The sequence below is a fragment of the Pinus tabuliformis genome, chromosome 1_2 (genome assembly GCF_031772625.1).
Source record: "Pinus tabuliformis cultivar Carrire ecotype Pingquan chromosome 1_2, CPIR1, whole genome shotgun sequence".
Classification (NCBI taxonomy): domain Eukaryota; kingdom Viridiplantae; phylum Streptophyta; class Pinopsida; order Pinales; family Pinaceae; genus Pinus; species Pinus tabuliformis.
In genome coordinates this window covers 890,408,089-890,480,177 of record NC_142298.1, presented here as the reverse complement: position 1 = coordinate 890,480,177, position 72,089 = coordinate 890,408,089, and positions in this window count along the sequence as shown.

Sequence of the window (72,089 nt, the reverse complement as noted above, 5' to 3'; positions counted from 1 at the left end):
TTCTCTACCTCCAAACCCAAGCTTTTCGACCTAATACCTCTCGCTCTAAACAACAACGTACTTGATACGAAGCCAAAGATTATCTGATCATTAGTTATAAACTTTATCATTGTGATGTCGATGTGATCTTACGTAGGTGCCTTACTTATGAGGAGGCAAAAAGATCTTTTAATTAGTTTCATTCAGGTGCTTTTGGGGGGAATTTATCTGGTTACACAATTGAATAGAAAATTATATGAGCTGGTTACTTCTGGCCATCCATATTCAAAGATTGCATTCTTTCTATTAGAAGTTGCCATACTTGCCAAATTTTTTATTGTAAAACCATATTACCACCTGCAACACTACATCTAGTCATTGTTGTTTTCCCATTCACAAAATGGGGATTGATTTTATGACATGTAACCCCACCTCAGCCGGGGGCATGGGTATATTATAGTCATTTTTTACTATTTTACCAATCTTCCGAGGCGATGCCTACATTGAACAATAGTGGTGAAATGACTGCTCTATCTTTTTTAATCATGTGGTTGCCCAGTTTGGTGTACCACAAGCTATAGTTACAGATCATGGGTCGCATTTCCGCAACCACATGATGGTCGAATTAACTGTCAAATTAAGACTGTCACATGATAGTTCTACTCCATACTACCCGCAAGCTAACAGACAAGTTGAGGCTATCAACAAAGTCCTTAAGCGCATGTTGCAAAGAATGATTGGAGTCCATAAATGGAATTGGCATTTAATCATGTACTCAGCTTTGTGGGCATGTCAAAACCTTGTGAAAAATGCAACCAGATTTACGCTTTTTCAGTTGGTGTATGGTTTGGAAGCAATCTTACCGATCCAGTGTGAAATCTTGTCTCTCAAACTCGTGATTGACCTGCGACCTGATACTTCTGAAGAATAGGCACGTTTTTTGGAATTAATCCATCTAGATGAAACCCGTTGTGATGTCGCACTAGCTAACGAAGTGCATAAAAAATGCATCAAGGCGCAATATGACAAAAATGTTAAGCCTCGTGTATTCTCAAAAGGTGACCTGGTCTTGCTTTACGATCAGGATGTTGATAAACTTGGAGCAGGAAAATTTGAACCATTATGGATGGGCCCTTATATTTTTAAATGTGTGTTGACAAAAGGTGCCTACAAGTTAGTGGACTATGATGGGATTCCATTGTCGCAGCCCTGAAACAGGTTGTACCTTAAACATTACTATGCCTAGTTCAGTGTAGTAAAACTCATTGTATATATGCTTTGATTGCATTTTTGTGTGTTAGTTTTCTTTTAGATTTTTTATTTGGTCAGGTAATCCACTTCACATTTGTTGTAGATGTCGAACTTTTTGGAACCATTTGTTGGGTATGCTGATGGAGCTAGTCAGAGTACGCAGAATTTATCTTCTATAGCATGGGCCATTTTCACTCCTAGCAGAAAGTTAGTGAGCTTCAGAGGGATATGTATTGGACGATCGACAAACAATATCGTTCAGTATAGTACATTGATTGAACTCCTCTCTGATGCCATTTCACTTGGCATACGCCGAATCATCATTAGGCTAGACTCACAACTTTTTGTACTATAGCTTACTAGCATCTATACCATCTGAAACCCAGCAATCCATTGCATGTTCCTTAAAGTTTGTATTTTGGAAAGGTATTCTGAATTTATTCAATATCAACATATTTCCAGAAATTTAAACACATTAACTGACTCTCTAGTGAATCATGTGTTAAATAAACATTTGCGACATATGTAAAGTAAACATTTTCAACATCATTTGAATGGGATTGTATCATTTAACCATAATAAAACTCTGAAATTCAAATAGATAGCTATAGATAAGCTTTTACAAATAGTTTTTGTCGAAGACAAAAATCGATCATCTGATCCAAAAAACTCAAAGATATATGCAGATACATATCCCAATAGACTAGTGCTGTTGATGATAACAGGTCACAGCCTATGCTATCATATGCAGGAGTCTCATCCAACGATTCAACATGCCAATGGTATGGTGCTAAAATCACATAGGTAACTCCTCAATTTGGAAATCCGCAATATCAAGGGTCAAACCCTCTATGTGATCCTATAGCTCGGCCATGGTCTCTGCTAAATCGAAGTCTCTGAGAACTGCTCTTCCAACAGCTCCTTGTACTGGCACATCTGCCTCCTATTGGCATACCACAGGTCGAATGAATCCAACATCTGAATAAATATAAAGGTTTTTTTAGCCTTGGTAACAATTCAAAAACACAAAAAAAAGTAAAACCTTCAAAAAGAAAAAACATTGTGGTCAAACAATTTACCAATATCACTCCACCGCGCCTCAGCTGACAACACTAGATCTGGATCACCACAGAAATCCATCCCGGAACATGGATATTCTTAGAAAGCCATCTCCTGACAGTCGAACCACTCGAAGAAAGCAAAGGAAAATGAGATCAGTGACTGGCCAACATGTCTAGCCATAAGATCCACCCACCTTTGCATCCATGGGTCTCTAGTTCCAGGAGCTCCCAGTGAGATGTGTTGTGGCTACATGAGTGGGATTCTCTCCAAGGCAAAGGAAATCAAGATAGACCCATAAAAAAAAAAAAAAAAATGTCTTTCCATTCTTTACCTTGGTCAGTTTTTCTCTCATAGATGGAAGAATTGCCTCACACCAATTGAATACCTTTAGCTCCAAGCACTCTAAATCATACTGCATATAAGACCTACTTTCCAAATGTAAAGTTGCGCTGCTAGCCAGTTTGGCGAGAGTAAAAAGGATTGTTCTGAATGGTAGATCACTAACATCTCAGATATTGATCTTTCCATCTTTGTTGGGTTGAGATCCTTCCCGACAGAACTGTCGAATATAATCTCTCAGTAATTCACCTCCTTGGGTGAATCCTGATAAGGAGATGGGAGCACCCTGCCTTGACAGTCTCGTCAGAAAGTAATTATCCTCGATGGCCAAGGGGATCAATTTGCCCCTAATGTGGAAAACTTGATCGGTAGAGTCCCAAGAATGAACAAGATACTGTAGCAGTTCAATTTGTTGTTGCATGCTGGATAAGAGAAAATACTTCAGCAACCCACAATTTCTTAGGGCATCAACTATTCCCGTTAGAAAATTATATATTACGGAGCAATGGAACACATAAAATATTGCAGAAATATAAACACAGAAAACGCATAAAACAAGAGAGACACAGATATACGTGGTTCACCCAGTTTGGGCTATGTCCACCTTGAACAGCCAGTCCTTCCTTTCCATTATCCAAAAAAATGAAGAGACACAACCTACAGCAGATCTGTTGTAATATCCTCTGTTTTCTCTCACAGTCTCACCTCTCTGTTTCTCACTCAAAGAATACACATCTATTACACAGCCTCAAATATAATGCCCTCATACAAAGAGAGGGGTTGCAGTCTAGGGAAAAAACCCCTAAACTAAACATAATTTCTATCGTCAGATCATCTTCCTAATGAACGGTCTAGATTGACTAGAAATTACTATACTTTTACAAGGCAATTTTACATCTGTTTTTAGCTTCGGGGGCACTGCCCCCGAAACCCTGCTGGGGGACCATTGGCCCCCAGACCATATCAACATAAAACCAAAAAATATTTTTTTTTACTCTACTTCAGTCACCAAATGACTCAATAGGGGTCAGGTCTTTAGAAATCAACTCGGGCATTTCATTCTGCAGCAAAATTCGAATTTTTTTTTTCAAGTCAATCAAAACGGACATTCTGATGATATTGTTGTACCTGCACCACTTGAATCTCCCTTTGGATGTCCTTTAGGCTTGGCTTTTCTTGTCATGCTTGCATTGGTTCTTGCAGGTCCCTGTCTGTTGTCATGGTCCTGGCTAGCAGGTTCTTCATTACCCAGTAAAGCTAGACTATCTGTCTAAAAAATGTTTGTTGGCCTCTGGTGTGTCCAGAGTCTATGAGCCGGGGATCCCATTCCTCCGTTGGAGGTGGTTCTGTCACTGCCTTGGCGTTTAGCTCTACCTCCCATGTTGAAATTATGGCTTTAACCCATGTTGGAGTTCCTCCATTGTATGCATGCATTAGGTTCTGCATGAGTTCTTCTCCAATTTTCCTTCCCCTCTTTCGCTGGGTCTTGCTAGTCAAAGCCATCGACGACTTATTTTTCTTTTATGTCTATTTGCAGGCATGGTGGACCCCTTTTATTCCCAACATCACTTTTGACTTCACTAATTTGTTTTCCTTCTGAAATTCTTCCAGCCTCCACCCCTCTCTAACTCTTTCCTGCTCCCCGTATTGGAGCGCCGGAGTCAGAGTGGCAAGAGAGTTAGATAAACCTGTAAGAGTAGCATAAGTATAAGCATTATAACCAGACCATATTTCATTCGTGGCCTTCAACCATACCATGTAAAAGACCTTTACAAAATTGCAAATTCGAATTTGCAGGAGATGACCTGAGTAACCCCAGTCCCTTCCCATCTTTCCTTCATCCTCACTGTGCGCAACAGTAAGAGATATTTCTCCCTCCACTTAATTCCCCCCTTGGAGAAGTCGTCCGACTGGGTTCCAGGCTGGGGTCCAATGAAACCTAGGTTTGTAGACAAGCAATGTTTGGGACAATCAGAACAAGAAATGCAAGAGTTTGACTCGGTTCTAGCAAGAATTACAAGCCCACTGAAATCGGGAGTCTTCAGTTCCTCCCTCCTCCCCTTGAGTATATCAAAACTACCCTGCAGTTTGACTAAACTAGAATGGCTAAGAGAAATGTAAAGAACATACCCATAGCTCCCGCCGATTGGTCTTATGGGCCTGTACCAAACCATATTGCCACTTCCACCAGATTGTATTCGTAGTGGCATAATTACCAACCGCACTAGGGTTCTAGTCCCCCACCTCCCTATTATTTCCCCTCTACTTCTTCAAATTACCCAAGAGCCAAGATGTGACCAATTGGCCGAGCTTATCAAAATTGAGGTACCCCAACACCCCTTTTCTACCCCCTGGGTCTGCATGTCTCCCACTAACTAGACTAAGAGAGACTGGGTGGACAATTATGCATTACACTTCCCATACCCCCCTCGCACCCCTTGCTGGTTCTGGAGTCTACTAGACAAGTGCAGGCCCTTAGGGTAGCCTTGGCTCCTTCTATATCCCAGTATGTAGGTTTCCACAGTGGTCATTGCCAATTTCACTACCCAAGAGCCAAAAATCACTCCTAACCCTCCATGGATCCCCTTATTCCCCCACAACCTTCCATATATTGCAGAAAGTAAAAAACCAGACATCAACAACAGAAGACTGAACCAGATTTCTCTTGAAACATTCGAAACCACCACCATTCAATGCCAGACCAACCTCCATTATTGCAACATTGATTTCATATCTAGACTAAGGTAGGCTTGACTTACATACCAGTCTCTTTCCAAGTCATTGAAGGCAATTTCTAGGTGCAGATGAAAATCCCTTCTCCCGCAGGCCTGGTTCTCCCCTCAACATCCAGTCTCATCGTCTGCTGCTTGTTTCCTCCTCCAGCCTTGCATGCATGCAATGACCACCTTCACCACCTTTCCACCTTGAATACTTTACAACCTACGCTTTTGTATTCCCGAGGCATCCACCACATGCCTATCTCTCCCAATACCTCCTACCACGCTCGTGTGGGGTCCTTGGCTAGGCCGCCTACGTATCCTGTCCACTTGCCCTTCTATCATGTCAATGATCCAATTCTAGATCCCCTCTCTCATAACACCCTGATCGGGGGATGGGGAAAGTGATATTGAAGATCAACAATATGAAAATTTGAAGCAACATTGATAAGAAAATTCTTCATTATTATTTCATAGCCCAATGAATTACATACTGTTGTTGTTTTCTTTTCAAATGAAACAATGGTTCTTTAGTTTCAATTTGCAGTATGTATGAGTTGTTTCAGTGTGTTCAAATGACAGGTTGCAAGTTACAAGTATGCAACATATGGTTTCAATTTAAGGGTTGCAGGTGGCAAGTGTTTGATTGTTTTATGGCAATGAACCCATACCCAACATAATTTCAAGGCACCTGGTCTACAAGTTCTCTACATGCCACAGGGGAAGTAGTCCCTAGTTGGAGCTGATGTTGTAACTCAAATCAACCCACAATTTTTTTTTTGATATTCACCTAAAATTTGCCAACTTTCTTGGGTATTATCATTCCCCTTGGAAAAGGTATTTCTTTCTCTTGATTACAATACTACTCATATTTTACAAAAAGTCATTAGGCTCATTCCTAGTCTCCATTTAGTAGTCAAACTAAGTTGAAAGTCCAAGCAACATCAATATAATCTAGCACTGAACTTATCAGGCCAAGGGACAAGGGAGAGTATACCATGCTCTATGAGTCGAAATTCTATCCCAACCATGGCATATATAAATACCAATGGATTAATTTACTTGCCTAATGTGGGATAATTCCCACCAAAAGAAAATTAAAATACTGGTGCCGAGATTCCAATCTCCAGGTCATCCATCAAGTGTGTTCATCGAACAACCAACACATCATAAGCCAAGTCAAGTCAACGTCCAACACAAGTGCCGATCCAAGGAGGGAGCAGACATCATCACACAACACGCCAGAGATATTTTGAGTCGTAAGAATTACACAATCACGAGATGATCATATGGAAAGCAGCCACAAGTCAAATCTCAAAGGGAAAATTCTCATGTGTTAAGAACAACTCCACATGTTATGATTTTAAAAACTAGTGCTAAATTGAGTCTCCGAGCGCCAGTTAATGACCACGAAGAGCGCTATACACCAAATTTGAAATTTCGATCTCTATGGGTATCAAATTCCAACCATCAGGCATGCTTGCAAATAGTTGAATATGCCAACTATAGTTCCCAAGTTACATTTGGTTGAATACTTTTAATACTAGCGCTCATGCATCACTAAAGTATTAGATGCTTGTGTGGTACTTTCCATAAATTCTTGTGTTATGTGCATTTATTTTGTTTGTAAAATTGTAGACCCCTCGAAAAGGTTTCTATTTGTGAAAGAGTTGGATAGAGAAGGCGTGATTTCCATCACTAGCCTTGAAGATTACAAATGGAATATATATTCAATGTTGTGTATGGGTGTTACTAGATCAACAGTCACAATTTAAGTGTAGACCCTCTAGGTTTTCCGAATTTTAATCGAAAGGGGGGCCTCAGCAAATTCTGGTAGTCTGAAACCACTTTGGGTACATGGAAATTCTGTGGGAATTGCATGCCCCCCCCTTCATTGAAACAGAATACCACTCAAATCCCCTCTACATTCTACTTATGGTTTCTAGCAATATCATAGTCAAAATGTCAATGGGTCAAACAAGTGTTGAATATATTGGAAGTATAGGTGGATGTCTTTGCATACATGGATTTCTAGTTTGTTTGGGCGATGGATTATTTTCGGTTCTTTGGCTTTGGATTGATCAATTAAATGTGATGGTTTCAGTTTCCATCATATAATCTACACGTCTAAATTCTATCAATCCTTTCGAGTTTTAGTTTGAAAATAATTTTGGGTCTTACACTTATAATTTCGAAGGTGATATACTCAAGTCAAGAAATGTTATAGTCGATGTTTTGTTTAATCCCCATGACTTGAGCTATCAATTATAGAATATATAGGGATGAGCTTTCGATTCAAGAATGGATTAAAGGGACAAATCATGGTTTTAAAAAGGAAAGATGATTTTGAGTTGTTCATTATAATTTTGCTTGGAGTAATGGATATTCCATGTCTAAGTTCATCAGATGTCATTTTTTTCTGAATTGTTCTTAGAGGGAATATAACATTTAATATCAAACCATGTTGAGACACTTCCAGAAATGGTCATGAGAAACATAGAAAAAGCAAATAAGGATGAACAACAATCCAATATTCAAGCTAAAGAAAAGGTGATAAAAAATGGAGATCAATTAGGGCCAAGTAGCCATGAAAATTCAAACCATTTACCATGGATATCAGGTTCAAAGGTCTTAGCCTTTGAGAAAACTCCGAGATATTATGAAGATTAAAGGACAATTTCATAGTGAGAAAGACTCGGTCAATATAAAATATGGAAAAGAAGGTTCTAAATTTGATTTTGTATTATGATCGTGACTTAATTGTTTATTCAGAGAAGTCCAAGCCCACTGGTGCTAGAAGTCCAAGCCCGCTAGTGCTTGAACCATACTTTCTCCCAAGAAAGGATATAGTTCTCTTCAAAAGAACAAAGCATAGAATTGTAGAAGGTAATTTTTTAGAGAGAAGTAGCTCATCACTTAGATTGCACTTTCATCAGAATTTTGGTCTCTCAATTGGTTCAGAAATACACAGTATGAAGGATAGGTTGGTTGGAGTGCCCAAGAAGATTTCTACTGGTGTTAAGAGGATTTATAAGATGCATACTAGTGGCAGTCTATTGTTCCATGCTATCAATGTCTTTCTATGTTACCAAAAGTACGTTTGATAAATTATATGAATGTAGACACTCCATCCCAAATGGTCTAATGAGAGCCACAAATGTCATGATTGATGGTAAGGTTGTTGTTGTATATGGATATGGAGATGTTGGAAAGGGTTGTGCTACAACCCTAAAGGTTGTTGAAGCTCTATTTGTTGTTACATAAATTGACTCTCTCTGCCCTACAATATATTATGGAAAGTCTTCTTGTCCTGACTCTTGAGAATGTAATTAGCATTGCTAATATTTCTGTCACTATCACTCAACAAGGATATCATCATGGTGAATCACATCAGGAAAACAAAGAACAATGCAATTGTTTGCAACATTGGTAATTTTGACAATAAAATTAACATATCTAGGCAAGTAAATGAGGTGGAAACTAAGACACTGCCAATGAGATAAGCTAAAGACTGTTAATCTTATGGAAAACTCATAGGTTAGGGTATCAAAATTATTTGAGATCTACAACATTATCTTCTAATTTATTTTTAATAAATCCATTCCATATTTTGAGCGAGAGAATCACCATTTGATTGAATCTAGTTCCATATTTTAGGGTATTTACTCAACATATGAAAATGATAAGAAGTATCAAGGACGTCATTAAAGAACCTTTCCATAAAACAAATAGAAGACAAAATATGAAAAGTGGTTGATAACAACTATGAGTATTTCTAATACAAGGAGATCAAATCCAAATTTCAAGAAATTAGACCCAGATTTCAAGCAACAGATAGGGAAACATATGGAAATCAATAAGTAGCCGACAGAGTATTCCTAGCATCAGATCAACAAATCGAGGGTCAATTTGATATTTCCAAGTCAAAAAACAAACAACCGGTATTTCAATTTTAGATTCAAACACTGATGGTTGAGCATGTTAGGATGAATTAACACAAAAAGATTAGCTGGAGGATGAAGTATCTCATGAAAATATGGCAGAGAGAAATGAGTCAACAATCTGATCAAGAAAGTCATTGCACAAAATCAATGGACTTAGTTTTGAGGAGATAAATCAGTGATCAAATTTTACTTTCAAAGTTAAGTACGAATTCAAGGAGAATATCCATGCATTCAGTGGTACAAATGGCAATCAAATGGTTAACATATGGCAGCAAGATTTCATATCTTAGGCGTCGAATTTACTAGATCCACAATTGCAGCATAGATTTATCATTGAAGGAAACTTCACAACATTCAAAGCAAATATTAGGCATAATATGCCATAGTTGATAATTTATTCCAAACTTCTAGGGAAAGACTTTCTTCAATTCCATATTTCTTGCAACAAAGTGAACTTTTTATTTATTTTTAATTTCTTGTTAGGATTTTATCCATGAAATCTTGTAATAGCTTTAGGATTGTAGACTTCTATATATGCTTTCATTTTTATTGTGGAAGGTGTTAGAAAATTATATGTTACGGAGCAATGGAACACATAAAATATTACAGAAATATAATCACAGAAAACGCATAAAACGAGAGAGACACAGATATACGTGGTTCACCGAGTTTGGGCTATGTCCACCCCGAACAACCAGTCCTTCCTTTCTATTATCCAGCAAAATGAATAGACACAACCTACAGCAGATCTGCTATAATATCCTCTGTTTTCTCTCACAATCTCACTTCTCTGCTACTCGCTTAGAGAATACACATTTATTACACAGACTCAATACAATGCCCTCATACAAAGAGAGGGGTTTCCTTCTAGGGCAAAAAACCCTAAACTAAACGTAAGTTCTATCGTCAAATCATCCACCTAATGAACGACCTAGATTGACTAGAAATTACTATACTTTTACAAGGCAATTTTACATTTGTTTTTAGCTTCGAGGGCGCAGCGCCGCTGAAACCCCCGCCAGGGGACCGCTGGCCCTCAGGCCCCCCAGCCGGGGGAGATCGGCCCCCCTGGACCCCCGCAGGGGGGACAAGTCCCCCCCACACCCCCTCACGTGGAGGGGTGTACAAACTTCTTGGGGTATACATCCGGCTGAAACAAAGACCTCTAAACAATCATGCTCCATACTCAACAATCTCCCACTTGGAGAATGATTGTAGCAACTCCACCATTGCTTCATTTGCTGGACAATGACTCCTCTTTGGACCTAGTTGTTTCTCATCTTCATCATCATCCTTGAAGACCAATTGAAACTGAGCATATTCTCAGTTTCTCCCTGGTTACAACTTTTGTTAGCATATCTGTAGGATTCTGGCTAGTGTGTATCCTTTCCAGCTTCAACTCTCCATCTTCCAACACTGATCATATGAAATGGTAGTTGAGCTGTATGTGTTTAGTCCTGGAATGAAATGCTAAGTTCTTTGCAAGATGAATGGCACTTTGGCTATCACTGTATAACGTGCCCATATCATGCTCCTTACCCAATTCACCCATAAACCTTTGTAACCAAATCATTTCTTTACTAGCCTCTGTAGCAGCAACATACTCTGCTTCTGTTGTTGAAAGTGCAACAACACTTTGGATTTTAGAAACCCAACTGACAGTTGTTCCACCAGCAGTAAATACATATCCTGTAGTGCTCCTCCTGTTATCTCTGTCACCTGCCATATCTGCATCAACATATCCTGTAGAGAAATGTTTGAACCACCAAAGCATAATGCTTGATTTGTGGTACCTTTCAAATATCTAAGAATCCATTTCACTGCCATCCAATGTTCCTTTCCTGGATTGTTCATGTACCTGCTTACAACTCCCACTGCATGTGCAATATTAGGCCTTGTGCAGACCATTGCATACATTAAGCTTCCAACTGCTAATGCATATGGAACTTTAGACATATAATCCATGTCTTCTTGGGTCTTTGGGCACATTTTCTTACTAAGTTTGAAATGGCTAGCAAAAGGTGTACTAACTCGTTTTGCATTGTGCATATTAAATCTTTTCAACACCTTTTGTATGTACTCATTCTGAGACAATTTTAATTTGCGATTTTTCTTGTCTCTAGTTATTCTCATACCAAGGATTTGTTTTTCAACTCCCAAATCCTTCATTGCAAATGAATTTTCCAATTTTCTTTTGAGCACATTTATTTCTTGCATGTTAGATCCTGCAACAAGCATGTCATCTACATACAATAACAATATAATATAGCTGCCATCATTTTGCTTTTCCAAATAAACACAATGATCAGAGTGACATCTAGTATAACCTTGTTCAGACATAAACTTGTCAAATTTTAGATACCTCTACCTTGGAGCCTATTTTAAGCCATACAAGCTCTTCTTCAACCTGCACACTAGTTTCTCCTTCCCTTTTACCTCATATCCTTGTGGCTGTTGCATATATATCTCTTCCTCCAAATCCCCATGGAGAAAGGTTGTATTTACATCTAACTGCTCGAGATGCAAATCTTCAACTGCTACTAGACTTAAAATAGTTCTGATTGAAGTTATTTTAACAACAGGAGAAAATATTTCATCAAAATCAATACCTTTCTTCTGTTTAAACCCCTTCACCACAAGTCTAGCTTTGTACCTTTGTTTTCTTCCATCTTCTTCCTTCAGCGTATAAACCCATTTATTCTTCAATGTAGTTTTTCCTATAGGCAACTTGACTAAGTCGCAAGTCTGGTTATGCATTAAGGAATCCATCTCTTCTTCCATGGCTACCCCCCACTTCTTCCTGCTTTCAACTTGCATTACCTCTTCATAACATTCGGGTTCACCAGAATCAGTCAACAATAAATAATATAATGAAGGAGAGTATCGTTCAGGGGGTATACTTATCCTGGTATATCTTCTAACACCACTTTTAGGTGTTTGGGGTGCCTATTTCTATTGTGGTGGTTGCTATTGTTGTGGTTGTTGATTATTATTATTTTTAGGCACCTTTACTTTTTCAGTGATTTCATCAAGAACTGTGTATTCTTTGTTTTCTTTTTCCTGTTTCTTTTCCTGCAACTGATTCTTATACAAGACCTTTTCTTTGAATATTACATCTCTGCTCCTAATCATTTTGTGATTTTCATAATCATATAAGCGATAACCAAAATCATTAACACCATATCCAATAAAGGTACATTTCTTTGACTTTGCCTCAAGCTTTGTTCGATTTTCTTTGTTAATATGGACAAAGGCCTCACAACCAAAAGGCTTTAAAAAGGAGTAGTTTACCTTTTTACCTATCCATGATTCCTCTAGAACACCACCATCCAAGGAACTTGAAGGCCCTCTGTTTATTAGATAAATAGTAGTATATACAGCATCTACCCAAAATTGTAAAGGCAATCCAGCATGCAATCTCATGCACCTTGCACGCTCCATGATTGTTATGTTCATCCTTTCTGACACATCATTTTCTTGTGGTGTTCTTGGAACTGTATTTTCTCTGTGAATTCCATGCTATGAATAGTACCTATCAAACTCTTTGCTGCAATATTCACCTCCATTGTCTGATCTGAGACACTTCAATTTCCTTCCTATCTCAATCTCAACCAAAGTTTCCATTTCTTGAAAGTATCCAATACATCAGATTTATTCTTAATACAATAAATCCAAGTTTTTCTAGTTGCATCATCAATAAAAGTAACATAATAACGAGAGCCACTGAGAGATGATCCCTGAGCAGATCCCCATACATCTATATGCAAAAGCTCTAATTTTTTGCTCTTCTTTTCTTTTCCAACTCTGAGAAATCTGACTCTCTTCTGTTTTCCATAAATGCAATTCTCACAGAAGTCCAAATCAACATTCTTCAAACCCGGCAAAAAATTCCTTGAGTGAAGAATATTCATCCCCTTTTCACTCATGTGTCCGAGCCTATGATGCCATAATGTTGTGTCTGCTCCTTTGGAAGTTAAAGCATTAACAGAGTTAGAAATACCATTGCATAAATACAATGTACCAACCTTTTCGCCTTTTGCTATTACCAGGGCTCCTTTGGTGACCTTCCAAGATTTATCTGTGAATGTTGTCACACAACCTTCACCGCCTAACTGCCCTATTGAAATTAGATTTTTCTTTAGATCTAGAACATGCCTTACCTCCTTTAGTAGCCATTGGTTTCCATTCTATTTTTTTACAAGAATCTTACCCATTCCAACAATTTTACAGGGTTTATCATCACCCAAACGAACTTGTCCAAAATCTCCTTGAACATAATCATGAAAGTATTTCTTATCAGGTGTGGCACGGAATGAGGCCCCTAAATCTACCACCCAGGAATCAGTGATATTTTCGAAAGAAAGAATCAAAGCATCCTGTAACACTCATCTATCACATTTGCTTCATGATTGTTTTCTTGATGTGCATCTCCTTCTTTTCCTTTCCGAGATCTACAATCTTTCTTTAGGTGTCCTTTCTTTCCGCATTTCCAGCACACTATCTCCGATCTGGACTTGGATCTGCCTTTCCTTGATTTACTGCGATATCCTGAGCTCTTTCCTCTTTCCATTTTTCTTCCCCTAGACTCTGCACTCAAAGCATTACCCAATGTCTCACTGGAGCTTTTCCGTCGCATTTCCTTGCTAAGGATAGCACCGACAACATCATCAAACTTTAAAGTACTAGATCCAGAAACAGAGTTACTAATGGCAATTACTAAACCATTCCAACTTTTTGGCAATGAGCACAAGAATAACAGAGCTCTAACTTCATCATCAAAGTTTACCCTTGCAGAATATAACTGACTTGTAACAGTACTAAAATCATTTAAATGGTCTGCAACAGATCCACCTTCCGACATTTTCATATTAAATAACCATTTCATAAGAAATACCTTGTTTGAGGCCGAGGGTTTTTCATAGTTTATCCAATGCCTTAATCAAACCCTCTGTAGTTGGTTCCTTCAAAATGTTGAAGGTGATCGACACTACGAGGCACAACCATACTGTTCCAACTGCCTTTCTATCGAGGAGGTTCCATTATTCATCTGTCATACCCATTGGAATCTTTATTTTTCCGCTTAATGGTAGGTACAGATCTTTCTGATATAGATAATCTTCCATCTGCATCTCCCACAGCGAGAAGTTTTGGCCATTAAATTTCTTGACCCTAAACTTACCATCTTCCGCCATTGCTCCCACTCGAACCATGGACCCTTCTTTCCTGTGAGTTTATTAGCCAAATAGACCTTCGGCTCTGATACCAATTGTTAGAAAATTATATATTACGGAACAATGGAACACATAAAATATTGCAGAAATATAAACACAGAAAACGCATAAAACAAGAGAGACACAGATATATGTGGTTTAGCCAGTTTGGGATACGTCCACCCCGAACAAACAGTCCTTCCTTTCTATTATCCAGCGAAACGAAGAGACACAACCTACAGTAGATCCGCTGTAATATCCTCTATTTTCTCTCACAGTCTCACCTCTATGTTTCTCGCTTAGAGAATACACATCTATTACACATTGTCAAATACAATGCCCTCATACAAAGAGAGGGGTTGCCTTCTAGGGAAAAAAACCCCAAACTAAACATAAGTTCTATCGTCAAATCATCTGCCTAATGAACGACCCAGATTGACTAGAAATTACTATACTTTTACAAGGCAATTTTATATATGTTTTTAGCTTCGGGGGCACTGCCCCTGAAACCCCTGTCGGGGAATCGCTGGCTTCCGGACCCCCCAGCCAAGCGAGATCGACCCCCTCGAACCCCCCACAGGGGGGACAAATACCCCCCGCATGGAGGGGTGTACAAACTTCCTGGGGTATACATCCGGCTAAAACAAAGACCTCTGAACAATCATGCTCCACACCCAACAGTTCCTTGATCATTTAAGGCAATCATGTCTTGTTCTTCATGCTCTTGTTCTCTCCATATAATGACCATTTTGATCTGATGAATGTTTAAAATACAACCATTAGACAAATTAAGATCCAATTTTTGCAAAAAATAGTTGAGAATTTGGGAGAAAACAACTGTCAAAATTTGGTTTTTGCACCTATCGCACCCCTCCATTAGAGACAGTGCACCTTTTGATATAGAAAGGGTGCGCTGATCCAGAAAGCGCAAAATGAAACCCTTGAGGCCTCAAAAACCAAAATTTTTTTCTCAAAATTGAAAATGAATGGAACGAAATGGAAGAGAATAGTGATAGCTCCTACATAGTCTGAACGACATGAAAAATGATTCACAGAATCCTCCGTAATTAGCTATTGAAGTTTGGAGCAAAAAATTGCTCCAGAGCTCCAAAATCCAATGGTAAAAGTGAAATGGTAAAAATGAATTACAAAACTTGTTTTTATGTTTATTTTTTGCATATTAATCAAAGTAAATGTTGGTTTTTATTCATTTTATCCATGAACATGTATTTTTTAATCCTTTTTGATGGAGTTTTGAGCAAGGTTAACAACTGCAAGTAGAATCTGATGTGCTAAAGGTAAATTGGACATCTTTGACCACAAAGAAAACTTTTTCTCTTTTTGAGCTTTGTCAAAAATGAAAAGAAACACCCATAGAGTCCTCTTTAAACTCTTTTCAGACTCTCTAAATAAGAAAATATTACCGAGCACTTGTTTATTCCAACTCGTTAAATGATTGGAAATGATATCTCTCTTGTATTATTTTACACTTTTTTGTACCTAAGAGACTATTTTACAAAAAATAACTTATGGAGTTTCCTTTTCGTCCATTTTCAAACTCTCTAAACATGAAAAGGACCGAGTTATCTTTGTCATTGAAATTGTTAAAAACATCAAATAGCAACAAACTTGTCCATATAGACAAGGCCAAGTTTCACCTTCGTTGGACTCGTTAAAACATCAAATAGCAATGGGTTCGCTCGAAGGGTGAATTATAGAACAAGCATATGTTATCCTCCTTAATCTTGATAAAAATAAAGAGGTACTGGTCAGAAATAACTAGGGAAAATGGAAAAAGTCGAGAATATTTTATGGTAGCGAGTCGCTCTTGAACATGACACTTTCACTTCATCTCCGTGACTATTTGGGTTGGGTCATTCAGCTTGATGGTTATCACACTGTTGGTCTATCACACCATCCATCACTTTTGTTTTGGGTCAACGCTACCAATTCATCTTAGTGTTTCCGATATGTTCAAGAGAAGTCATCCAGTTAAAACTTCATCCGTTGCAATACTGTAAACCTTCATTTTCATGACCGCCATTCCTGAACCTTGTGTCGTCAATCGATTCTCATCTCCAAAATCATTTACCTTGTTTCATGTCGTAGATGTGGGATACATCAAGGCCCTCCTGTGACGAGTCGCTTTTTGTCGACATCATCTTATCATCCAAGTTGACTTAGAAACACCCCTTAACTGCCTTGAAGCTTGCATACACCAATGGTAGGTTTCTTTCTTCTGGCGATAGGTTGACATCAATGGCCTTCGACCGAAATACTTTGTATGGTGTTCGACATCAAATCATATATTCACACCATGCGAAATGTACTGTTGTACCTTGAGGGTCATCATCATTATCGGTTATTCCTTTCACATCTGTTAACGCCTTACATTATTGGTTGGTAATCAGATGATGTCTTTCCATGTTCAACTTCAGAACATCTATTCACATGGTTAGACTCAAGCACATTGAGTGAAGATTGAATGAGATTGAAGACTCGGATCTACTTTCATCCATCTGGGCTGCAATATATTCAGGAGTACCAAATCAAATGTACAATGGCCTTACATAGATGATCATCCTAATCATGGGTCTATATCTGTAGAAACATGAATCTATATATGTAGATGACTATCTAATTTATGTACATGTAATGAAAGTTTATAAGCTAAGCATGGGTATGCCTCCCTCAGCGAGTTCATGAGAAAAATCAAATTATCATGATATATGTATTGTAATTGATGCAGGTCACCTTCCATTCAAAACCTCCTCTCCTCGTGATAAAACATTTCACCCAACATATATATTTACCACTTCATGCTTTAGGCGACAACTGTTACAGATCCATTTGGGCACATCAACCTCAAATTATAGATCGGTACTATCAGGGTCCATCAACCCCTAGTGCAGTTGTTACATGCCCTAAAGAAATTAGTCATGAAAATGCCTTACTCCCAAAGAAGTTCCATCACTTAAAACATCCAAAAAAGACCTCTAAGAAGATCAACGCAGGTAGGCCTTCATTACAGTGTGCTGCAATGCAAACCATGCATTGACATGGTGCTATGCAGTGCACTTGGTCCCTCTTTGGCCTGCGCTGGGTGAATTTGAGCAAAGTTTCGTGAGGGTTTGAAGATTCCTTATCCGTTGGAAGCCTCTAGAAGTTTCTCAATGCCACCTGCTCCTTTGAGTTCGCCTTTGGATGAGAAAGGGAATTAGGAAACATCAATCCCTTATCCCTTCTTCCATGGAACTGATTTCTAAATTTAGAAAGGCATTCATTATCTCCATTGATGGCATAACCTATTTCACTCACCTATAAATAGATCACTCATCTAAGAGATCTGAGCTGAAAAATATTGAGTTGTAAGGAGATGTTGGTGCTGTGAGATTATAATTGAGTGCAAGTATGGTCATAGTGTTGGAGTGTCTTGCTTTTCATGACGTTGATGAAGGATTGAATTGGAAGGATGACACTGGATCGAACTCGCATTGGTTGTAATATTTCCTCTTATCAATAAAGTTTTCAAGATTTTTTCCCTTATGTTTGTGTTATATGTTAATGCATTCATATGTATATCATGTTTTCAATTCCATGTTATTTATAAGCAATATATCATTATGCTTTGACGGGTTTTTGTTTCCGTAATTGTGCAGGTACTTCTCAAGCAACTTAAGTACGGGAAGGAGCAACGAAATCGGTCAAGGGAGATAAGGAACAAGCGGGAGTTACAAGTAGGTTCTCTGTTCTTTTATTTTATATGTTGTTTATAGGAAAAGTTAAGATTCCTTTGTCTGTTGTTTCTAGATCAGCTACTAGATCTAGAGGGTTAGGTGTTTGTCCAAGAACACTAAATATTCCCGAAATAGGATCATAAACTTTTTGGGCAAAAAGGGGTTGGTGTGGCTCAAACATAGTGGGATCATAGGCTCTAGAGCCAATGCTGAGGGTGTTTTATTAAAGTAATTCTTGTTGTAAAGGTCATTGGTTAAAAACTCCTTGGGGTGTTCTATTAAGGCAATTCGTATTGTAAAAGTCACTAGTTAGAGACTCATTGGGCAAAAATCAAGGTTAGTGTGGCTTGGACTTACTGGGATCCTCATATGATTTTGACGATTTAATGCCCCTTATTACAACTACATCTGAAGAATGTACATTGTTTGAGTTTTTGATCCCCTCATGTTCACTTTTTTTGGATTGTGTATTAATTTGTCTATCACCAAAAATTTATATAATTTATTCATACTTTAACAATGGGAATTCAATTTTTCTTATTTTTGTATTATTATTTGAATTTATTTATTTGTAAGGTGATTGGTTGAGATCTTATTGTTATTTAGTAACTTCCATTTTTCTATTAGTTACTAATTTATTTATTTTTTACTTCTATTTCATTTTTATTTAACTTTTTTATTTTTTTTTGTTTTCCCTTTTTCTATTATTTCTATTTTCATGAATTATAGTTTTTGTGCATATTTTCAATTTAAGATGACAAATTTTAAAAAAGAAAAAAAACTAAAAAACTTTTTCCAATTTTTTTATTTGTTTTAGTTTTATTATTTTTTAGTTTGACTTATTGTCTTTTTTATATAGTTTTTCTTTTATCTATTTTCATTTACAATTCCATAAAACTTGAAATTCAATGAATATAATTAAATTGGTAAAAACAATTCTAAAAATAAGAAATTAATAAAATTAAAACAAAATTTGAGTGTAGTTTTCTGTAATATTCTTTTTTCTTGATATGGTCAAAATGGACTGAATTTACCCATGATATATACCATGGTATTGGCCCATGGGATCTACCCATGATATTTGTCTTCCGTTTTAGAGGGAAGATAATAAAATAAGGGTTTTTAGAAAGTCCATCAAGCCTATTTAAGGGGATAGGAGCTAGGCCTTTGGATCATCTTGAGACTTCCAACCTATTTTGTCTTTGTTGAGAACATGGCAAGGCCAATTCTAATTTGATCCCAGGGAGGAAATCTAAGTGGGTGTAATTTTCTAGTGGTTCCATCGAAGGTCCATGAATGTGCTTTAGAGTTCACTTGGTCGAGTCTTTGTTAAGCATCGGTCTTGGTATACATTGTCCTATAATTATTTATTAAATAAAGTGGCTTCTATTTTTTGGTCTAACTTGTGTTCCATGTTTTGGTAAATTGATTTCTCAAGTGTTTCAATTGTAAATGTGTGCATTATAATGAGATCTGATAATTTTTATTAATTGGAAATGTTGGTGATCCAGATCCTTCGTAACTTTCTTGTTGGAAATCCTACAATGATATCAGAGTGATGCATCCTACTAGCCTAAAAGTTTTATCTGCAAATTTCAATCTATCTACAAAATTATTTGAGAATTTTATACAATGAACTTCGGTAAGATTTCTTGTCATCCAAACCAGCATCTTCCAGCTTCGGTGGTATTTGATATCAACCTAAGTAGTTTCCTATTTTTCAATCTTCCTATAACTGGAGGACGGACGATATATATATAATATATATAATCTTTCTTAAAATAAAAATAAAAATGGTATTATCAATTTTTGGGAGTTTTGGCAGTTGATCGTCTTATGAGGTTATCAAGGGAAAGTGTTCGCTTGGTTGAGGCTACAAGAGAAAGGGCCATGAGGGCATTGTTTAGTTTTTAGAGCCCAAAAGGTCAAACCAGGGCAGGGCCTAGAGTTAAGTGGTCGTGGCACAAGTCGCATCATCGTCGGCATTGATTGGATTAGTGTGTCATTCTCTCTCAATTAAAGTTTGACTGTATACGGTGGCGGTTTCCCCGAGTGGTATATTGTCACCGAGCAAGCGACACCGCACGTGTTTGGGACTGCCATTCCACCGGAAGGCAAGAAACCAACGCATTGAGTTCAATACAAATCACCAGGTGTCAACAGAACAAACGACAGGCCACTATATCGCATGGAAGGGTGTGGGCCGACTAGATCAGCAACACTGTAGAGGTTCATCTCCAATTGTTGTGCAACAGATCCACGCCATTTGGCAGTGGGTCGTGGTGACTGGGTCGAGAGCGGAAAACCGTATTCAGGTTGAGAATTTATTAATTCTCTTGCAGAGCTTATTAAATCGGATCTGGGTCAGTTGCACCAGATCTTCCTATTCACATTCAAGTTTCGGAGCCAGGGTCAATTGAAGGAGGGTTCGTCGTGTCGTTGTCCTTGGCCATGTAAAAGCCTACGCGGACGGTTATCACATTAGTGATATGCACAGATTTTGTACATCATAGCTCGATCAATTTAGGAGCATCGGAATTCAGGGCACCATGCAGTCAACGCACAAGGGTGGAAGGGCCGAACGACCAAGTAGGCAGAGATTTGGATGAGCAGCGAAGGCAACGTGCCATCTCGTCAGCACCAATATTAAAGGGCGCATAACATTACAGAGGGCACATCACTTCATATCTGAGGGAAAAATATGGGTAGTGGCACTTGTAAGTGAGATTGACGGGAATGGGAGCGCTCGAGGAGGCCCAATCCAATATCGCACGAGCCATTGAACGAGAGATAGGGTTACTGGCAATGTCGCAATAGCACCCTGGGCACAGGGGAGGGTCGGGCGACGTACTGATTAGTTGACAGTGTCTGTGCGTCGGCCACATTGTCGAACCATTGTCATAGCAGCACCCTGAGCATGGAGAAGGGTCGAGCAACGGGCTGGATGTTACTTGAAGCCGTCAGCCTCATCGTTGAATCTACCACGGCCGCAGGAGCCATCCAATTCAGATTATCAACATATGCTTTGTGTCCTCTCTAATTAAGTGCATATGGCACAGCTACATATTTGAAAGAACGTCAATAACTCAATTGACGATCAAAGCTTATGGTGGGGTGATTTAATTCAATGATGAGCATGGGCGGTCAACAAGAAAGTTTGAAATAGACCGAGGGGCCATTTGCAGCAGTGTAGTTGGCTGGGGCAACGCCTATTTCCACCCCTTTATTAATGCACCGTAAGGACCGTTTCCATAAGGACTCGAAATCTGTTTTGACTGTCATTCCATGTACCTTATTTTTCGGCGGTTTAACTTTCCAAACTCTCCAGCAATAGCATCCTTGACGTCATCTGGCATACATCTATCTAGCATACATCATACATTGGCCTATACCTCATACATTGGCGTTACCTCGCATTCAATTCATATGCCCCCAACAAAATATCTCATGATCCTCGACACTTGGAGTTCAACAAACCGTACAATGGACATCCACTAATCCAACAGTCAGCCTTCAGGGCAGGTTGGTTGAGGTAACCAATTCCCCCTTCTGGCTCTGAAGACGAGGTTCATTCAGTGATTTTTCTCCTAGGGTTAAGCCCTTCAGTGATTTTTCTCCTAGGGTTAAGCCCTCTACAACCTGCATGTTTGGTTTCCATGGTGCAGGAGGGTTTCGTTCATGGGAGGTTGTCTCATTTGCAGGTTTCCATGGCATAGGAGGGTTTCATTCATGGGAGGTTATCTCATTTGCAGGTACACCGAGTAAACATACTGTTGTATATTTTAAAGAGATTAGGCTTCTTGCTTTTTCCCTCGTTGACGGTTATATCTATATAGAAGCCCTAATTTGTTGCATTGTCAATGCAGGTGGTTCTTATAGGTTTCGGCCTTGCATCCACAGGTGAAGGAAAGGCTATTTCAACTTCCTTCCTTAGGTAATTGTTGGAAACTTAGATAACCGGGTTCGTCCTATAGGCCCCACGAATCCCAAATCCATCGTGTCCGACACGATTCTCTCGAGATTCGTGTCCAAAAACCATGACACGTCGTGTCCTATTTTGACACGTCGAATCCTACTGTGTGTCACGATTTTGGCAGCGTGTCCTGTTTTCCAGGACTCGTTAGGTGGAAAAAGTGACCTGCGCGGGTATGAAAAGGACGCATTTGGTCATTACAGCCACGCATATTTTCATTTGGCAAGCGTTTTGGTAGCTTAATGATCAAGTCTAGGCCCTAGTATTGATATGCTATTATGGTAATGTTAAATTCTTAAAGTAAAAGTGACATTCTTCTTAATCTTCATTTTCATCCTTTTACTTAAATTTTTAACATTACCATGAAATGACTCAGGATGTTTGAGAGTGGTTCCGACCTCATTGGATTTCATATGGAGAAAGTAGAATTTTAGATTTCATTCAAAATCCAGCAGAGTTATTAGTTTTTCAGGATTTTAGGATTGGGGGATTGCAATGTTTCCATTGAATTTTGTCATGTATTAGGGTATGGAACTCGTATTTAATCAAGAGCACCAATCCCTCTATGTACCTTGATGTTAATGACATTGGTTATCGAACTCCTGTATCATGACCCTCCTAAAAATGTACGCATCACTCAAACAAAATCTTGACTTGACATGTTATGCTTCTTCTATCTTATGTTAATGCTTAAAGGGTGATATTAATAACAAAGATCCCTATACATATACAGAGGTAATGACAAAGATACCTCTAGATATTAATGCTTAGAGGGTGATATTAATGACAAAGATCTTGATTTTCCAACAAGACAAAAAAGTTAGACATTTATCGTGGTGGCAAGAGGGCCAAGCATAAGAAATAGATAATAGATTGACATGTATTTGAATTTTGTATGTACTATGCATGCTAATAGCTATAGATGAATATCTATATTTGAAATCAATAAATTTGTATCATTAATTAAAATTTGTGTAAGAAATATCTAATTTTTAATATATATATATATATATATAAAATAATATATAACGAATCCTATGTGTCTTGTTCCGGGGGGTCAACGTGTCCGAATCTGACACCACGAATCTCGAATCCCCGTGTCAGATGACTTCGTTGGAAACCATTTTCTCTGGAAACATTGTCGAATTGACGCCAAACAGAATAGAGATTATTAAGGAATTTAGACTTCTGTGATCCATAACATTGTTAAGATAGTCTTCGGCAAAATCACATAATCAATCTTTTGTCGACGGGTTTCGAACCAACCAGTGTGGTTCATCGTCAGGACAAGTTGAAGGACTGATCTGGCTAAGCCTGATTAAATAGAGTGTGCAGAGATCCCAACGGTTATATTGCAACGGCTAATTTTGACTTAGTCAAACTAATAATTTTATTATTAACCGAAACCTACTATTATTAGTTAATTGAATATAATAAATATAATGTTTAAATATGATGGTCATTATATTTATTAAAAATCTATATTTATTATTATTCTTAAATTAATTAATTCCAAATAAATAGTATTAAAATACTATTAATATTTAGAATTTAGTTACCATGGTAATTGCTTATTTAAAAATTGTTTATACCTAAGGATCCAATGGTAAAGATATAATAGTTATAAATTATGGTAAATTCATAATGGTAAACTACCCATAATGGTCATTAATAAATTATATTAATATTCCCAAATTATTTAACTTCTAAATAAATGGTAATAAATTACTATTGTTTTTAGAATCAAGTTATAATAGGTAAAAGTTTAAACCAAAAAATCATTTTAATTTAAAAATTTTTAATTGTAAAGGCCCATTCGAAATTAAATTAATAAGTACTAACCACTAATCTATATTTTCTTAATAATTTATAGTTCTAATAATATTAAAAAACAATAAATAGTATTTTAGTTAAATTAATATTCCTAGAATGTAGTTTACCTAAGGTAAATGCCATAATTAACATACATGTTTATTAATAATAGTATATTTATTGGTATATCATATATTTAACCTTAAGGGTCATTAGGTAAAATTGGATTACCTCTTATCAATAATTATATTCAATAATTTATCAATAATAATTTACTAAAATTCTTATTAGAATTAATTATGTTATTAGTTATTAATCTTATCACTTATAAGGTTTAGAAAAGGAAGGCCTTTATTAATTCAATATAAGGAAATCAGCTAAAAGTAAAAATCAATGAAACAATCTAATCTAATTTAAAACACCCCCTGGAATAAGGTTAATACTAACAAACTAAAACCTCAAGCACTCCAGATTAATAAGGCAACCCGCCAAAACCAGAACTTGAGGAGAGGGAAGACAGAAACCCTAAGAAGGAACAAAGAGGGAAGGGTGGAGGCTAGGAAGACAATGCTGGGACCCAGCAACTGCTAATCTTCCAGCCATCATCCCTATTAAGATTGTTCGGCCTTTTCTCAATCTCCAGGGCCTCTCTAAATTTACGATGGTGAAACTGCGCAACTTTGGCAATGACTTGAGCATCTTCTATACAAACATGATGCATAGTCTTCCCTGCATGCTCAGCTAGGGCTGAGGACTTGGTCCTACCATGTCTTAAGTCAGCCGAATGCTCACTGATCCGTTGATTGATAGAGCGACCAGTCTCACCAATATAAGGGGTCCCACAGGAACAGGGAATGACATAGACGCCTTTCATGTCCTTAGGGTCAATAGGGTCTTTCACAGACCTAAGGGAGCTACGGATAGTACGGAGGGGTCTAAACGTTGCGGGCACATCGTATCTCCTCAGAACCCTCGCAATCCTATCTGTAGTCCCTTGGATGTAAGGAAGGTTCACACCCAAGACATGGTCTTTGGGAACCTTTCGGATTGAAGGCTCCTTCTTGGCCTTGAGGAAGGCTTTTTGACCAAGGCACCTATTATAACCATTCTCCTCAAAGACATCAAGGAGATGAGCCTTCTCCGCTTCCAGGCTCTCCTCATCCGAAATTCTAACAGCACGTGTGGCAAGCGTGCTAAGGACTCCATTCTGCAGGCTGGTTTCTACCCACAATTTACAAGACATAAACAAAAGAGAACGCCCAAAATACAGAGAAAATGTCTTTGATATCAATGAGAATTATCCATTATCAGCATGCTTTGAACCATAGCCCACAAGTCGGGCTATATAGCTAAAATTCGTCCAACTAAAATTGGCAAAATCCCAATAATCACGCCAAAAGAAATAGTCGGCTAAAAATATGGCCCAAATCGGGTCCAGATCACTTCCTAAACGATAAATGAAAATTACCATAAAAGGAAAAGAAACTAAAATGGAGGATTCAGAAAATAAAGTGGCGGAATTTGAGGCTGAAAACGATGGAGCACACTCAAACTTCCCCAAATGAGGGAAAAATCAACGTTTCCTTCCATATTTGCGCTGATCTGCCAGCTCAAGGTGTCTTAGCACCATCAACGTGCTATTAGACAGTTCATCATCCTCTGGCTCGGATCCTCCTGCATCAGTCGCCCCGGGTTGGAAAGAACTCGTCCTCGAGTTCACAGCAGTGTCATCGGGATCCCCAAAACAAGGACTCGGGTGCTTCACATTAAATACATTAGAAGTCCTCAAATGACTAGGGAGGCTTAAACTGTAGGCATTATCATTGATCTTCTATAGTATCTCACAGGGTCCAATCTTCCGCTCCTTAAGCTTATTATACTCCCCAACAGGAAAGCGATCATGAGTTAATACTGCCCAAACAAAATCACCAACATCAAAAAGTACCTGACGACGATGACTGTCTACTCGAGCCTTGTACTTGGCATTGCTCTCATGAATGGCTAGTTTCACCTACTCATGTATGCTCCTAAGATGTTCAGCCATCTCATCTGCCTTAGGGTTCAGACGACCTACTCGTGGAATAGGAGCTAAGTCCAGCACCCCGGATGGATTCTGACCATAAACAATCTCAAATGGGCTCAGTCCCATGGTTCTGTTTTTTGACCGGTTATATGCGAACTTTGCTTGAGGTAATGCCAAATCCCACTGCTTGGGCTTAGTTCCTGCCAAACACCTCAAAAGGTTGCCCAAACTCCGGTTCACCACCTCGGTTTGACCATCCGTCTAGGGGTGGTAGGTGCTGCTGAAATTCAACTGTGTCCCCAGCTTCCCCCATAAACTCCTCCAGAAATGACTAATAAACTTGGTGTCACGATCTGACGTGACTGATCGAGGAACACCATGTAATCGCACAATTTCCCTGAAGTAAATATGGGCGATCCGGGCAGCATCCATTGTCTTCCTGCAAGCTACAAAATGGGCCATCTTGGAAAACCTATCAACCACAACCAAAATGGAATCTGAGGCCCGTTGTGTACGGGGTAAACCCAGCACGAAGTCCATACTGACATCAAACCAAGGGCCTTCAAGAACAGGTAAAGGAGTGTACAGGCCCGCATTGGTGAGAACTCCCTTGGACCGCTGACACACATAACAACGCTCCACATAATGGGCCACATCACTGGTCAACTTGGGCCAATAATAATCAGAAGATATCAAGGCCAAAGTCTTATCTCGCCTAAAGTGACCCTCGGTGTGAAGTTCTCTGATAATCTGCTGCTTGAGTGAGCAATCTGGAATGCACAACTATAATCCTCGAAACAGATAACCATTATGCACACAAAATCATGTCATTTACCATTTGTTACCTCCTGAAATATCCTCCCGAAGGAAGGATCCGCTGCATACATATCAGTGAATGTCTCAAACACTGCAACTCTGTTGCTCATGGTGGTGAGGAGTAACATGCAACGGCTCAGGGCATCTGCGACTCGGTTCAGGCGCCCGGCTTGGTGTCTTCGTGCAAATGTGAACTCCTATAAGTACGCCACCCACTTGGCATGCCACCTATTCAGCTTGTGTTGGCCATTGATGTACTTCAGGGTCTCATGATCTGTGACAAGAATGAACTCCCTCTGTACTAGATAGTGACGCCAATGCTTCAGGGACTGAACTATGGCATAGAACTCCAGATCATAGGTGGAGTAATTCTTCTTTGATCCAGATAGCTTTTCATTGAAAAAAGCTATGGGACTCCCTTCCTGACTCAGAACACCACCAATACCAATTCCAAATGCATCACAGTTTACCTCAAACACCTTCTCAAAATTTGGAAGTGATGAAACTAGTGCCTCTGTGATCTTCTGCTTAACCAGTTGAAAACTGAAATCTGCCTCCTCAGACCACTGGAAGTCATGACCCTTGAGGCACTCTGTGATAGGAGCAATCAGAGTGCTGAAATTTCGGATGAACCAATGGTAGAAGGATGCCAATCCATGGAAACTTCTAACATCATGCAAGGTCTTTGGCTTGGGCCATTCCAAGACCGCATCTATCTTCGACTGATCTGCCTGAACCCCATGTTGCGACATTGCCAGAAACACCGAAACTCTAGTCTAGCAACAACAGAATACCACTCACAAAAGAATTCTCTGCAACTGTGAGATTGATAAGGCTATGGAGATGACCTATTTCTGGCAGAATTTGCCCTATGAGATTCATGTTTGAAATATCCAGAGAAATAATATGATCAGAGTGATCACACTGGATACCTGCCCAGGAACAATGATATTCATTGTAATCAACGATGCCTGATTTCAGAGCAAGCAACATCTTGGCATCAGAAGAATGAGATGAATCTACTGTAATAGAAAACCCCATAAACAAAACCAGGAGAATAAAGACACCGATGCTCTCCATATTTTTGCAGAAACACCAAAACTCTAGTCTAGCAACAACAGAATACCACTCACAAAAACTTGCAGTTTCTCACAGGAATCCCAAATCCCAAATGGCTTTAAGCCCTCATTTCCTCCCTCCCTTGGCCCAAGACACAATATCAGAAATTTTTTTAAGGAGCTAGATACACAAAGATCATGAAAACACCCAAGAAAGCCTATCCCGTTATCATCTGCTCCACAACTCACACATATCCACACAAGGTCAATTTAATCTCACTTCTGAAAGTTTCCAATAGTCGTGTCATCTATATGTCATAAATGTCAAAACACCGGTGCATACTGATTCGACTTGCAAATTACCATCAATGGATTCCTGCTCTTCAAAACTAGGTCCGTGAGAATCGAATGAACCGGGCCCACGATTATAAGAGTGGGAAATTGGAATCTCAATCAAGTCTATTAGATTTGAACCCGAGACCTGGTAGATGGAGCCAGGCACAGCATGGGCGCGAGGCACCCTAATTGGAACTAGAGCCTTTGGCACAGTAAGCTTTGCCATGAACAAGTCCAATTTGATGCCCAACAACAACATTTTAAGCCCGTGAATGTGCATTGTATATTGTCAACTGGTGGCAACAAAACAAAATAATATAGGAAGGGGATTAGGAATGACAGTGAATTTCTTTATTTTTCTCCCTTCATCGACCCTTGTGCAAAATTTCAACAGGACCCTAAGGACCCTACTCTCGCTGGCCAACTAAATTCCACACCACCTCGCTCATACAAACACGCTCAAAATTCTCTTGCACTCAGAGGCAAAGTGAGAAAAAGAATCAAAACATCAGACGTCATACCAGACACAGTTGATACCCCACAAAAACGCCAAGAATGGTTGGAGCCAGCACTAGCATGGGTATCTGTAATACCCAGCTCCCGCAATTTAATGGAAAAAACTATGACTATTGGGCAATAACTACGAGAGCTTTGCTTGCTTCCTAAGACTTATGGGAATTTGTTGAGGATGGTTTTGAAGAACCAACAGATGAAAATGAGTTTAATAATTTAACTCAGGCAAAGAAAGATCTGTTGAAGAGCAATAAGAAGAAGGATTCTAAAGCCCTCTACTTTTTGTATCAAGAAGTGCATGAGAGTGTGTTTCCAAGGATAACAGCAGCCAAGAGATCCAAAGAAGCATGGGAAACTCTCAAGATAGCCTATCAAGGCATGGAGAAAGTGAAGACAGCAAACTACAGTTGTTGAGGAGAGATTTTGAGACTCTCTGCATGAAGGAGTCAGATAATATTGACTCATTCTTCACACATGTGATTGGTTTGGTCACACAGATAAGGTCTCATGGAGAGATTCTTGAAGAAAGGAGGATTGTGGAGAAACTATTGAGGATCCCACCCTCAAGGTTCGATGTGATTGTCACCACCATAGAAGAGACAAAGGATCTCACAAACTTCTCAGTTGATGAACTACATGCATCACTGATAACACATGAGCAGATATTGAGTAGAGATGAAAACTCATCTCTAGAGCATGCCTTTAAAACCTAGATGTTCTTTGGAAAAGAAAGAGGTCAAGGCAGAGGAAACAAGAGAGGAAGAGGCAGAAGCCAAAACAGAGGTGGAAGAAACAGTCCAGCAAATGCTCAAGGAAGAGGCAGCAATCCAAATCGGAACCAAGGCCAATGCAGCAGCCAACAAAGTGGAAAACATCATGCTCAAGGACAAAGGTATGATAAATCCAATGTCCAATGTCACTATTGTAAAAAATATGGGCATTATGCAAATGAATGTAGGAAGAAGCAGTATGATATGAGTAATAGAACTAGTGCAAATTTCACTAGAGAAAATATCAGCCAAGATAATCTGTTTTTAACCTATAATATGATTGAAGAAAATAGTGAAGATGTATGGTTTCTAGACTTCGGTTGCAGTAACCATATGACAAGAAACATAACCCTGTGTTCTATGTTAGATCAGAGTGTGAAGTCATAAGTCACACTAGGGACTGATAATAAAGTTTCTGTTATGGGAAAAGGAGAAGTAAATGTATTAACAAAGAAAGGTGAAAAGAAAACCATAGCAGATGTTTATTATGTTCCTCGAATGAAATGTAATCTCATAAGTATTGGACAACTTATTCAAAAAGGGTATAATGTTTTCTTTGTGAATGACATATGCACCATCATGGATAAATCACTTGGCAAACAATGTATTGCTGAAGTGAAGATGACAATGAATAGGATGTTCCCTCTCAGAATGAAAGCATATTTAAAAAATGGAGAAGAAATAGCAGCAGTGACAAAAGAGGCTTTCCAAAGCAAACCAAAAGATGAAAATTGGTTGTGGCACTTGAGATTTGGACATCTCAACTTTGGAGGTCTTAACTTGTTGAATAGAAAAGGAATGGTAAGAGGATTACCATTGATAGAGAAACCAGACAGCCTTTGTGAAGGTTGTATCTTGGGGAAACAACACAGAGAAAGTTTTCCATCTGGGAAAAGCATAAGGGCAAAAGCACCCTTAGAGATTGTCCACTCAGATTTATGTGGAAAACCAAAGTGGGATGAATATCAAAGTTCTAAGAACTAATAGAGGAGGTGAGTATATCTCCAAAGAATTTCTACGTTTTTGTAGAGAAAATGGAATTCATAAGAAGTTTACCACTAGGTACACTCCTTAGCAAAATGGAGTTTCCGAAAGGAAGAATAGGACAATCATGGATATGTCGAGAAGTATGTTAAAGGCAAAGCATTTTCCAAATGATTATTGGGCTGAAGTTGTACATTGTGCAGCGTACATTTTGAATAGATGCCCTAAAAAAGCAGTCATGAACAGAGTGTCGGAAGAAGCATGGAGTGGGTCAAAGCAAGGAGTCACCCACATGAAAGTTTTTGGATGTGTGGCTTATGCACACATTCCAGATCAACTAAGGAAGAAGTTGGACAGCAAAGGGGAGAAATGTATTTTCATTGGATACAGTGATGAATCCAAAGCTTATAGGTTGTATAACCCATCCACCAAGAAGCTTATTATGAGTAGAGATTTTCAGTTCATTGAGGAGGAAGCTTGGGATGGAAGCATAGAGAAAACAGTGAATGTTAAAAACTATTTGTCTCATGATGAAGATGATGAGGAGATGGCTGAAATACATCCCCAAACTGCAGCACCAACACAAGGGCAGCAAGAAACACCCTTGAGGAGAAATGAAAGTGCTTCTCCAAGCACACCACAAGGAGGAAATTCAAGTGCTTCTTCAAGCACTTGTACACCAAATGAAAGAGGTAAGAAGTTCAGAACTTTAAGTGATATTTATGAACAAGAGGCAGCAAATGAAGGTATGAACTCTTTGTTTACTTTATATTGTCATGTTGATGACCCTGTTCATTTTGAAGAAGCAATTAAGGATAGGAAATGGATAGAAGCTATGGATGAGGAGAGCAATGCCATAGAAAGAAACACGACATGGGATTTAGTTGAACTACCAAAAGGAAAGGAAGTCATTGGAGTTAAATGGGTCTACAAGACCAAGAGTAATGCTGAAGGCAAAATAGAAAGACACAAGGCAAGACTGGTTGTTAGAAAGATACTATGAGGAAACTTTCACACCGGTTGCTAGAATGGAAACCGTGAGAGCAGTGCTGTCCATAGCAGCACAAAACAAGTGGAAAGTTTACCAAATGGACGTGAAGTCAGCATTCCTAAACAGAGTGTTAATGGAAGATGTTTACATTGAACAACCTCTAGGCTATGAAAAGAAAGGCCAAGAGCACAAAGTGTGCAGATTGAAGAAAGCTCTTTATGGGCTGAAGCAAGCACCAAGAGTGTGGTACAGTAGGATAGATTCCTATCTACTGGAAAATGGATTTGAAAAGTGTGAGGGAGAACCCACCCTCTACATCAAAGAAAAGGATGGTAAAATACTAATTGTAGTGCTATATGTTGATGATGTTATTTTCACAGGTAATGATGATTACCTTATTGAAAATTTCAAAACAGTCATGAAAGAAGAATTTGAAATAACTGACATGGGTTTGCTGAGATACTTCTTAGGAATAGAAGTAGAAAAAAATGGAAATGGGATTTTTATCTCACAAGCGAAATATGTTAATGAAGTGTTGGAAAGATTTAATATGCAGGAGAGCAAAGCAGCAATCACTCCCACAGTAATTGGATTAAAACTCAGCAAAGAGGACAACAGCAAGGATTTTGATCCTAGTTTGTACAAGAGCATAGTTGGTAGCCTCATGTATTTGAATGCAACTAGGCCAGATATAATGCATGCTGTTAGTTTGATTTCCAGATTCATGGAGAGGCCAAAAGAAGCACATTGGCAGGTAGCAAAAAGGATTCTAAGGTATGTTAAAGGTACTAAAAGGTTTGGCATTTTATATACTACTTCAGAATGTTCAGATTTAATTGGATACACTGATAGTGATTGGGATGGAAGTGTAGATGATTGGAAAAGCACATCCGGTTATGTTTTTCACATGGGTTTAGGAGCCATTTCATGGGCTTCTAAAAAACAACCTATTGTAGTGTTGTCTACAGCAGAAGCAGAATATGTGGCAGCTACAACAGCAACGTGTCAAGAAATTTGGATGAGAAGGATGTTAAGGAGTTTATGCCAAGAGAAAGCAAAAGGAACTGTGATTTTTTGTGACAATAGCTCAGTTATTGCATTATCCAAGAATTTGTGTTTTATACGAGAATGAAACACATTGACACAAAGTTTCATTACATCAGGGAATTGGTAAACAATGGAGAAATTGTTTTAGTACACTGCGGAACTCAGGAGCAGGTTGCAGATATTCTGACCAAACCATTGGGGCAGAAAAGTTTTGAGTTTTTGAGGAAATGTTTTGGTATGACTGATAACCCAGCAATTGAAATTAAAGGGGAGTGTTGAAATGGTACTTTCAACTGCAACATTTTTTGAAAACCCCCAAATTCCTCACACCACGTTTTCCTGAACAGCGGTAATTCTCCATAGGCAGCGATCACACTAATCAGCTGCCACGTGCCTAAGTGGTTTTGCAAAACAAGTTTTCCCCGGCGCGTAAAGTTCAGCAAGAAAGGGTCGTGCGATTTGCCGTCAACCGTCCGATTGGATTGGCAGGCTTTCAATGGATGCACTGATCTCCATGCTTGGAACGGAAGGGAGGAAACAAGATTCGTACAGAGTCCCATCCATTTGTACAGACCTCAGTTGACTAGACTGTACAATCATGATGCACGGAAGATATTGGTGGCAGACGTAGGACCAATTGGATCAGCGAAGTTAATGAAATTTACTGTAGTCGTAGAATGTAGGTGAAGACTTTTAATTTTATTTTATTTTTTTAATTCACGGGAGTATGGCACAAGTATAAAAAACGTAACGTCATTTTTGTTGTTCGTTGACTATGCAATGTAATATGTAGCATGCAGAAGCGTGAAAGTAAGTTAAAGAATTTAATTTTATTTTTTTTATTCACGGGAGTAGTTTCTTTTTACGAGACAAGTAAAAGGTAATGTTATGTTTTTTTTGTTGGCTGTTGCAAATCAAATGTAATACGCGGAAGCGCGAATGAAAGAAGGTTTTTTTTTACACACAGTGGTGTAAATTTTGCAAGGAGAGACAGAGTGAAATTTTTGGGGACTGCCTCTGAAGCAGGCTTGGTGTAATCCCTCTGTTAGAGGAAGTTTTTTTTGTAATAGTCAGTATTGTTAATGAATGAAAAGTTATTTTTGGTGTGTGAAAAACTCTGTTTTCTGTGTTAAAAATAGAGCATTATTCTCTATTCATTTTTGTTTGGAATTATCAAAAATTCCCAACATAGAGTGGTGTTGGGGTCACAATGCATGCCTGAGTGAGTGAAACAAGAATCTGTAATTAAATTCCATAAGCATTTATCAGTTTCCTTTATTTTGCAAAGGATTCGATACTGCTTCCAGAGAAAACGGTTTCCAACAATTACCTGAGGAAGGAAGCTGACCATAGCCTTTCCTTCACCTGTGGATGCAAGGCTGAAACCTATAAGAACTACCTGCATTGACAGTGCAACAAATTAGGGCTTCTATATAGATATAATTGTCAATGAGAGAAAAATTAGGGAGTCTAATCTCTTCAAAATATACATCAGTGTGTTTACTCGGTGTACCTGCATTAAGGCAACCTCCCATGAACGAAACCATCCTATGCCATGGAAACCTGCAAACGAGACAACCTCCCGTGAACGAAACCCTCCTACGCCATGGAAACCAAACATGCAGGTTGCAGAGGGCTTAACCCAGGAGAAAAATGACTGAATGAACCTCGTCTTCAGAGCCAGATGGGGAATTGGTTACCTCAACCAACCCACCCTGAATGTTGAACGTCGGATTAGTGGAGGTCCATCGCACGGTATGCTGAACTCCAGGTGTCCAAGATCATGAGATATTTTGTTGGGGGCATATGAATTGAATGTGAGGTAATGCCAATGTATGAGGTATGGGCCAATGTATGATATATGTTGGATGGATGTATGCCAGATGACGTCAAGGATGCTACTGGAAGAGAGTTTGGAGAGTTGAACCGCCGACGAATAAGGTACACAGGATGATAGTCAAAACAGATTTCGAAGTTCTTATGGAAACTTTCCTTACGGTGCACTAATAAACCTATAGGGGTGGAAATAGGCGTTGCCATGGTCTGGACTCTGATCCATTCATTTACAGTACGAAGAGATTAATATTTTCTTGTAATCCAGCTACATTATCATGTTACCAACCAATGACAGAAGCTCCCCACAACGTTTCTCCAGTGGTGTAAAGAGCGCAGGCCTTCTCGCAACGAATAGAAACTGAGGCAAAGTCGAGGATACACCGCTTGAGAAGTCAAAGAGCCTACGATCCTGTGCACCGACCGCCATACTATTGTATGCAGAGGTTATACCCATTATTTCGTCTATCTCAGGTCGACAACCTAAACCATTGTCCGCAGAGGCATACCATGCCATGGCCGAATAGTGATCAAAAGCTAGATATTGTTAACAGTTCAGGGTTGCGTTTTAGCACTGCACACCATTCACACTTCGACAACATAGGCCTGTTCTTACTGAGCGAAACTGGGCAATGATGGTAGTCATCTGTTGTATGACATGTAATGAATACAACTAGCAATTGTGTCAAAAAGTACAAAGAGAGGCCCAAAGAATTATGAAGTTGGGATTTTTGAATTTCTGTAGAAGATTAAAAAGTACAAGTGGTCAGTGCACATCTCTCAAGGCATTGTTATAAGTGTGGAAGACGAAGGTCACAAGGCATAGCGCCAAATAATCAGCAATGTTAGTTTTGGGGTGAGGAAGGAGGGAGTAAGGATACTATCAGGGACTTACCATGAAGCCAGCACTTTTAATTCGAAATTCTCTTCAGTTTTAAAAAAGCAATGTATTTTTCAATATAAAAAAAAAACCGACCATGAGATCTTATATGGGTATACTTGTTTTTCATATTCTAATATGATAGAAGAATTCTAGGCTAATACTCAAATTATATGCATTAGATCAAGAGAAAAGGCAAATCACTAAGACCACATTTTTTATTCAATTAGATGTTGTGAGTGCCTTTGTGAGAACAATGAACAAATTCCAATAGAATCGATGGGGAGAATGGAGACATTTTGAAGGGATTGGAAGCACAACTATGAAAAATAACTAAAAGCAACAAGAAAACAAATGCTTAGGATGAATACCCAGCTCAAAAAGCATAGAAAGAAAACAATCCTTGTGGAAGTAGGGGAATACTACATTAGGTAGAAATTGCAAGATCAAGAAGACTTAATACAAGAATTCGTGGAGGGAGTTCGACATTTGGAGCTCGAGCAACATCCTGGGTTTGCAATTCTAAGGTCCCTTGTGCCCCACCATCAAAATCTTTGGTTCCTTTGGACAAGAGGAAGCAGTAGCAAAGAACGTAGACTCTGTGGAACAACATTCTGAGCATTTCAGGAGAACAAACCCATCCACGGTGTCATTATTTGTAGGAAGAATAAGGACTGCTCACTTGGCGCATGATAACAAAAATGGTTAATATTATGATGTATTTCAAGTTTGTGATTTTGCTAGGCCAGTTTGTAAGGCTTATATTGGCGAGACAGTTAATAGTGAGTGCCTTTGTGACAACAATCAACAAATTCTAGCACAAGTGATGGGGAGAATGGAGGCATAGATTCGCATATGGCCCTGCCCCACTAGAGAAATCAAACCCAAAATGGAGAAATCACTCTAAAAAATAAGAAAGGAACTTCAATTCATCTCTACTCATTATGTTACAAGTTTACACTACATCATTTAAGTAATTTTAGGAAATCCTGAAACAAAACATTAGTATAGTGCCATTTTCAGACCAATACTACACTAAAATTAGATTCGGAGCATCTAAAGTACAGTATAGAGATTAAAAATTCATACATGATCTGCTTCTAGATAAAGTCAGCAGCTTTCTAATAAATGTAAAAACTCAAAGTTACAGTACTTTCATAGAATTATTTAAGGAAACCATTAAACATAAAAGAGGTTCAGTTTATGGAATCCACGTGACACTAAAGCATAGCAGCATATATAGCAAAATGCAGTTTGTCATAATGTAAGAAACTACAACAACCAAATGAAAATATATTTTTTCTCACTTTCTTTTGTAACAAAGAGAATATATGCGAGAAGATGTATCTGTGATTTTAGTTGCTAGAGAAATCACTCTAAACAATAAGAAAGGAACTTCAGTTCATGTCCACTCATTATCTCCACTCATTATGTTACAAGTTTACACTACATCATTTCAATAATTTTAGGAAACCCTGAAATAGAACATTAGTATGGTGCCATTTTTAGACCAATACTACACTAAAATTAGATTTAGAACATCTAAGTATAGTATAGGGATTAAAAATCCATACACAATCTGCTTCTAGATAAATCTAGTAGCTTTCTAATAAATGTAAAAACTCAAAGTCACAGTACTTGCATAGAAATATTTAAGGAAACCATTAAACATAAAATAGGTTCAGTTTATGGACTCCACGTGACACTAAAGCATAGCAACATTTACAACAAAATGTAGTTTTTCATAATGTAAGAAACTACAACAACCAAATGAAAAGATATTTTTTCTCACTTTCTTTTGTAACAAAGAGAATATATGGGAGAAGATGAATCTGTGATTGCAGCTGCTACACATTTTGAACATGATGCAAGATATGCTTTTGTGGTTGTGGATATTGTTGATGCTAGAAACGCTGCCTTTTTAGTTTGTTGCACATTGAAGTTGTTGAAACAAAACAAGTTGTAGTCATTGAAAATGCAAAGGCTATTTTGAAGGATCATCTGTGCAAATTTCTTGCAATGGTGTTGTCACCATTGCTTTGTATCTAAGTTGCATGAAATGAGAAAACATGTACTAGTTTTGGAAATGGAACCACCTAGAAATGCCATTTCCCTCCCTCCCCCTTCCATGGTTTAAGTTTTTTTTAACTTCATATATGTCCCATGCCTCTCATGGTTAGTTGGGGGTTTCCAAGAATTTGTTAAGGCATTTCCGAATTTCCACGAGTTTCCGGTAGTGGTACATTGGCAGTTTAATACATTGATTGGATTGATGTCACAAAATATTCAAATCTTTATTGTATTTGTATCCAGATTCCAAGGATCCATGCCTATTCAAAGTTTAAACCCTAACTTGTCTTCTTTCATTATCTTTTCTACCCACCTAGAAGTTTTATTTATGTTTCCCTTATCATCCTTAATAACAAAAAATTCAAAGTAGATTTGTTGGTGTCCTTCTTCCATCAGAACATACATGGTTTCTTGGTATGGTTAACATGTAAGCAACCACAAAATGGATAGACTGAATATTCATTCCTCTTGTAGCCAATGTATTGATAACAAGGGTTATTAGTGAAGTGATATCCAAAATTTAGTTTTCGACTTATACCCAAGTTAATTTACCGCAGTCCTAACTTTCCCAAAAAATTTTTGCTAACCAAATTATGATTGTTTCTGTCAGTGTTGAAAGAAATTTCTTTACCATCTTGTCTCATCTGCCCACCACAATCATATAACAATATATATGGTCTTATCACAAATTCAGAATATTTTTAAATATGCATTTGGTAATGTATATTCCACATAAAGATGTTAACTAAACTAGATCTCAATCATTTCTAAACCAAACTACAATCTAATTTTCAGAGCAGTGCAAGACTCTATCTTTCAGTTAAATGATTTTGAATTTTCATGACAATTTATTCTTGAACTATTTTCTAGTAATCAGATAAACGAAGATGCTTTTCCAACGAAATCGTGACAATGGCTTTTAACTTTTGTAATTCCCATTCATGAATGACCACATCATCTTCCTCCATGAGTGTTTCTAAACCATGTAAAAATTACAAGACTATCTATTAAGTTCATATCACTTTATATGAAAAAATGTAATAAATGATGAAGGCAATTGTTTAAACCCAGCTTCCACCCCACAAACTACAAATCTAGGATTTGCATGAGCCAAAAGAACTTATTTTAGTTAAAACTTTCAATGATGTCTACATTGAGATCCTTCAACGAGAGAAAATCCAGAAGAAAATGACAAATTCCTTGCAACGACTAAAAAAGTTGATAAAAGGATAAGATTTCCTACTAATTATTCCCCAAACTTTGATTGCAGACATAATGCATAATATTTACTATATCTAACCTAAATTGTGATCTTGACTAAGGAAATGAAGCGCAAATATGCCTAAAGGACCCCTTTGTCTTGCACTTCTGGCAAAAACCATTAAAGGACCCCCTAGAAATTAAACTACTAATCCTTATGAACCAAATTGTTGTGTACCTATAGTGCCAACTCATTTGGAAAACCCATCAAGCGTGTTGCTTGTATTCAAGAGATGGAGCAAGTGCACAACATAATGCATCTTGTTAATTAATATTTATACATTGGCCTGTCTATCCATGCCCCTGCGACATGCCCATTCTTGAAAACATATGCCCGAATGTTGGGCTCACTGTCATCATGATATTCAAAAGACCTTATCAAACAGAAGGCAGCAAGCATGTCCCAAGTCCTTGTGGATGAACAAAATGCACAATTCACCAATGATTTCTCAACTTTCATGTCCTTGATGTTTCTCCAGGCATAAGAATTCCTGAAATTCTTAAGTATACCCCTAAATAATCTATATTTTCTCTTCTCTTTGGAGTGTAAACAAGCAGGCCAATCACATATATAAAGACTATCACCACAAAACCTGATTGCAAGATGCTTATTACCTTGTTCTCTGGTGAGATTCCAGATACCACTAGCCAGATGGGGATCCCCTAGGTTCCATTTCATCCGTTTTTTTGCATCACAGTATTAATGATCACCAGCCTAGTCATATGATGGGTTCTCTTTTCTTTTGACCTCAATTGGGTCTCTTTAATTGTAGGTGACCCCGGGTGATTTATGCGCAACTCCACTGGGGCTATCAATGGACTTAGAAATCTCACTCGTCTTTCCTTCAACTCCTTTTTTTCCAATTGGAATAGCATCATCTGTAATTTCGACATTTAAGCATTCTCTCATAGCACTTGGATGGACTTGGTAGCTCTCATCCATCTCTGTAGGTCCATTGGGCCTCTCTGGAATTTGTCCATTTGAGCATTGAGTAATCCCATTGCCCATCTCTCCAATCACATTATCTAAAACCTAATTCATCTTATTAGAAAAATTCATGTTTTCTCCATTTGGGTTCTCTGCAGCATCGTCTATGATTTTTCCACTATGACATTTTGTAACTACGCACCGATTGATTTTACAGCTATCACCCATATCCTCAGTTATATTCTCAGCAACTCTATTGGTCTTATTTGGGATTTGTCTATTTAGATCCTGTGCAAATCCATTAGCCACCTCTCCAATTCGATTCTCTGCAACTTGATTTAGACTTTTTGCAATATTTCTATTTTCTCCATCAGCATTAACTGCAACTTCTCTGTTTGGGTGCCCTCTACTTGGACAACAATTGCCTTTACAGCTCTCACCCATCAGCCAAATTGGGTTCTCTGCAACTCTATTGGGCTTGCCTGGAATTTTTCCATTTTGGTTATGTGTAATTCCATTACCCATCTCCCCAACTGGATTTTCTACAACTTGATTCAGCTTATTTTCACTATTCCTGTTTACTCCATTTGGGTTCTATGTACCTCCAATTGGCTCAGTGTTATCTCCAATTTCTCTATTTGGTTCAGCATTATTTGCAATTTCTCCAATTGGGATCTTCGTAACAACACATGGATTGGCCCCAAACCCCTCCCCCTTCTCTCCAATTGAGTTTCACGTAACTATGTAGGAATTTACAGGGTAAGTTCCTCAGAAAGAACACCAAAAAGGACACCGCTCACAACCAGATCACAGATCAATACACCAGTATTTTTGACGTGGTTAAAACCCTCAAAGAGGGAAACAGTCCACGGCCTGAGCCAACACGGCCACTTCAGCCAATTTATTAATCAAAGAATGAAAATTTACATAAGCTTCTCTCATGCGCGGATTACCCTACAAATGACCCTCCATGCGCTTTAAATAGAATTCATGGACCAATCGGGTGTCAAGCCACGGATCAAGTGTCGGTAATATCGAGGAGAGAATGAACCGTCGGATCACTACATATCGTGACCGTCGGATTGTAAGTTACAAAATGTACAACGGTAAAGAAACACACTTTACCTAACTCTATACCTAACTCTACACTAGACCAAGTTGAACTTAACTATATCCTAACAAACTACACATGGTTTGCGCAGCAGAAACTGGGTCAGGCACAACAGAAACTGGAAGCATGGTTATGGCAACATGTCCTAGAAAGAAAAAATAGGAACAATTTTGGAGAGGGAGAAATCGTCTCAGATATGTAGATAGATGTCAGAGAAAACCATATGCTAGATGTCAATCATAGAATCAAAGTGTAGACTACTAAACTAATTCAAAAGAAGGCCTATCGGCCTAATAAGTTTATACTAGAGGGCGAAAAGAAAGGAATGACATATATAAATTCCATTACTATGTCCTAAAAGAGATTTAGTAAAGCGTGCTAGTTTTTTGACTCATGTATTCTCACATATTGGGTACCCCTTTTGAAAATTATTAGTTAGAAAGGGTATAATTGAAATGGTTGAGTAAAAAAAAAAAAAACAAAAAACAAAACGAAAGAAGTGGAATTTGTTTTTTTTATTTAATGGTTGGATGGATTTTGTGAAAACCTTAGAAGACATTAAGAGATGGGGAAAACAGCTTGCACTAAGTCTTTTGGGAAAATAAAATATTGGTCCTTTCTCAAAATTTAGTCCATGTTATCTTTCAACACAAGCAATCGAGATATTTATAACGAGAAGAAGAAGTTGGGAACTGACTCTTTGCAATTGGATTCAGGTTGCAGTGCATGAATTTAGGAGATGTCTTTAAGTTAGTGGAATTAGACACATGTTTATCTAAGGTGGGGCAGCCAGTGGAAGAAAATCAGTTGGGCCCTCAAGCCATCCATGCTTGCGTTAATGCAATCCAAATGTTATGAACATCCTTCTGAACAGGTCAGACTCACAATTACTTCTTGTCTCATTAGAAGCATGGCTTTAACATCACCGCTATTGCCTTACAATAATGATACCATGAAGGAGTTATTACAACTGCTAGTAAAATCCCTTCAAGGGTTGAATAACATCATGGCTCCTACTTTTCATAAGTGGCGTAGAATCTTAGAACTCATGGCAGAGTTTAGCTTTGGCACATTCATGCTGAATTTGGAAAGTGATGACTTAACCTTTCAGGGTTCTACAACTTTTACACCAATATTACATAAGCTCATCTAGACCGCATTAAAACAAGCATGAAAAAGATTGTGTCCTTGTTCTTAGAAGGAGATGTTGACATCTGCAAGATAGTGAGATCCAAACTATTGACCATTTGGAGGAAGGAACTAGTTGTATCACCAGTCACTTATGATCTAGTGGAGAAGTTGGTTATATGAAACATAAAATTTCTCAGAATGGTGTTGAATAAGAAAGAGTTTAAAAGGATTGATGGAAGAAGCAGAAACAAAGGTAGTAAAACCTGCAGCGAGAATGAACTAAGAAGGAGAATACTATGATTTATCTACAAGGGATCTTGGGCACTTGATCATTCATGTCCATATGATAGGAAGGAGGAAACAAAGGTAGGAAAAGAGAAGATTCCTTCAGATCATGGAGAGTCTTCTATAATTGGGACTATTGATTTTCAGGATGGTGAGCAACATCTGGATATTATTCAAAGAGACTTGCAGGATGACAAGCATTTAGAAGTGCATAAGGAAATTCTACCTAATGGTATTGATGAGGTAGACTCCTATACAACTGAGTCCATAGGAATCCAGGGTGGTGAAGAATATGAGCAGTCGAATGTAGATAACATTCCACCAGTCCATCTATGTCCAACAACTGGAGAAGATGAACAACATTTTGTCTTCACAGATGGAGGAGGCTAAGAATACTTGAGTGAGGAGCCAACAATAGTGAACTAACATAATGAGCATGATTATGAGGGGGAGAATGACAACCATAATGTGTCGGATGAACCATTCCCAGAGAGCCAGTCAAAGGCTCAAGTTGAAGTTGTGATCATGGGGGATCCAGTGTAGACAAGTACAAAGATATTCAATAGGGCACCAAAATCGCCAATAGAGGACCTTCAGGGAAAGATCATGCATTTCAAGATATATCTTATGATGTTGAAGAAGAGAGTTAGGATAGCCTCAAACACTATCTTACAAGAGAATAGAAAAATTGAGGATCTCAAAGGGGTGTGTGACGAGTCAACAACCAAGATGTCTAATGTAGAGGAACATCTCAAGTACCTCACAAGGAAGTAGTAGGAATATAGTTGGGAATTCCAGAGCAGCCCTCTACAAGAGTACATAGATAGGGCTTGAAACACTACCAACTCACTTTTATACATTAGGAAGAGAAAGGAAAAATTCTTTGAATGGATCATTTTGGGTGACCGGTGGAGCAACATGAGTTGAGCATTAGGAAGCATCAACATGGCAAACTTATTCCATGTACAAGAATTCATGCATTAGATCCTTTCTACGAGATGGATTGGCGAGAGATTATGAGTTGGAACTCTATTGATGGGATGATTCTTAGGAGGATAGCCTTAGCCAAGAGAATATTGTATCTTGGGCCCTTAGGCACGAGCAATGATGGAGGGTTGAGATGGTATCATAACTCACAAGTCCTAAGACTTAGGTGGCATTAGGATCGAGGTGAATCTATTGTGGGAAGGATTGGCAAGAGGACTGTTTGGGATCCAGGTATCAAAGGATCCATTCAAGATCATTTAGCATGGAGGCCTAGCATAACACATTTGTTTGTATGGGATCCTGGTATCAGTATACATATGCTTTTGTTGTGGATAGAATTGGATTGCTTGAGGGCAAGCAATCTTTGGGCAGAAGGATTTTTAATATTCCCTTTTCTTGATATGGTCAAAATGGATGGAATTTACCCGTGATATTTACCATGGTATTAGCCCATGGGATCTATCCATGGTATTTTCCTTTGTTTTTCAAGGGAAAATAATAAACTAATATTTTCTAGAGATTCCACCAAGTTTATTAAGGGGGATAGGAGCTAGGCCTTTGGATCATCTTGAGCTTGTCTATCCAATTTTTCTTTGTTGAGAACGTGGCAAGGCGAGTTTAGTTTGATCCCAGGGACGAAAACCCGTGGGTGTAATTTTCTCATGGATCCATCTAGGGTCCAGGGTCTTGGCATACATTATCCTATAATTATTTATTAAATAAAGTGGTTATTATTTCCGGTTTATCCTATGTTCCATGTTTTGGTGAATTGATTTCTCACATGTTTCAATTGTAAATGCATGCATTATAATGAGATCTAATAATTGCTATTAATTGGAACATTTTGGTGATCCGGATCCCTTCAGAATTTTATTGTTGGGAATCCTACATTTTCTCTCATTGTCTTATATATACACATCTCATTCTTCATTGTACTTAAATCTTACCTCTTGTCATTATTGTTTGCACTCAAATATCACAGATTTGGAAAATGACAACTTGTGAAGTTAAAGTTGGCAATGCCACTCATGTGATTATTGTGTTATTATTATTAAACATAATTGTTATAGCTATTATAACTAATACATGTGAGATTAATTTTTATTTTTATTTAGAACTAAATATTTAATATATTCATATTTTTATTTATATATTTATATGTTTTAAAAAAAAATTTAACATATTCATATTTTCATTTGTATTAATGAGGCTTTAGGTATTGGTTTGTTATTATACCTGCCGCAAGAATGGTATTATGCATTCAGTTTTACCTTTGACTACATATTAATTTGTGTTTATTTATATTTTAGCTAAAATGTCTTCTCATCGACTGTTCCAAATTTTTGAAGTAGTAGATTCTTGCAAAAAATATCCTATAGGCGTTCCTATAGGCATGTCATATTGGGCATTAATATAAGTATTATTATTATTTTAGATAATAATTATTTGTATAGTGAATTTTCTTCAAACTAGTTTGTTTTAGAGAAAATTGTAGCTCTCATTTGAAAGATGACATTATGGACATAGGAAATTTCATGGGACAACCATGGGTTGATTACATATTTTTATAGCCATCTTCTTCTTTATACATGGTGAAATTATGCATAATTTTTCAAGTAGAAAATGTGACTTAGTAATTGGAATTGTATGGTATAGCACAATTTTAATCGCAAAAATTCCAACCATCTATTTAGTCAAATATTTTTTATCATTTACATGTGATTTCAACTAGAAATCATATTGGTTATGTTGTAAATTGTATGGGACAACATGGTGGAAATTGTATGGGGCTTTTGCGAATTTCATTTGTTTATGATTTGTATTATTCTCAACTAGAAATCATATTGGTTATGGTTTAAATTGTATGGGACAACATGGTGGAAATTGTATGGGGATTTTGAAATTTTCATTTGTTTATGATTTGTATTATTCTGAGATGTAGTATTATATTATTTTATTATGCAAACAAGCATTATTATCCTATTGAGTATTGAATCATTTTATGTTTTTAGCTGGAACATATTAAACTATTTGATATTTCTTTCTTGAAGGTGTTGATATTAGTAAAAGAGCTAAAAGAGCTCCCATATGCATTGAAGATTCAATATTGAATTATATTATTTAAGAACATCATAATATTTTCTAACTAATGTGTTTGGTCTCTTAAAAAGTAAAAGATTTGGTTTGTGACTCTAACATATTATTTTTGGAAAAACATTTCAAAAATCATATTTTTTTTGCAAAAGAGAAACTACAAATAAAAGTAACAATGATATGAAGACTCTAGAAACAAGTTAACACAAAGTTCTATTGTATCTACCTATCAAAAGAATAGTTCAATTTTATTTCATAATTTTGAGGAATTTTCTTCTTTTTAAGTAAATCTCACTTCTATTTTCAGATATTTTTTTAATAAATATTTTTCTTACATTTATTTTACATCATCAAACTTATAAATATTTTTTTTACATTTATTTCACATCATCAAACTTTTTTAAAAATTAATAGACACATGTTTACAATATTAGTAGTTAATATTTTGTTGCAAGATAAGGTATCTGCAATTTTAGTTTTTTTTTCCTTTTACTTTAATTTAGCTATGTGTAAACTAAGTCGGAGGTACTAGTTACTATGTAGGACTTGTTCTATATTAGATTTAATTTTATGCAAGTCGTGTTTATAAATTAGTTATTTGGAGAAAAAGATTTATTTATTTTTTTAATTTATATTTTAATAATTATTAAAATAATCATATTTTTCTAATAATCATATTATTCTATTTTCTTTAATTTTTTATTGGACATAATTTTATTTACTTATTAAATTATTTTCTTTTTTATTATTGATAATTTCATCTGAAAATTGGAATTCATATATTTATATTAATTATGTTTTGATTATAAATATTTACATATTTGCTAATGTAAAATATTAAATAATTTATTTTATGATATATTAAAATTTTATTTGTGTATCATAGTATTGATAGAAACAATTGACATTTTATTGCCAAACTAAATTATAAATTAAAAAAAATAATAATACTAAAAGTAAATAAAAAACGATAAATTAAAATTGAAAAAAAAAATATTGACTAATGGAAATAATTGTTTTAATTATTTTTTTAATTAAATCTTGTGATTTTGTGGGATTATTTTTTAAAACATTACATAAATTAATGATGATGATGATGGTTAACGTCCACTGAGACCAAACTTTGGTCTATCGGACGTAAAGAAACAAATTATTTAGTTTGATTTAAGATTTTATTCCTATGCTCAAAAAGCTTGGATAGAAGCCTCCCTAGCTCACTATAATTTGACATCGTAAAAGGCTAGGAAGGTCAATATTGCGACAAAGATTATGGAACTGAGATCTAATGTGGTTGTACACTGGGCACTCTAAGAGGAAGTGGTTTTCATCCTCGATGTTCCTATTCTCACAAACATGGTAGAACCATTCCATCCATGGTGTTTTAGGAATTGCCCAATGATCTGTTTCACTATGGAGCTCATGAGAGTTCATTCTAATCTTTGCTATATTAATTATCTTCTTTGAGCTAGTTAAAATAGAGAGATACTTTGATCTTCTAGGGTGGGGTTGATGATCTTCTTATAATAACTTAATTTTCTTCTCGCTGTTAAATCTTTCTCACACCACATTTTTTCTTTGAACTTAGAAGTCAAATATATATAATATAAGTATAATAACATTATATATAATTACCTTCCATACATAATAAAATAATTTTACCTTTTACTAATTTGCACAATATGAAAAGCTAATATACATGGAATGGGGCTAATATATTTTACCATGATTGTGTTAATTTTTAATTCATAACTATTTATATGAAATTATTTTTTAAATAATTCAATAATAATAATATTTTTTTAGTTTAATAGTTCGATCTAATTATGTGGGTTCAATATTTTTGTTTCTATATTGATATTATCTTTCCTAATTTGAGAGGATTTTTGATGCCAGAGAAAACCACCTATAGGTAGTTTAGGTCCATCTTTATAAAATTAATACGCGAACCCGTGGGTTATGACCCACTTATACAAATCTGAAGCCTTTACATTATGGGCTTAAACAAAAACATGACCAATCACCAAACAACGATATAACACATAATCTGCCAACTAACACTAGTCCGACTCTGAACGCACAAGACCATAACCCAAATAAAATAAACTTGTGTCCATAAAATTCTCGGGTCCGCTCAGGCCCAAGCCTTATCACTTCAATCTCACTCATTGATCATGCCCTTCAATCCGACGATTGATGATACACCCGATAAAAAGTGCTTTACAAGTCCTCTAAGCATCGCACATTGCAAATCACATTTTATTAAGGCCAAGGTTCATTCACTCATGAAATATTGTGATGTGAAACCAATCGGTGATCCTCCACCATTGATAAAAAACCCATTTGATCCAACGGTTAACAACGATATCGAATGAGCCATTTGCATGAGAGTTAACCACCCTTACAGAGCCGATAGGAATATAAATCCTTGATCTATAAAAGTTTGGGTCTGTTCTGAGATTACCATCTGATCACTTTATGACCCGATATCTGTTGGATCTACGAGGTCATCAAATCTATGGCCTGCGGGTCTTCAACTAGCACACAGATTACCAAACAGATTAACCCTCGTAGTTGACTGTGACGTAAGAGTTTGAAAATGAGATTGACGGCTAGGATTTAGTGCGAGACTTCAACCACGATCAAGAAATTTGTACAATCCTAACCTCCGTAGTTACTGATCACCTAGTTTCATCACCAATTCACCACTCCACTACTCAATATTTCGCTTGCTCTGAAATCCACTTAATCACAATTTCACTTCATCGTGGTTCCACTCTTCCGCCAAACTTGCGCTTCCACTAAATTTCCTTCTCACCTCTAGATCGACTTGTTACCAAGTTCAACTCTGCCAACTCCTTTCTCCTCTTAGAAACAGTGTGTCGAGACTTCTTTGATTTCTTTACTATGCCTTGCAACTATACCTCTGTTTCTTTAACACCACTTCGAACTGGAATACATAATACTCTCTGTATTATTTCCCTTCTTCCATATTTCATAATTCGTTATTTACTTGACCTATACATACATCTATTAAATACAAACTAGAATCACACGAATTCTACCCAAATGGTAAGCCTTTTGTCACTCAGAAAGACTTTCAGAAATCCAACTTGAATTCGTTCATCATGGTTTATCACAGAGAAACCATAAATTCACAATTACGGATCACTCAGCACATAAAAGGAATGACACACACAGTCACAATGAATTTAGTTTCCTCAGTCATTAAATAAATGTACAGATACAAATAAAAATCTATTTTACAATCTAGCTTTGGCCTAATCTACCTTCACATGGTCTGTATCTTTGGCCCCTTCTCATTTCAGTGCTCGTAGGCTCACAATCCAACCCTCCTCTCTCTAACTCTCTCACTAACTCTCTCTTTTATGTAGGAATTTACAGTGTAAGTTCCTCAGAAAGAACACCAAAGGACATCTCTCACAAAAATATCACATATCAATACACCAGTATTGTTGACATGGTTAAAACCCTCAAAGAGGGAAACAGTCCGCGGCCTAAGCCAACGCGGCCACTTCAAACAATTTATTAATAAAAAAATTAAAATTTACATAAACTTCTCTCATGAACGGTTACCCTACAAATGACCCTCCATGCTCTTTAAATAGAGATCATGGACCATTTGTGTGTTAAGCCACAGAACAAGTGTCGGTAATACTGAGGAGATAATGAACCATCAAATCACTACATATCATGACCATCAGATTGTAAGCTACAAAAGTACATAGTACAGAAACACACTTTACCTAACTCTACACTAGACCAAGTTATACTTAACTATTTCCTATGTGTCGGAATATCCTAACAACCCCCCTTACGAACAACTTGGGATAGGATTGAAGGATGTAAAAATATGACACAATAGGAGAAGGAAGGAGGAATTAGAACCTATCCCCCCCTTAGTGACAACTTCCCGAACTCCAACCATAAATTGAAGTTTAGTAAACTTTGCCTCTGTGAGAGCCTTTGTAAAGATGTCTGCAACTCGATAATCCGTTGAACAATATTGTACTTCAAAAACATGGTCGTGAATGAGCTTTCTGATGAAGTGCATGTGCAGTTCAATGTGTTTGTTGCGCTGATGTTGGACTGGATCTTTGCATAGTTGATTATCACACCAAAGTGTAGTCAGATGCTGTTGCTGAAATCCAAACTCTGACAGGATCTGACGAAGCCACAAGGCTTCCTTACTACCTTCTCCGACACCACGATACTCTGCTTCTGTGGAAGAAAGAGAAATGGCACTTAGTTTCTTGCAAGCCCATGTAATAGGTCCTGAACCAAGAGTGAACACATAACCTGCAGTAGACTTCCGATCATCAGGGTCACCAGCCCAATCAGAATCAGTGAAACCAACCACTAGAGGAGATGCTTCTGCACTGTAATGAATCCCAAACTGAACTGTACCTTGAACATAATGAAGTATTCTTTTAGCTGCTTTCCAATGACTTTCATGTGGGTTTTGCATAAACCAAGCAATAAGGCCAACAACAAAGGAAAGGTCAGAACTAGTATGGGTCAAATACAAAAGTTTTCCTACAAGCTGATGGTATAAGGTAGCATCAACTTCAGGGGAAGTACAGGTGACTGAACGTTTGGCTCCAGACTAAAGGGAGAATGGGTTGGCTTACATTCTTCCATGTGAAAATGACATAGAAGATCACATGCATAATTGGACTGGGAAAGGGAAATACCTTCCTTGGATTGCAAGACTTGAAGACCAAGAAAATAATGCAAGTGTCCTAAGTCTGTCATTTCAGACTTCTCTTTAAGGCTAGACTTCACAATGGTTTATAAGGTTGGGATCACTACCAGTAAGGATAAGATCATCAACATAAAGAACAAGAATGATAAGATGCTTTCCCACTTTCTTGGTGTAGACAGTATTGTCAAAATGACACCTAGAAAATCTAGTTTCTAAAAGAAAGCTATCCATTTTGGCATACCAAGCCTGAGGGGCTTGCTTGAGACCATAAAGGGATTTCTTAAGCTGACATACAAGGCTGGAGACTATTTGTATAAAGCCAATAGGTTGTTCCATTTATATTTCTTCATGCAAGTCCCCATGCAAGAAGGCAGATTTAACATCCATCTGATGGACTTCCCATTTGAAAGAGACAGCAAGAGAAAGAAAAAGGCGGATAGGGTTCATTTTGGCAATAGGGGAGAAGGTTTTAGTATAGTCAATGCCTTCAACTTGTGAAAAACCCTTAGCAACAAGACAAGCTTTATGTTTGGCAACTTTTCTGATAGAGAGAGGTGGCACATCGACTGTTTGATGATACACTCTGACAAGATCTGATGAAGCCACAAAGCTTCCTTACTAGCTTCTACGGCACCACGATACTCTGCTTCTGTGGAAGAAAGAGAAATGGCACTTTGTTTCTTGAAAGCCCATGCAATAGGTCCTGAACGAAGAGTGAACACATAACCTACAATAGACTTCTGATCATTAGGGTCACCAGCCCAATCAAAATCAGTGAAACCAACAAATAGAGGAGACGCTTCTGCACTGTAATGAATCTCAGACTGAACTGTACCTCGAACATAACAAAGTATTATTTTAGCTGCTTTCCAATGACTTTCATGTGGGTTTTGCATAAATCGAGAAATAAGGCCAACAACAAAGGAAAGGTCAAGACGAGTATGGGTTAGATACAAAAATTTTCCTACAAGTTGACAATATAATGTAGCAATAAATTTTGGGGAAGTATAAGTGATTGAAATTTTGGCTCTAGACTGAAAGGGAGAAGGGTCTGGATTACAGTCTTCCATGTGAAAATGGTGTAGAAGATCACATGCATACTTGGACTGGAAAAGGGAAATACCTTCCTTGGATTGCAAGACTTGAAGACCAAGAAAACAATGCAAGTGTCCTAAGTCTGTCATTTCAAACATCTTTTTAAGGCTAGACTTCACATGGTTTATAAGGTTGGGATCACTACCAGTAAGGATAAGATCATCAACATAAAGAACAAGAATGATAAGATAATTTCCCACTTTCTTGGTGTAGACAGTATTGTCAAAATGACACCTAGAAAATCAAGTTTTAAAAAGAAAGCTATCCATTTTGGCATACCAAGTCAAGGGGCTTGCTTGAGACAGTAAAGGGATTTCTTAAGCTGACATATAAGGCTAGATTCTGTTTGTATAAAGCTAGTAGGTTGTTCCATATAGATTTCTTCATGCAACTCCCCATGCAAGAAGGCAGGATTAACATCCATCTTATGGACTTCCCATTTGAAAGAGGCAGCAAGGGAAAGAACAAGGTGGATAGTGTTCATTTTGGCAACAGGGGAGAAGGTTTCAGTATAGTCAATGCCTTCAACTTGTGAAAAACCCTTAGCAAAAAGACAAGCTTTATGTTTATCAACTTTTCCATATGGTCCATACCTGGTTCTGTAAACCCATTTGCATCTAACAACTTTTCGTCCCTTTGGAAGGGGAACAAAATCCCATGTATCATTTGCTAATAATGAACGATATTCTTCATTCATAACTGCGTCTAAATCTGGATGGACTACATCTTCTGCAAAGGTGTCAGGATCATAATTAGTTGAAGCTTGAGCTAGTAAAGAAGAGGCTCTATCGAACTGAGAATGTGTACATCACTGATCTGTAGGATCACCGATAAGAGCACCTGCTGCATCCCGAGTAGCACGGACCCATTTTGGAAGTCGAGGAGCTGAAGGAGGATCTTGAGAAGGTGGGGGGGATTTTCATCCTTGTTGTCATCATCTGAAGAAGAAATGTTTTCAGAAGTAGAAGGGATAGAGAGAAGTGGCACATCCGACGGTTGATGCTACACCCAATCAAAAGTGCTTTACAAGTCCACTAGGTATCGCACATCACAAATCACATTTTCTTAAGGCCAAGGTTCATTCACTCATGAAATATTGCGATGCGAAACCAATCGGCGATCCTCCACCATTGATCAAAAATCCATTTGATCCAACGGTTAACAACGATATCGGATGAGCCACTTTCACGAGGGTTAACCACCCTTACAAAGCCGATAGGAATATAGATCCTTGATCTATAAAAGTTTGGGTCCATTCTGAGATTAACTTCTAATCACTTTATGACCCACTATTCGTTGGATATACAAGGTCATCAAATCTATGGCCTGTAGGTCTTCAACTAGCACACGGATTACCAAACAACTTAACACCTACATTTGACTGTGATGTAAGCATTTGAAAATGATATCAATGACTAGGATTTAATGCAGGACTTCAGCCATGATCAAGACATATGTACAATCCTAAACTCCACAGATATTGATCACCTAGTTCCATCACCAACTCACCATTCCACTGATCAAGATTCCTCTTACTCTGAAATCCACTTAATCACAATTTCACTTCATCGTGGTTCCACTTTTTCACCAAACTTGCGCTTCCACTAAATTTCCTTCTCACCTCTAGATCGACTTGTTTCCAAGTTCAACTCTTCCAACTCCTTTCTCCGCGTAGAAACAGTGTGCCGAGACTTCTCTGATTTCCTTACTTTGCCTTGCAACTATACCTCTGTTTCTTTAACACCACTTCGAACAGGAATACATAATAATCTTTGTATTATTTCCCTTCTTCCTGATTTTGTAATTCGTTCTTTACTTGACCTGTACATACATCTATTAAATATAAACTGGAATCACATGGATTCTACCCAGATGGTAAGCCTTTTGTCACTCAAAAAGACTTTCAGAAATTCAACTTGAATTCATTCATCATGGTTTATCACACAGAAACCATAAATTCACAATTATGGATCACTCAACACATAAAAGGAATGACACACACAGTCACAATGAATTATGTTTCCTCATTCATTAAACAAATGTATAGATACAAATAAAAATTTGTTTTACAATCTAGATTTGGCCTGATCTACCTTTACATGGTTTGTATCTGTGGCCCTTTCTCGTTTCAATGCCTGTAGGCTCACAATCCAACCCTCCTTTCTCTAACTCTATCACTAACTCCCTCTTTTAAGATTTTGAGGCTTACAAATTATACACAAAAGGATTCTTTTAACCAATTTTGGTTTAGATCCTGAATAATTTCACCCAAATCCTAAATATCCTAATCTAATCCCTAAAATAATGAAAATAACTCCTAGTTCCTCTAACTCACACACTATTCTTAAATCTCTCTTAACGAGAAGATTTCATTACAATATCCTCACTATTATACAACCCTCATAAAAACATAAGAAAATAAATAAGTAATCACTCTTTAGGGAATCAGGTCCCTTGAAACACAAGACCCTATGCTTACTAAAATGAAATGGTTTTTCTAAGTAGAATGCTCCTGCATCAAACTCCCCAGGTAAGAAAATTTATGACCTCTTGGTCATAAGTCTGGATAATTGATTCCTCCTGGATCCCAAACTTCATTTTTTAATCTGTCTTTGCTTATCGGTTGTTCTATTGCTTCTGTTGTCTGCTGTTGTTCTCCAGGTCTCCATACCTTATGCTACAATTCTCTACTTGGCATGCTTTCATAGATTATTGTTGCCTTCCTCTTGTTGTTTCTTCGTTTCTTTCTTGTTGTTGTCTTCTTCTAAGACACTTTCATCATTAACCTTCTTATCAACCCGAAATCTGTTGGAAATAATACTGAGAGGGGGGGTGAATCAGTATTATCAGAACTATAAAACTTTTTCAATGCTCAGAAACATATATGCTACTTTCGTTTAGTGAACCAGCGTGTACACGCAACTGTGTCTAAAGAAAACAGCGTATAACCAGAAATCTTATAATTCAGTTAGTTTATCTTCAGTTAAGTGCATAAGGACATTATTCACCATATTAAGAGTAAACAGATGCAGTAGAACAGATCACACAAAAACCACACACATGAACACCATGATATAAGGTGGAAACCCAATGTGGGTGAAAACCACCTGCTGCAAGTCGTCTCTATCTTTCTTTAATATGAAACTTCAGTTTACAATCTTTTTGTACTGGTGCAGCCTTATACCAGTACGCAGGCTACAACCTGCAGAAGGCTACAACCTTCTCTCGTTCTCCAAACTTCCTTGGAAGGGAGCTCCAACCCCCTTTGCTCTTGTACTAGCCAAGATACTAGTACGTAGGTGCTGGCCTACAATATTCTTTCTTTTAGGTACCACCTTTCATACATTTTCAGACTGGATATTCCTGAAGCACAACATTACAATCTGAAGACCACAATTCATTCAACTTTCACAACAGATCATTGAAGCACAAAACAATCAATACTAGCATCATCAATCTTTGAATCACTGAACCACTGAAACCCTGTCAATCACCAGTTACCAGAACACAGTGCAAACTACAGAACTCTGCAATAACAGTCAGATCCAACTGTAAACCCAAAAATCAAGCTTCAAATGATATACGCTACTTCAATGAGAGCAACCCGTGTATACACGCGCTTTTAACGAATACAACCTGCGTACAGATCTAAAAATAAATTCTCTCAACTTGCAGCTGTACCAGACATCAGTTAGATCCAGAACATAACATTGCGTCAGTATGCAGATCTAGAAATACGCATAATCAACCCTATCATAATAGTGCATTTCAAACCGTTAGATCCCGATCTATCCTTAGATCTAGTCTTCCATCAACCGATGTGATCTCTCCTTAGCTTAGATCAAGCAACCCAGAACCTGCATACCAGATCTCTTCCTTTTCAGATATTCAAGCCTTTTCAAAAGATAATCTTGCCTAATGATCTTCTTCTCCTTATATAGCCTTAGGCCTTGCTCAATACCAAGAGCCAAAACCATAGAAATCCAATACCATCAACTTAAAAACTAGAGATCAACACGTCTGTCGAGATACTTTGGTCCAAAGACATAGGCTCAAGTACCGAGGACTAACTACCACGGACCAAAGGGAAGCTTCCCGACATATATGCCCTTTTCTTTTCATGCATCTGCGTGTATACGCGCCTTCGTATATAGCTCACCTACGTATACGCGACTTAGTATGCATATCACCAGCGTGTATACGCAACTTGGACTTAATTAACTTGCGTATATGAGATTTCTCTTCATTCTGTAGTCTGAACGGAGATCTGTTATCAAAGAGAGTTGCCATCAAGGACAACACCTGTACCATAGCGCCACACCTGTGCCAAAATGCCAACAATCTCCCCCTTTGGACTTGATGGCAACCCCAAGATCCTTAGAATCATTCTCCCCCTTTGTCATCAAGGGAAAAGGGCTGTGCTCCCCCTGAGTACATGCTGATATCTCTGCTTGGCTGTGTTGAAACATGCTCCCCCTGACTGTAGGCCAGATCTGCAAAAGATGTTCTTCAACAAGAACCAAGACTTATACACCATAAGGAACCTTCCTATCACCAAAAGACTCAATACATACATCCATACTCCCTACCAAGAGGGGACACATCAGAAACAACCAATTATATTACATCATTCATCCCAGGCATAGTGGGGAAACCAACAAAGGCCGTTACATGACCTTGACACCATAAAGGAGATATCACAAAAGAGATACATGACATAGAGACAACAGATCTAGACCAAGACTTATGAAAATCACCAGCAGCATCTGATAAACATCTTTTAGATCAGCCACCAGGAGTTCGTTCTGAGCTCCTTCTCCTGAAACCAACAACCAAAACATCTAAATGCCAGCAATGCTTTATGAGACTTTTAAGCTGCTCCCCCTGAACCTGTGCCTGCTGCACCCCCTGAAACTGTGCCTGAAGAATTCTGACATACCCATCTCTGACCTTTTCAAACCAGAGTTTGCCCTTGCTGTTCAGAACTCCATATACGCGATTTCTCCTGCATAAACCGGCGTATGTACGTGGATATAATTTCTGCAACAAGCGTACAACATACACACGACTTACCCAGCATAAATTGGCGTATATACGCCGATATCCCTTACGTAACTTGCGTATACCAACTTTTCTGTAGAACAGACAATCTTTAACAGCAGGATGAAGCATCAACTATTCCCAGCTTTTGTCTGAGATATTCAAAAGTTTCCCTGGGCAGTGGTTTTGTGAGAATATCAGCAACTTGTTCCTTAGAAGGAACATACTCCAACTTGACCTTCTGCTCAAGCACTTGTTCCCGAAGAAAATGGTACTTGATTGGTATGTGCTTGGTCTTTGAGTGCATGACTGGATTCTTTGAAATGCTGATTGCACTTGTATTATCACATAAGATAGAGACTGGTGGAGTGCAAATGATTTGAAAGTCCTGCAAGGTCTGCATCATCCAAAGAAGTTGTGTGCAACAAGATGCCGCAGCCACATATTCTGCTTCAGCTGTAGATAAGGAAATCGAACTCTGTTTCTTGCTGAACCAAGATACTAATCTGGAACCCATGAAGAAAGCACGACCACTTGTGCTTTTCCTATCATCCACACTTCCAGCCCAATCTGCATCTGTGTAAGCATGAAGAGTGAGATCTGTGTTTCTAGGATACCATAAGCCATAGTTTTGGGTCCCTTGAAGATACTTGAAGATTCTTTTGACTGCCTGAAGATGAGTTTCCTTTGGGTTGGCTTGAAATCTTCCAACAATTCCTACTGCATGTGTAATATCTGGTCGGGTACCTGTCAAATAAAGCAAACTCCCAATCATGGATCTATAAGTGGGTTGGTGAACTACTGCTGATTCATCATTTGCACTGAGGCTGCATCCTGTAACCATAGGTGTACATACTGGCTTTGACTCTTCCATGCCATACTTCTTCAAGATCTGCTTGAGGTATTTGGTTTGAGACAAGAAGATACCTCCTTCATTTTGTTGGATTTGCAATCCAAGAAAATATGTCAATTCTCCAAGTAGTGACATTTCGAATTCTTTCTGCATAACCAAGGCAAAGTTTTGACTCATAGTCTCTTCATTGCTGCCAAAGATAATATCATCTACATAAACAACAAGAATTAGCAATTTGTTATTTTCAACTTTTATATAGAGATTGCTATCTGCTGATCCTTTTGAAAAGCCTTGTTGGTGAAGATATTTGTCCAACCGATAGTACCAAGCCCTTGGAGCTTGTTTGAGTCCATAGAGAGCCTTTTTCAATCTGCATACAAGTTTTGGATCATTCCCAAGAATGAAACCATCTGGCTGCTCAATATATACTTCTTCTTCTAAGTCTCCATTCAGAAAGGCTGATTTCACGTCCATTTGAAATACCTTGAAGTTTTGAAAGCTTGAGAGAGCAAGGAACATTCGGATGGCCTCAAGTCTTGCCACAGGAGCAAAGGTCTCTTCAAAATCTATTCCTTCTTGCTGCGCATACCCTTTACAAACAAGTCTGGCCTTGTTTCTAATTACTTCTCCATTTTCATTCAATTTATTCTTGAAGACCCATTTTGTTCCTATTACATTCTTATCTTTTGGTCTAGGAACTAATTCCCAAGTGTTGTTCTTTTCGATCTGTTCAAGTTCTTCATCCATTGCTTTGACCCAAAATTCATCTTTGCATGCCTCTTTCACATTTTGTGGTTCAGTGGAGGAGAGTAATGCCAAATAGCTTGAAGCTTCTGCAAGTGTCCTTCTTGTTTGTACTCCTGCTTCTTTCTGCCCCATAATCTGAGATTCTGGATGATTCTTTTGAACATATCTGGATGGAGTCTTCTCTTCTATTCTTGTCTGCTCCTCTGGTTCTTCTTGAGGTTCTTCTTCTTCATCATTCCTCCTTTGAGGGTAGCCTTCATCTTCTTCAATGTCTTCATGATGAACTTGCCTAGGAATATATCCCTTCTCATCAACCACTACATCAATGCTGTCAACAATTCTGCCAAGTCTTTTATTGTAGCACTTGTATGCTTTGCTATGTGGAGAATAACCAAGAAGAATGCCCTCATCTGCTCTTGGTTCAAGTTTGCCAAGTTGCTCATCAGTATTCTTAATATAACATCTGCTCCCAAAGATTTTGAAGTGCTTCACCGAAGGAGTCTCACCACTCCAGAGCTCATGAGGTGTTTGAGTGCTGTTTACTCGGACATTTGTTTTGTTAAGAATAATAACCGTAGCATGTGCAGCTTCACCCCAGAAGGTTGCAGGAGTGCCTGATTCATCAAGCATAGCACGAGCCATTTGTTGGATTGTTCTGTTCATTCTTTCCACAACCCCATTTTGCTGAGGAGTTCTAGCTGTAGAGAATTCTCTTTTTATCCCATGTTCTTCACAGAAATCGAAAAATTCGTTTGAGGTAAACTCCCCACCTCTGTCAGATCTGAGGCACTTAATTTTGTGTCGTGATTCATTTTCAACCAAGGCTTTGAAGGATTTGAATTTTTCGAATGCTTCATCTTTGTGCTTCATGAGCCCTAACCAAACAAATCTGGAGAAATCATCAATGAATAATATCAGATATTCTTCTCCTCGAGGTGTCCTCTTCCTAAATGGACCACATACATCTGTATGGACTAGCTCGAGAGGCATGCTAGCTGATCCTTCCTTCTCTGGAAAGTTAGTTCTGGTTTGCTTTCCAAACTGACAAGATTTGCATATGGTATTGTCTGGAATTTTGATATCTGGAAGACCACGAACTGCCTGATATTTGCATGCTTTCCTTATTTGTGAAAAGCTTAGATGCCCCAACCTCCGATGCCATAGCCAATGTTCATCATCCTTGCTTAAGTAGCATTGTTGTCCTTCCTCAAAGATATATAGATTATTTGGAGTCCTTCTTCCTTTGATCACTGTTTTACCTGTATCAAGATCGCGAACACAACATCCATTTGATCTAAATATTACCTCTGTTCCTTGATCGCACATCTGACTGACACTCAGAAGATTATGCTTCAATCCATCAACATATAAAACATTTCCTGCTTTGACCTTCTCTTTCAACGGAGCAACACCTTTTCCTTTTATGGCTGCAGAGATATCGTTCCCAAAGGAAACTTTCTTCCCCTTTTCTAATGCGGTATATGAGTCAAGCTTTTCTTTGTCCCCTGTCATATGCTTCGAACATCCGCTGTCAATGTACCATAGACTTTCTTGACCTTCTGCATAAAAGGCTATCCCACATCTTTCTGGTTGTGATTCTTTTATTCTCCATGTTCTAACATTTGAGGTTTGTTCCTTCTGAGTTGTCTTCCGGAACCTGCTCCTGCATTCAGAGTCTTCATGACCAAAGTTATTACAAATAGAGCATTCAACTTCATTTTCAAGAACCGAAAAATTGTTATAAGTCCTTTTCATGGTTCCAGTCATTCTCCCTTGCTTTTGAGCTTCTCTAGTCATGATTGTTTTGTAGGCAACACATTGAGCTGCTTTGTGACCGAAGTTATGGCAAGAAAAGCATTGACCATTAAAGAAACTTCTGCGATAATCAGATCTATCATCCAACCGATTGTAGCTTCTATTCACATTCATTCTTGGAGCAAATTGGGAAGATTTTACCTGTGGCTGATTGTAGCTTTTGTTTGTCCTTAAGGCAGTTTGTCCCCGAATTTCTTGATGGTCTTTATTTGTTCTTGAGGTAAACTGTCCCTGATTCACCTGATGACTTTTATTTGGCCTTTGCTCGCTTCTCCTTGCTGCATCAAGATAACTTTTAGAGGTAGAGGCTTGAGATGTTTCTCCATTATATCCAAGACCTGTCTTGATCAGAGGAGATCGCTGCACATTGATAATCTCATCCAAGGTTTCAGATCCTTTAACAAACTTAAGATTAATTGCTTTGGTTTTCTCAATCTCCTTTCTAAGACAAACAATCTCACATTCCAATTTTTCAAGATGTTTTTCCTTTTCAGCTAGTTGACATTGTAGAGAATCAATAATAGCACTCTTCTCTTCTAAACAAACTTTGAGATATTTCATTTCTTCATAAAAGCCTTCTACATCTATAGCATCCATGTAGTCATCATCTTCAAAAGCCATTAAAAGTTTATATCTATTACCTTGTTCATCTTCATCACTATTTGAAAGTCCATCACTATCTTCATGAGTGTAATAGCTTTTCTTCTTTTCATATTGTTTCTTGTTCCATTTAACAGGTTCCTTTCCCTTGTCATTCTTATCTTTGTGAGGACATTTGGCAGCATAATGACCTACTCTTCCACAAGCAAAGCATTTAAAAGGTAACTTACTTCTGAACCTTCCAGAACCCCTTTGAAGATTTCTGACAAAATTTGATTCCTCTTCTTCATCTTCTGGCAGGTGACTTGCTTCATAATAATCTTCTTTGCCTGAAGCCTTGAAGGCAGCTTCTCTTCTGTCTGAAGGACCTCCCTTTCTCATTTCATAAGCGGTTAGAATTCCGTGAAGCTGAGACATAGTAAGAATTTGCAAATTTTCCTTTTCTTCTATGGCAGACACTTTAGATTCAAACTTGGGGGACAGAGATCTTAGAACCTTTTCAACCACAATAGCCTCTTTTATTTCTTCACCCAAGTTTTGCATGCAATTGACAATCTCATCTACCCTAAGGAAGTAGTTAGCCACACTTTCATCATTATATATTCTGAGAGTCTCATACTTAATCCTGAGAGTTTGAAGTTTAGCACGTTTTACCTGATCGTCTCCTTCATAGCTCGTGACCATTTTATCCCATATTTCTTTTGCAGATTTATAGTGCATTACCTTCATGAATTCTGATTGAGAGATGCATCCCAATAGAGTATTGACTGCTTTCGCATTTGTTTCATATTTCTTTTTCTCGGCTGCATCTGTAGGAGTAGCTGAAGGAAAAGTGTAGCCTGTCTCTACGATGTTCCAAACTTCTGTACCAAGGGATTGAAGATAGGCAGTAACTCTTACCTTCCAATAATTGAAGTTTGTCCCATCAAAAAACGGTGGCCTGATTGATGCTTCTTTCTCGTAGTTGCTCATGATGACCGATCTACCTTCAAGCGGTCAAGCTTCTCTGAAGGACCTGCTCTGATACCAATTGTTGGAAATAATACTGAGAGGGGGGGTGAATCAGTATTATCAGAACTATAAAACTTTTTCAATGCTCAGAAACATAGACGCTACTTTCGTTAAGTGAACCAGCGTGTACACGCAACTGTGTCTAAAGAAAACAGCGTATAACCAGAAATCTTATAATTCAGTTAGTTTATCTTCAGTTAAGTGCATAAGGACATTATTCACCATATTAAGAGTAAACAGATGCAGTAGAACAGATCACACAAAAACCACACACATGAACACCATGATATAAGGTGGAAACCCAATGTGGGTGAAAACCACCTGCTGCAAGTCGTCTCTATCTTTCTTTAATATGAAACTTCAGTTTACAATCTTTTTGTACTGGTGCAGCCTTATACCAGTATGTAGGCTACAACCTGCAGAAGGCTACAACCTTCTCTCGTTCTCCAAACTTCCTTGGAAGGGAGCTCCAACCCCCTTTGCTCTTGTACTAGCCAAGATACTAGTACGTAGGTGCTGGCCTACAATCTTCTTTCTTTCAGGTACCACCTTTCATACATTTTCAGACTGGATATTCCTGAAGCACAACATTACAATCTGAAGACCACAATTCATTCAACTTTCACAACAGATCATTGAAGCACAAAACAACCAATACTAGCATCATCAATCTTTGAATCACTGAACCACTGAAACCCTGTCAATCACCAGTTACCAGAACACAGTGCAGACTACAGAACTCTACAATAATAGTCAGATCCAACTGTAAACCCAAAAATCAAGCTTCAAATGATATACGCTACTTCAATGAGAGCAACCCGCGTATACACGCGCTTTTAACGAATACAACCTGCGTACAGATCTAAAAATAAATTCTCTCAACTTGCAGCTGTACCAGACATCAGTTAGATCCAGAACATAACATTGCGTCAGTATGCAGATCTAGAAATACGCATAATCAACCATATCATAATAGTGCATTTCAAACCATTAGATCCCGATCTATCCTTAGATCTAGTCTTCCATCAACCGATGTGATCTCTCCTTAGCTTAGATCAAGCAACCCAGAACCTGCATACCAGATCTCTTCCTTTTCAGATATTCAAGCCTTTTCAAAAGATAATCTTGCCTAATGATCTTCTTCTCCTTATATAGCCTTAGGCCTTGTTCAATACCAAGAGCCAAAACCATAGAAATCCAATACCATCAACTTAAAAACTAGAGATCAACACGTCTGTCGAGATACTTTGGTCCAAAGACATAGGCTCAAGTACCGAGGACTAACTACCACGGACCAAAGGGAAGCTTCCCGACATATACGCCCTTTTCTTTTCATGCATCTGCGTGTATACGCGCCTTCGTATATAGCTCACCTGCGTATACGCGACTTAGTATGCATATCACCAGCGTGTATACGCAACTTGGACTTAATTAACCTGCATATATGAGATTTCTCTTCATTCTGTAATCTGAACGGAGATCTGTTATCAAAGAGAGTTGCCATCAAGGACAACACCTGTACCATAGCACCACACCTGTGCCAAAATGCCAACAATTTCTTCATCCAATATATCCTTTGTCTGTTGATTGCCTTCAACTCTTAATTGTTGAATTTTCATTTTTACTGCCACCCTTACATCCTTACCTTCCTATTCACTATTGTCTTGCACCTTTTCAACTGTTGGTATATTGTCTTTCAAGGCAATTTTCTGCTTCTATTTACTGTACCTGTCAACTTCTTCTTGACTATCATTTATGACAATTTCTTTGTCGTCCTTCATCAACAATTTATTTTGGATATTTATCATCTGTTGTTCTAGCTTTATCCTTTGAAGGTCTAACTCTCTATATAACTCAATGATTTTACTTGGAGTAAAATTTGGAAATTTTACACAATCTCCCATTTCTTCATTTGCTATTGACCAATCATCATATGGTCCTTCTTCCTCTGCTAAATCCTCCTCAACATCTTTCAGTAGATGTTCTTTCTTTTCTTCTTTCATTTGGCTGTCCATCTGTGCCAAATATGTTCTAGTTTCTGCAACAAAATCTGCAATCATAAGATAATTATCAAAATAAAAAATATAAGGCCTTTGTGCCTCTTCTTCCTCTGTCAACCTTTCAGTATGCTGCTCTGATATTTCCTTTAACTCCTTTGTTAGCACATTAGTATGTTGATTCAAAATCAAAGAATTCTTGAGACTGTCAGCAAGTCTCATTTCCACACCATCTGTTTTAATGATGCCTCTATGCACTTGTTCACTATAGTGAATTGTTTCTTCTCCAGTTTCATTGTCATACCTTTCTTCAAAACTTCCATCTTCTGGAAGGTATTCTTCCATGTTTTTGATAGCTTTAAAAGACTGCCTATTTTCTTCCAAACCTGCAACCATGCACAAATTATCAATTTTAAAAACACAAGACCTTATGGTCTCATTTGAGACTTTAGCCATCAAGTCTTATGGCTGCTCTAAATCATTCATATGATTCAACTCCTATGTCTCTTCATTACTTTCAAAAAGTAATGGTCCATGTTTTGTTTCACATACCAAAACTTCAACACCTTCTCCAACATTTTCCTTTTGTTGTAGCTCAACTCCTTTGAGCTTCTCTGTCTTCAATTTGACATCTATAATCTGTTCAAGCTCCCTCAACTCCTTTATTAACTGCATATTTTCTTGTTGATTCCTCTTCTCTTGTAGCCTCTGCCACTTCACTTTCTTTCTCATGACATAACCATATTTCTGGTCCTTCTCATTTCTCTGCAACATCTCCATTAATACTTCAAGATGAACTGCTATCTCAACCATTTCTTTATCATATTTTTTGTCACTCATTCTCATGCCATTTGCCTTGGCATATTTCTTCTTTTGTCCTCTATTGTGGTCTCTTTTAGAACCTCTGTTATGACTGTCACTATTCATCATCCTTTCCATCTCTATGAGTTATTCACTCACTTCACTATGAGTTGTGGAAGCCTCTGCAACAACAAGACTTCCTTGCTGCCACTTACCTCACCAATCTATCCTCTGGACTTGATCCTTTGGCAAGCATTGGTCCTCTGTCTCGAACCTCCTTGACCATTTTCCTTTGATCCTTCTAGGCTTCAACTCATCTACATATTCTAATAACATAATTGTCCTCTTGTATTTCAATCACTAATGAAATACTAGGTTCGGGCCACCTCTTCTTTCACTTAGAAACTCTTACGAGCTTCTTTCATCCCTTAGCAATTCTACCCACATCCTCTGTGGAATTTTCCTTATGATCTTCTTGTGAGTTGCAACAATACCTCTGCAGTAACAAATCTCCTTCTTGCTACATATGCCTCACTAAGCTTCTCTCCTTTGAGCTCAGTCTGTTAGCATTTCTCTGTTTCTTTCCTCTGAAACCAATTGAGCACTCATTGCTCTAGGTTGCTGCAATCTTATCACCTTCTTATGCTACTATCTGTGCAACAATATAAGGACCAAAAACTCTCCAATCTTCAAATCAAATTAAAATAAAAACATATCCTCTCACCTTCAAGATCTCTACATGATCTTATTCTACCATTCACCTACACTTTGAATGGACTGTTCTTTTATCTAGCCTTCAGTTGTATCTTCAAACTCTGCTACTTCAAGAACTTGCAAAAGTCCCTCTTACAATTTAACGACTGTAATCCTGCTCTAAATTAGCACTCATTCGATTTCTACTAATCATTAAAAAAACTTGCATACCATCACTTGTCTTCAGGATCTCACCACTCCTACAAATCTGTTTTAGTAGATCTTCAAGCTTCCACTGTGCAAATTTTCAACATTCAGCTAATGTCAATTAGATTTAGAATCTGATTCTTTCTTTCAATCTCCCACCTTTATCTTGGTGAAGCTCTAACTGTTAGCAAAAATTACTCCTTTGCTGAGTTTTCTTTGATTGTTTCATTCTTTCTTCGAGTTCTTCAAAAAATTTACCTATTCTTTTTGCACGTAAAATCTTCTTTCTCCTCGCAGGGAACCTTTCCCTGCTCTGATACCATTTGATGTCGAAGAAAACCGCCTATAGGTAGTTTAGCTCTGGTCTTTATAAAATTAATACATTAACCCATGGTTTATGGCCCACTTATACAAATCAAAAGCCTTTACATTGTGGGTTTAAACAAAGACCTGACCAATCACCAAACATCGATATAACACATAATCCGCCAACTAACGTTGGTCCCACTCCAAACGCACAAGACCAGACCCTAAATAAATTAAACCCGCGTCCATAAACTTCTCGGGTCTACTCAGGCCCAAGCCTTATCACTTCAATCTCCACTGTTGATCATGCCCTTCAATCCAACGGTTGATGATACACCCGATCAAAAGTTCTTTACAAGTCCTCTAAGCATTGCACATCGCAAATCGCATTTTCTCAAGGCCAAGGTTCATTCACTCATGAAATATTATGATGCAAAACCAATCGGTGATCCTCCACCGTTGATCAAAAATTCATTTGATCCAACAGCTAACAACGATATCATATGAGCCACTTGCACGAGGCTTAACTACCCTTACAGAGCTAATATGAATATAAATCCTTGATCTATAAAAGTCCAGGTCTATTCTGAGATTAACATCCGATCACTTTATGACTCGATATCTGTTGGATATACGAGGTCATCAAATCTATGGCCTACGGGTCTTCAATTAGCACATGGATTACCAAACAACTTAACCCCCACAGTTGACTGTGACATAAGCGTTTGAAAATGAGATCGACAACTAGGATTTAGTGCGGGACTTCAGCCATGATCAAGACATCCATAAAATCCTAACCTCCACAATTACTAATCACCCAATTCCATCACCAACTCACCATTCCACTGTTCAAGATTTCGCTTGCTTTGAAATCCACTTAATCACAATTTCATTTCATCGTGGTTCCACTCTTCCACCAAACTTGCACTTCCACTAAATTTCCTTCTCACCTCTAGATCAACTTATTACCAAGTTCAACTCTACCAACTCCTTTCTCCTGTTAGAAACGGTGTGTCCAGACTTCTGTGATTTCTTTACTCTGCCTTGCAACTATACCTCTGTTTCTTTAACACCACTTCCAATTGGAATACATAATACTCTCTATATTATTTCCCTTCTTCCAGATTTCGTAATTAGTTCTTTACTTGACCTGTACATACATCTATTAAATCCAAACTATAATCACACAGATTCTACCCAAATGGTAAGCCTTTTGTCACTCAAAAAGACTTTCAGAAATTCAACTTGAATTCATTCATCATGGTGTATCACACAAAAACCATAAATTCACAATTACGGATCATTCAGCACATAAAAGGAATGACACACACAGTCACAATGAATTTAGTTTCCTCATTCATTAAACAAATGTACAGATACAAATAAAAATTTGTTTTACAATCTAGCTTTGGCTTGATCTGCCTTTATATGGTCTACATCTGTGGCCCTTTCTCGTTTCAATGCCCGTAGGCTCACAATCCAACCCTCCTGTCTCTAACTCTCTCACTAACTCTCTCTTTTAATCCTTTGGGGCTTACAAATTATACACAAAAGGATTCTGTTAACCAATTTTGGTTCAGATCCAGAATAATTTCGCCCAAATCCTAAATATCCTAATCTAATCCCTAAAATCATGAAACTAACTCTAGTTCTTCTAACTGACACACTATTCTTGAATTCTTTCATAACGAGAAGATTTCATTACAATATCCTTACTATTATACAACCCTCATAAAAACATAGGAAAATGAATAATTAATCACTCTTTAGGGAATCAGGTCCCTTAAAACACAAGACCCTATGCTTACTAAAATGCAATGGTTTTTTTAAGTAGGATGCTCCTGCATCAATTTTGGATTAATGCTTTGGTATCAATTATGTATATTTTATATATAATAAAAATTATGTTTTTTTTCTTAGAAAAAATAGTTCAATTTTATGAGTAAATAATATTTTTGCCGAAGGCTGTTTATTTCAACTCAAGGTGAATGAGGATACGTTAACCTTTTTTATTTTTTTATTTATATATATATATATATATATATATATATATATATATATATATATATATATATATATATATAGATATAGATATAGATATATATATTTTTTTTTAATTCAGGATCTACATTGATTCTCAAGGGAATATGCCCAACATATGCTTAGTTTGAATGGTTATCATTGACTTTTAATAAATTTAAAAATTATATTAGTGTCATGTGGCTCCTCACCCACCAATTTTGGGGATTTAAGATTATTCTAATATTAATAAGTTGCTCAATGATAAGTTCCTCATTATTATTTATAACATTCATTTATATAAAGCAAATTTTATTTAGCAAAATGTTCGATTACTTTTAATAAATTTTAGAAATTATATTCCTGCCACTTGGCTCCCCCCACCAATTTCCTAAGGATTTGAGATTATTCCAATTCTAATAATTTCTTCCATGATAAGTTCTTTATTATTATTTATAACATTCATTTATATGTAAGCAAATTTTATTTAGAAAAATGGCCCATTTTACAATAGGATGTGTAATTCCTTTCTTTCTCTCAAGCTAAAGTTGACCCATAACTTTTTTTATAAATGGTTAATCAGGCAAATGTGTGCATTGGTAAGACATTATTCTTGTTGCAATAGTTTTTTTGTTATATTTATGAAGCCTTATGCTATGTTAATCACATTAATTTTTTTAGTGTAGTTGTACTAGTGCTTATTTTGGTTGTCTTTTAAGAAAAAGACTCATTATTTATATACTTAGTCATATTAAATTCAACTACTCATTATGTAGTTAGAATGCAACACTTGTTAAATTAACAAATTCTCTCTTTTTCTTCTTCTTTTTTCCTTTTAAGTTTTCAAAGTCAATAAAAGCATCAATTGTTTTTTTCAAATTTATAAATATTTTTTCATTTTATAAAATAATTTCTCTCTTTTTCTCTAATTCCTCCCATAAATATATCTTAAATTAAAATAAAAACAAATATTATCCTTTTTAACTACCAATATACATGGAAAGGAAACACCCATCACAATAAACTACCAATCTTCATTGAAAAGAAACACCTAATTCATGAAGCAAACAAATTTTAAAAGGAAAACCAATATGCATGGGAAAGATTCATCTCACACAATGTGATATATATTAAAATGTAAATTTTATAAATTTTCATACTTTAAATGCCTACCTCAATATGATTTTATCCCTCCATTAACAAGTTTTACATTAAATATTATTTTCTAAATAATTTTTCCTACGTTAAATAATATTTTAAGGGAAATGATGGGTGATCTTTTATCCTTCATTAACAAGTTTTACATTAAAATTAATTTTTAAATATTATTTCCTACCTTAAATAATATTTTAAGGGAAATGATGGATGATCTCTCATTTTGGAAAACATAAGAGAGAATGGGAATGAATCACAAAAATTTGCACTATTGAATCTAATTATGTCGTAAGGCTTTTCTCTTTGAATCTAATTACGTAGTAAGGAATTTCTCTTTATGAAGAATTCTTCTAATGCCCATCTGTCTTCACTGTGCACCATTCAATATTTCCTTAGATGATTGAATTATAATCATTCGTTGATTTGAGATACACCGACATGTGCCAGTTGCGACTGGCTAGAAACTTGCGAAGACTGGACACTGGTGGTTGTAACTAGTGAATGCTCATTTATTGATACAATGTGATGAATACCATACATTAGTGGTTGCAACTAGTTAATGCTCATTTCTTGATAGAATGTGATGGAGCACTAAATCCTAAAACTAATTTCAAGTTGGACCAGTTGCAAGATTATCAACAACTGAAACCTTGAAACTAAGCACTCCTGCTCGAAAATTGAAATGTGTGGGATGGACGGACTACCATGAGGGCATTACAATGTTCTTTCTTGATTTTCTTAGTATTTGACATCGACAATTCTGGTTATTTTCAAAGATGGCCACCTCCACCATCTCTATTACTTTACCGATGTTCTTGGTTGCCTTCTTGGTAATGAATCTCTTCGCGCCTTATGCCAATGCGCGGGCTCCTACCCCTAATCCCATGTCCGACAATAAGATCTTTCCTTTCCATTTTATTTACACAATGTGGGTTTTTACAGGATCTATGAATACTTTATTGGACAAGGATAAGGGAAAACAACCCTCAAAAAAATTGTGGGAAAATCTCGCAGCATCGGTAGAGAAAAATAATATCATAGGTACAATTCAATTCTACTCAATGGCATTTTAAAGAAAAATTGTTTCCCATATTTAGTAGCCAAAGGATAACTCGACACCTATTAGTTTTTGAAATCTGCAGTCGCCTGTAAGTTTGATGTTTGATGCATATATGTATAAAATTTGATTTTGTTATAATAGAATTTGAGTATCTAAACTCATTGTTCAATTATTGGCTCACCACTTATCACACTCTAATAGAGAGAGAGCTTCTTGGTTTAGGATTTGATTTATCAGAATCACAATAAATTAAATCCTATTGCCCTCTTCTGTTTTTAAATTACATCAAATAGAAAATTTCCCCTCAAATCAGTGGTATAATTTATGTTGAGCATGATTTTATTAAGCAGAGCCAAATGAGAGTCCCCTTTCTCCCTTCTCACAATTATCTATGCGGGGAAAGTAAACGTTTACCATGTATCGGAAAATAAGGTGGTGTAGCATTCTTGCACAAGAAGGATTTTATGACTATCTTGTGGATTTTATTATATTTCATTGGAGTCCTTGCGAGATCAAATTTGCAGAGATTTTTTTTGTAATTTGCAAAAAAATTTGGATTGAATTATTTTTTGTGTTGTGGTGGTGGTGCAGGCAAAGCCCATAATGGCAATGGCTAGCATGATAAATAGAACTCCCTCATCTTTTGTGTCGACATCCTTTACGCCTCCAACTCACATTGCTCCCTCCTCATCACTTGTAGCCAATGGAAGTAGAAACCAATAGTAAAAGCCAATAAAATTCACTTACAAATGCTTTCCAATTAATAGAAAATGTAAATTTGTCAGCAGATTGCGTTGTTTTTGCAGTGGCACTTCCAACAACTCCAAAATTTTCTATTTAGCGATTTTTAGAGAAGAGAAATGAGAGGCTCCACAAAGGAAAGGCTCCTTACTCTCCCCGCTGCAAAATTGATTCATGTTTAGACTCCATGTCACCATATAAAAAATATCAAATACCTTTTGTCTTGCAAATTCTTTTTATTTAGTTAAAAAAAACCCTTCACCTTAATTGGTGGGTTATTGGCAGAATTTTTACAATGACAAGTTTTTTTTGTTGGAAATTGTCCTATGAAATTAATTTTATTTGACTGTGGCAGCTGAAAGTTAAATTATTTGAAAAAATAAGGAAAGAAATGAAAGAAAGCATGTTTTGATTGGGAAAAAAAAAGCTTTGTAAACTATGTAATATTAAATAAATAATTTAATAACCAAAAACAAATTTAAAAATTTTAATTATTTTAAATTTTCTTATGTGAAAAACCATCTATAAATTTTTTAAATTTAATTAAAAATTAAAAAATCTCATTTTTAAAGTGATGAATTTCCTAAGCAAATTTCGTCAATTACCTAATGGGAAAGGGTTGGAGATGTTTTCTCCATTCAATGTGAATGTTTAATGTAGTAGTCAGTTCTATTATATTTACAAGTAAAACTTACAAAAAAACAAACTTAAAACGTCATTTTACATATAATGTGGCTATCACTAGTATTCATCGTTACTTCTATGTACTATTATTAAATTTTATTATAATATAATTAATTTCATTGTTTTTTTCAATGTTATTAGTCCTTTCCCCTCCAGGGTTGCAGGGACTACTGTAATCGATTTTGTCGAGCTTCAATAGTTTGCACAGAAACCAAGGGCTATCGGGACTATTGTAATCAATTTTGTCGAGCTTCAATAGTTTGCATAGAAACCAAGCGAAAGGGAAAGCTTATTGAGCCAAAGTTTTAATTTAATATTCTATAAACAATTTTTTTCAACTAATTAAAAAATTTCTCACCGTTATTTCAGCAAATAGGAAATTTGAAGGTCTTATTTGACCTCATATCGAGGCAAAATGTTATGAAACTTAGGTTAAATCTCAAATGATATCAAGAATTTAAGTTTCAAGTAAGTAATGTTGACATTAATTCGTGGACATTTTATGTTTGCGTTTTAAGAGAATATTTATTTTCATGTTTGCAAAGGTGCCGAGGGTTTATGAAATAACTAACACATGTTTAAACATGCAGTACTCCACTGGTCTCCACGCATGTGTTACATGTGGATCGAACATGGAACATGCATTGCAAGTGTCAATTTAAAGGGTCACCGATCATCCATTATTCTATCAAGTACGTTCTGTAAATTTTATTAGACTAACTGCTTGGAACTATGTTCTGGTAAAATCTAATCATTTCAGTACTGACACCTTAATTTTAGTCAATATAAGAAGGCTTTCTATACCAGTCTTCAGTGGTTAAGAAAGTTACTCATCCGATACACTGCTAGGTCAATTAGTATTATTATAATGGTTTACCAGCGGCGAATTGAGAAATTCAAACCCCATCTTTCACAGATTCTATATTAGGTAACATTAGCGGGGAAGTATATCATCATGAAAGATGTCTTAAGAGCTGGAATGAATCACTTTGTTTTTGTGACCTACAGAATGGTTATTGGATCATTAATTATGTCTCCTTTTTCTTTCATTTTAGAGATCTATGATAATGGCTAGATAGACATGGTTTAATCTTTTTATCCACAATTCCAAAAAGGAACGCCCACCTTTTGTTGGAAATAATACTGAGAGGGGGCGCCTGGGGGGGTGGTGAATCAATGTTAGTCAAATCAATAACTTTTTCTTTTCATACTTAAATTTATATACGCTACTTCAATGAAGGTAACTCGCGTGTACACGCAACTATATTTAAGGCAATCAATGTATATCCAACAAACTTATGATTCAATTAATTCATCATATTTTGATCTTTAATCAGTACTTAATTAACCATATAAACACTAACCATGTGTAGTAATATTAGAACAAACCATCACACATAA